Source organism: Oryx dammah, unplaced genomic scaffold (assembly GCF_014754425.2).
Source record: "Oryx dammah isolate SB20612 unplaced genomic scaffold, SCBI_Odam_1.1 HiC_scaffold_23, whole genome shotgun sequence".
NCBI lineage: Eukaryota > Metazoa > Chordata > Mammalia > Artiodactyla > Bovidae > Oryx > Oryx dammah.
This window is the reverse complement of record NW_024070207.1, coordinates 96,680,789-96,744,561: the sequence shown is the minus strand read 5'-3', so window position 1 is coordinate 96,744,561 and position 63,773 is coordinate 96,680,789. Positions and strand designations below refer to the sequence as shown.

The following is a 63,773-nucleotide window of genomic DNA, read 5'->3' as shown; positions in this document are numbered from 1 at the left end:
ATGGGAAGAGTTGACTCATTGGAAAAGACTCTGATGCTGGGAGGGATTGGGGGCAGGAGGAGAAGGGGACGACCGAGGATGAGATGGCTGGATGGCATCACTGACTTGATGGACGTGAGTCTGAGTGAACTCTGGGAGTTGGTGATGGACAGGGAGGCCTGGCGTGTTGCGGTTCATGGGGTCGCAAAGAGTTGGACACAACTGAGTGACTGAACTGACTGACTGACTGAACTGACTGACTGACTAGCATACTATGAATGTATAATAATTAAGACAGTGTGGCATATTATATAAAATAGGCTATATATTTTTCAAGTTTATATAGTCAAGTTAACGTAAGTGTATATAAATCATAAATATATATCAAGTTAATCTATATTCATGTAAACCAAATGTACTATTTCATTTAAGGGAAAGGTTGGTCTTTTCTATGAATGATGTTAAGTGAAGTGAAGCGAAATTGCTCAGTTGTGTCCAACTCTTTGCAACCCCACAGACTGTAGCCTACCAGGTTCCTCCATCCATGGGATTTTCCAGGCAAGAATACTGAAGTGGGTTGCCATTTCCTTCTCCAGGATAAATGATGCTAAAGCAATTACATATCCATATGAAAAAATATAAACCTTGACTTCTATCTTACCAGAAAATTAGAGATTAGTATAGACTTAAGTGACCTAAATGTAAAATGTTACTAACAAAACATGTAGAATAAAATGTAGATTATCTTTATGATATGGGGGTAGGCAAAGGTTTTATAAACAGAATATAATGAGCACTAACCATAAAAGAAAAAACTTAAAAATCAGACTTTATAAAATTAGGAAATTTTGTTCATCAAAAAATATTAAGAAAGTGAAAAGATAAGTCACAGATGGGGAGAAGATAATTGAAATACATATATCCATAAAGAACTCATGTTTCAAGTATATAAAGAACCTGTACAGATCTATAATAGAGACAAAAATATTCAAAATGGACAAAACACTTCACCAGTCACTTCTCCACAAAATATATCTACATAGCCAATAGCCATGAAAAATTCTAAACTTCATTAGTCATCAGAAGACGCAAATTAAGATCACAAGGCAATACTACCTCATATGGACCAATCCAGCTAAAATTTTGAACTTTCGATGTTAGTGGGGACGTGGGGCAATTAGGACTGTAAGACATTTTCATATTTTTAGGTACACTAAAATTAGCCTCCCATTACTCTTTTTTTGAGAAGTCACCTGAGGCTGTATTTTTTTGAAAAAATGAGGAAGTAATCTAAAACAAATGAGGAAATAGGATCTAGAAAGCAGTGGTTCTAACCCAAGAGAGCAGAGAAAGAATATCCCAGGATTATGACTGTGGAATATTTCGGGCTGAGCAGGTATTTTGATCGAAGCTACAGGAAATAAATGAATGGGATGGAATACAGAAAGTGAAGGGCATTTGACTTTCTTGAGCATCTGGGAAAAACATTTGATGGGAGCTTTGGGGAAAAAAGAATCACTTCAGACATCACTCTAGCAATATCTTCTTTTTAGTAGCATAGACATGACATTAGAGACATAGAGAAGGAAAAATATACTAGTACAACTCAGCTCAAAATTAATAATAATAAATAATGAACCTGGAATGTTAGGTCCATGATCAAGGCAAATTGGAAGTGGTCAAACAGGAGATGGCAAGAGTGAACATCGACATTTGGGAATCAGTGAACTAAAATGGACTGGAATGGGTGAATTTAACTCAGATGACCATTATATCTACTACTGTGGGCAAGAATCCCTTAGAAGAAATGGAGTAGCCATCATGGTCAACAAAAGAGTCCAAAAGCAGTACTTGGATGCAATCTCAAAAACAACAGAATGATCTCTGTTTGTTTCCAAGGCAAACCATTCAATATCACGGTAATCCAAGTCTATGCCGCGATCAGTAATGCTGAAGAAGCTGAAGTTGAACGGTTCTATGAAGACTTACAAGACCTTCTAAAACTAACACCCAAAAAAGACATCCTTTTCATTATAGGGGACTGGAATGCAAAAGTAGAAAGTCAAGAAATACCTGGAGTAACAGGCAAATTTGGCCTTGGAGTACAGACTGAAGCAGGGCAAAGGCTAATAGAGCTTTGTCAAGAGAATGCACTGGTCATAACAAACACCCTCTTCCAACAACACAAGAGAAGACTCTACACATGGACATCACCAGATGGTCAATACAAAAATTAGATTGATTATATTATTTGCAGCCAAAGATGGAAAGCTCGATACAGTCAGCAAAAACAAGACTGGGAGCTGACTGTGGCTCAGCTCATGAACTCCTTATTGCCAAATTGAGACTTAAATTGAAGAAAGTAGGGAAAACCACTAGACCATTCAGGTATGACCAAATTAAATTCCTTATGATTATACAATGAAGTGAAAAATAGATTCAAGGGATTAGATCTGATAGATAGAGTGCCTGAAGAACTATGGACGGAGGTTCGTGACATTGTACAGGAGACAGTGATCAAGACCATCCTTAAGAAAAAGAAATGCAAAAAGGCAAAATGGTTGTCTGAGGAGGCCTTACAAATAGCTGTGAAAAGAAGAGAAGCAAAAGGCAAAGGAGAAAATGAAAGATATACCCATTTGAATGCAGGGTTCCAAAGAATAGCAAGGAGAGATAAGAAAGCCTTCCTCAGTGATCAGTACAAAGAAATAGAGGAAAACAATAGAATGGGAAAGACTAGAGATCTCTTCAAGAAAATTAGAGATACCAAGGGAACATTTCATTCAAAGATGGGCACAATAAAAGACAGAAATGGTATGGGCCTAACAGAAGCAGAAGATATTAAGAAGAGGTGGCAAGAATACACAGAAGTACACAAAAAAGATCTTCATGACCTAGATAACCATGATGGTGTGATCACTCACCTAGAACCAGATGTCCTGGAATGCAAAGTCATCACTATGAACAAAGCTAGTGGAGGTGATGGAATTCCAGTTGAGCTATTTCAGATCCTAAAAGATGATGCTATAAAAGTGCTGCACTCAGTATGTCAGTAAATTTGGAAAACTCAGCAGTGGCCACAGGACTGGAAAAGCTCAGTTTTCATTCCAGTCCCAAAGAATGCTCAAATTGCACTCATCTCACACGCTAGCAAAGTAATGCTCAAAATTGTCCAAACCAGGCTTCAACAGTACGTGAACTGTGAATTTCCAGATATTCAAGCTGGATTTAGAAAAGGATGAGGAAACAGAGATCAAATTGCCAACATCCATTGGATCATCAATAAAGCAAGAGAGTTCCCGAAAAACATCTACTTCTGCTTTATTGACTACACCAAAGCCTTTGACTGTGTGGATCAAGACAAACTGTGGAAAATTCTGAAAGAGATGGGAACACCAGACCACCTGACCTGCCTTCTGAGAAATCTGTATGCAGATCAAGAAGCAACACTTAGAACTGGACATGGAACAGCAGAGTGGTTCCAAATTGGGAAAGGAGTACATCAAGGCTGTATATTGTCACCCTGCTTATTTAACTTATATGCAGAGTACATCATGAGAAACGCTGGCCTGGAAGAAGCACATGCTGGAATCAAGATTGCCGGGAAAAATATCAATAACCTCAGAGATGCAGATGACACCACACTTATGGCAGAAAGCAAAGAAGAACTAAAGAGCCTCTTGACAAAAGTGAAAGAGGAGAGTGAAAAAGTTGGCTTAAAACTCAACATTCAGCTAACTAAGATCATGGCATCTGGTCACATCACTTCATGGCAAATAGATGGGGAAACAATGGAAACAGTGAGAGAGTTTATTTTCTTGGGCTCCAAAATCACTGCAGATGGTGACTGCAGCCATGAAATTAAAAGACGCTTACTCCTTGGAAGAAAGGCTATGACCAACCTAGACAGCATATTAAAAAGCAGAGACATTACTTTGCCAACAAAGGTCCATCTGATCAAAGCTTTGGTTTTTCCAGTGGTCATGTATGGATGTGAGAGTAGGACTGTAAAGAAAGCTGTGTGCAGAACTTATGCTTTTGAACTGTGGTGTTGGAGGAGACTCTTGAGAGTCCCTTAGACTGCAAGGAGATCCAACCAGTCCATCCTAAAGGAAATTAATCCTGAATAATCATTGGAAGGACTGATGTTGAAGCTGAAACTCCAGTACTTTGGCCACCTGCTGTGAAGAACTGACTCATTTGAAAAGACCCTGATTCTGGGAAAGATTGAAGGCGGGAGGAGAAGGGGACAACAGAGGATAAGATGGTTGGATGGCATCACTGACTCAATGGACATTAGTTTGAGTAAGCTCTGGGAGTTGGTTATGGACAGGGAGGCCTGGCTTGCTGCAGTCCATGGGGTCACAAAGAGTCGGACAAGACTGAGTGAACTTAATTGAATGATCTATATTATCAAAATATAATAATGTCATAATAATATAAATGTTTATTGGTTTTCTGATTTCAGAATTATTACAAGCATACATAATTTTATTGCATTTTCTTTTAGTGTGCTTTGCAGATACTGTATTTTTTACATATTGAAGGTTTGTGGCAACCCTGTGTGAAGCAAGTCTATCGGCACCAGTTTTCCAACAGCATTATTTTTAATGAAGGTATGTATATTGTTTTCTCAGACATAATGCTATTTGCATGTGTATTAGACTATCATATAATGTAGAGAAAACTCCCATATGCTCTGGGAAACCCCAAAATGTGTGTGACTAGCTTTATTGAGATATTCACTTTATTGTGGTGGTCTGGAACTGAAAGATCCCTGAGGTATGCTTGTAGACAAATCACAAAAGAATTAGGCATGTATAAAAAGGTTTGAAAAGATGCACACCAAAATATTGATATGTTAATCTGAGGAAGTAACAGAGGCTTGGGGTTGGCAGAAGGCTGTTCTCACTTTTATTCCATGTTGTGTTATGCTGTGTTGTGTTATTTTTTGGATATTTTGATCAGATTTCACATGATCAGATTCATGCATAGATTTTGTTTATAAAACAGCCTATTCTAAGTTTTGGTGGGAAATGTAATTCTGGTCAGCCCATCTTACATCTTTCCTCTTTTGAAAACTTTTCAAGGCTTTAGAGCCCTGACTTTGTAACATGACTTAAAAGGGACTGTGGTTACTTCTTTGACTTCACTTCTTTACTTCTTGATTTTGTACCTAATAATATTGATATTATGAGGGCTTCCCTTGTGGCTCAGAAGGTAAAGAATCCACCTGCCAGTGCAGGAGACCCAGGTTTGATCCCTGGGTCAGGAAGATCCCCTGGAGAAGGGAATGGCAACCCACTCCAGTATTCTTACCTGGAGAATTCCATGGACAGAGGAACCTGGGGGGCTATAGTCCACAGGGTCGCAAAGAGCTGGACACCACTGAGTGACTAAACAAGACAACAAACAACAACATTATACCTAATATTGGGTGGGCTGGAAAGTGCCATCCCGCCATATGCCTACAAGTCATACTGGGTACTTGTGAAGAACACTACTATTTCATGGTCCTTTTTGTGTACAAAATATACTCAACCTTTGCCTAAGGCTGACAACCCCAGGGTTCTTCCTTCCTGTCACAGTATTAAGCTCAAAGTCCAAGTATGTTGGTTGACACCCAGGAGTTACTGTCATTTCTACCTGCAAGCCAGCCAATTCTCAGTTAACAGCCAGGAGCTCACTGCCAGCATTAAGTTTTCCAACTTTCCCTCCTAGACCTACAGGTTTAATAGATACAGGATTTTCTTCCCAAGGGACTACGAACAACATGTTAACACTTTGTCTGTTGCCTCACAGAAATCTTCACTTTTTTCAGCCTTCAGTATCTGCTGCTTTGCTACCCACCAACAGATCACTATGTCAAACTCATTTATTTTAGGTTTGCTTATGCTATGCCCTACTTTCTATCTCAATTTCTATGTCAGTAAGTTAGTATTAGACTCTGCTGCAGTAACAAACAACACCCATATCTGAACAGCTTAAAGCAATGAAAGTTTGCCTCTTGCTATGCTATACATGACCATTGCATGTTGGCTGGGGGTGGCAGGAGACTGTTCAACATCATCCTATATGGACCCAGGCTGGGCAGGCTCCATCTTCTTGCTTCTATGTGCTATGGGTGCTATATGCTTCATTTCATTGAATCCTCACAATTATTCCTGCTTTTCAGAGGAGGAAATTAAGACATAGAGATATAAAGCAATTTTCCTGGGATTAGGATTTGAAGGATCCTTTCCTTAGGATTTGAATCTGATTGGTTTGTCTCCCACCAAACTTAACTACTACCCTTCATGCTATTTCTTCATAGAATAGTGATGAAGGATCAAGGTCAATGGATGAAGATACTGAAGTTCACTGGGATGAAGGGGGGCAGTTAAGAGATGATCTTGGAAGAATTCTTTTTAAAATTTATTTATTTATATATTTTGGCTATGCTGGGTCTTCATTGCTACACACAGGCTTTCTCTAGTTGCAGCAAGCAGGAGCTACTCTTGGTTGCCATGTGCAGGCTTCTGTTGTTACGGAGCACACAAGCTTCAGGATTTGTGGCATGCAGGCTTAGTTGCTCTACAGCATCTAACTTATGTCTCTGCATTGGCTGGTGGGTTCTTAACCACTGGACCCTCAGCAAAGTCCTTGGAAGAGAATTCTGCTTTCAAACCCAGAAATTTAATTAGTGACAATATATAAGAGCAAAAGTGGGTTATGATGTTAAAACAATTAACAATTGAGTGAGAATAAAGTGCATCTATTTTAGTAATTTCATTTACTTTGACAAGATACTTAAGATATAATCCTAGAATACAGTTTGGTTTTGTACCAGATCTAGGGCCAGTGTGAGTCCTGGAGTACCTGTGATTATCTGGGGAGACTGGAAGTGACAGGTGAATGGCCGTGGAAAGGGTTGGTGTTGCTTGAAGCCCTAGGAGCTCTGTGGATGGTCGACCTAACTGAGGCAGCATTCTGGATGGAAAAGAGCCACCCTGAATGGAGAAATCTGTGTTCCTCATCCAGATTTGTGATGTGTTTGCTCGTCTCCCACTGTGGGATTGAGAATTCAGCTGTTTACTGTCTAGTAGAACTTATAGAAGTGGGAAACTGAGAACAGACATAGAGAACAGCCATGTATTGAGGCTGGATATGAAAATTGTCTCTGGACTTCTGTGGCAATCCAGCAGTTAAAACTCTGCACTTCCACTGCAGGGGCACGGGGTCAATCCCTCTTTGGGGAACTAAGATCCTACAAGCTATGTGGCATGAAGTGAAGTGAAAGTCACTCAGTTGTGTCCTACTCTTTGCTACCCCATGAAACATACATGAAATATACCCCATGAAATATACAGTCCATGGAATTCTCCAGGCCAGACTACTGGAGTGGGTAGCCTTTTTCTTCTCCAGGGGATCTTCCCAACCCAGAGATTGAACCCAGGTCTCCTGCATTGCAGGCAGATTCTTTACCAGCTGAGCCACAAGGGAAGCCCAAGAATACCGGAGTAGGAGCCTATCCCTTCCCCAGCGGATCTTCCCGATCCAGGAATCGAACCAGGGTCTCCTGCACTGCAGGCAGTTTCTTTACCAACTGAGCTATCAGGGAAGCCAACCCAAAAATTAAATAAATAAATTTTTTAAAAAAAAAAAAAGAAGGAAAATTGCCTCTAGCAGTCCACTGATATCAGTGACACTGTGAGGTAAGCAGTGACTGTCACCATAGCTGCAGCCAAAAGGGTTGCCATCCACCTCCTCAGGGCATGACTGAGTTGATCACAGCCTTCTCCTTGCGAAACTCTCCTCACTGGACTTTCCAGGACCCCACCCTCTTCTGAGTCTGCTGTCATTTTCTTCTGATTCTGCTGTCTGTCCCCCAAGCCTTCCGTCTCCAGTGAACAACGACTCCATTTGTTTACCCAGAACCCCTACTTACCCAGTCACCTGCCGCTGACTTTTCTCTCTCACACACAACAGGCAGCTCATTTTCAAGTCCTGTCCACCCTACCTTCAGAACGTATCCAGCATCTGACCTCCATGGCTGCTCATCACCTCTGCCTTGACTATCCTAGTCTGGGCTGCCATCATCTGTCACCTGCACTATCACAGTGGCCCTGCTGTCGGGGCTCTTGGCTTCTGTCCCCGCCCACCTACCATTCACTGTCAACACAGGAGCCACGGGGATCACTCCCTCCTCTGCTCAGAAACACCAGAGCAGCAGCATCTCATGCAGATATGGTCCCATATGACCAAGTCCCCTGGCACATATTTGGTTTTATTTCCCATTACCTCCTTCCTTTTCTCACTCAGCTCCAGCCACATTGGCCCTTTTCTTGTTTTAATATTTATTTATTTATTTATTTATTTGGCAAGCAGGATCTTTAGTTGTGGCATGTAGCATCTATTCCCTGGCCTGGGATCGAACCCAGGCTCCCTACATTGGGAGGGTGGAGTCTTAGCCACTGGACCTCCACGGAAGTCCCTCACACTGGCCACTTTGTCCCTCATACATACCAAGCCGGGTTTCATCTCAGGATCATCATGCTTATGATTCCTTCTGCCTGGAAGATACCTTCTGTCACAATTCTGCATGACTCCTCCCTCATCTCCTTCTGACCTCAGATGGAATGTCACCTTTAGGAGAGAGGTCTGCTCTGACTATTGTGTCTAAAACAGCAGCCTTGATACTGTCCCCTCCCTCCGTGAGCCACCCCCTCCCAGTGTTACTGCTTACTTCTTATGACTTCTCTACAGTACTTTCTACCCTCTGAACACACCTGCTTATTGTCTGCCTGTCCACTAGAATGTAAGCTCCACGAGGGGAGAGTTTTGTTCATTTCTCTCCCAAAAGCCCAGAACAGGGTGTCTGGCACATGAAGAAAACTTAAGAAACTGCTAACTGGATAAATTACTGAACTTACCCTGTTCTGTGTAGGGAAGAGACTAGAGAAGGAAAGTAGGTCTTGGGAGTTTGGCAAGAGGTGGGCTGGAAGGGCCACTGAGGAGTTCAAATGAGACCCAACTGAGAGGTAGTGAAAGAAGCAGATCAGTCACTGCCCTGTCTCTACTGCTATACTCAGAGGCCTGGGAAATGCGAATTCCAGTGTGTTAGGTTTAGGGGTTGACTTATTCTAACCATCTGAACAAATTATAAATGTTTGGGGAAAAGCTGGAAATTTCTGACTATCCATCTTGGATAAGTGATCAAAGGCAGCAGGGAGCCATGGTTTTTCAACTCAGGGAGAAGAGACTTTGGAGCTTAGACTTCAGGACACACTCAATGGCATCCTTCTGTCCCCTGGTGGCAGCACAGCTAAACTGCACAGGGAGACCAATGCCTTGAAGAAAAAGAAAAGGCAAAACAAAGATGTCAAGCAAAGGTTGCCGCTCTCAAAGCCTGTGCCCACCAGAAGTATGTGCACATGGGTGTGTTCCCCTGGGAGAAAGATCTCTAAGTGTTTTTCCTTTCTGAAATCTGATCATGCTTCCTTACTCAGGTGACTCCTGCATCCCAGGGGACCAGTTTTCACAAAATACATTACCTCAACAGCTAGGTTTGGATATAAAACACACTCCTTAATCCAGGCCCTGGACAACCTCCTCTCATAACCATCTGCCAAACGTGTTTGTAGAAAGGATTTCTCTTGTGGCTGGGAGGTTGACAAAGGCAACCTCAAAGTTCCCTCCAGCTCTAGGCTTCAATGACTTCACAGTGAGCCCTTGTAACTCCATTCCTTTGACTGGAATGGAATGGAGTCTGGCCAGCCCTAAGTTTCCTGCTTCAGATTCTCATTTGCTGGAGGCATCTCCACTCCCCTTGAAATCGTCGCTGCTTGCATCTTACTTCTGCCTAGCAACATGCTCCTTTTTACAATTTTTAAAATTTTTTGGCCACACCATGTGGCATTTGGGATCCTAGTTCCCCAACCAGGAATGGAACCTGCACCCCCTGCGGTGGAAGCAGAGTCTTAACCACTGGACTCTCAGGGAAGTCCCTAAGCAACACATTTCTTATTCTTGATTTTGTGTAACTAGAGATCGTATCTTTAAACTGTGTCGTAAATGTAGTGGACTCCCAAAGTTAGTGGTTCTCTCTAACATGCATATGGATCGCCAGAAGAGAATGTTAGAAATGGAGAATTTCAATTCTTCCCCATGTCACTCTCCACCTCTGATTCAGCACATCAAGCAGGGAGCCTGGGTGTTTTCCTTTTAGCTGTCACTTCCAGTCTTCCCACTGTAGGTGGTCTATGGACGACCTTTGGGAGATACTGGAAAAAATGGTAACAAGAGAACAGAGTTCTAAGGCCCCTCCTCTGACACTGCCCTGAACCATTAAAAGGAAAGTGTCAAGCAGTTTGTAAATATCATAGGTAGAATTGGATTTTCTCAGAAGATATGTCCTGTAGGCTGACGTGGAGAAGAATATGATCCAGTGTTGCCAAGGCTACTGGCCTCAGGCGGTGATCACTCTCCTGTCTTTCTGGCTTCTGGGTCATGGCCAGCTTTAAGCCAAACTTCTTGCTTGAACCTGCTCCCTTGCTTGGTGCCAGGCTTGGCTGGATTTTCTATTTATCCCATCTTAATTCTGTAAAGTCCTATAACATACTATGAAGGGAACAATTACCAGAGAAGCTTCTGGACAGATGCAAACAGTTGATTTAGCATCAAATATATATTAGATGAACAGACTGTTGCTTTGGATTTTTTATTCTGTGATACAAAGGCCCTAACCTTCCCTCTTCACTTTATAGATGAATAAAGTACTGTTTAGAAAGATGAAATGATTACTTCAAGATCATGTAGGCAACCGGAGGTAGAGCCAAAACTAAAATGGAGGCTTGTTATTCCCAGTCAAGTGCCATTGTTGACTCTAGAGAGGCAAGGCTACAGGCCTTAATGAAGCTGATCCCAGTGAGTGGTGCTCTGTGTGACTTTTTTTTCATGTTAATCGTAACTCATTTCATTTTATGTTTGGCTGTGCTCAGTCTTTGTGGCTGCAGTCTTTTTCCTAGTTGCAGCAAGCGGGGGCTCCTCCTCGCTGGGGCGCATGGGCTCTCACTGCAGTGGCTTCTCCTGTGAAGCGCAGTCTCTAGGCCATGCGGGCCTCAGTAGCTGCAGCTCACAGACTCCAGAGCACAGCCTCAGTAGTTACGGTGCATGGGCTTAGTTGCCCTGCAGCATCTGGGATCTTCCTGGATCAAGGATCAAACCCGTGTCCCTTGCCTTGGCAGGCAGATTCTTAAACCACTGAAATACCAGGGAAACCCACTCTATATGATTTTAGATACTTTAACAAACCTCTCAACCAGTGAGAAACCAAATCCCATGGCATCCTTAGATTTTCTTTCTTCTTGGCTCCCTAGACTTACCGGTCATGAGTTCCAGATAATTCAAGCTCTACTATATTTCTTACATTTACACATTTCCTTCCTACTTCCACAGAACTTGCTGTCTTGAACACTTGCTGTTCAGGACAGTCATCCAGAAGAAGACCTACTGCAAGTTCTCTGCAGCACACACGCACACACACATAAATACACATAATCATAAATAAAGAGCTGGGTAGGTGTGACACCCTGAGCATGACAAAAAGAGCAGGCCCAGTGTGTATGATTTTTGTGCTTTGTTGGGGGAGCTATACTGTGATTCACAATGAATTCCATTTTAGAATGGATCTTTTTAAGGGTTGGCACAGCATCTCTTTAGCTATATGTGTATATGTTGTATATTTATACATGGCAGAGGGAATTCTTTCCCATGTACAGATATATGTGCTTGCTGTTTTCCAGAGTCTTAACTCTGTTCTCTCTTCTGAAGACAAATGACAAAAAAAATAGAATCTATTAAGAATTAAAAGGTACTCATCTTATAACCCCAGAGAAGGCAATGGCACCCCACTCCAGTACTCTTGCCTGGAAAATCCATGGACGGAGGAGCCTAGTAGGTTGCAGTCCATGGGGTCGCAAAGAGTTGGACACGACTGAGTGACTTCACTTTCACTTTTCACTTTCATGCATTGGAGAAGGAAATGGCAACCCACTCCCGTGTTCTTGCCTGGAGAATCCCAGGGACGGGGGAGCCTGGTGGGCTGCCGTCTATGGGGTCGCACAGAGTCGGACACGACTGAAGCGACTTAGCAGCAGCAGCAGCATCTTATAACCCAATAATTCCACTTTTAAAGTGTTTGAGAAGCATTCACACATGGACACAAGGAGGTTTGAGCAAAGGTATTCATATCAGCATTGTCTGTAAGAGTGGAACACTGGAAACTACCTAAATGTCCACCAATAGGAAATGGAATAAACTATGGCCTGTCCATACTATATGATACAATATAGCAGCTAAACTCAACAAGGTGACTCTGTATATGTTGACATCAAGAAAAAAAAGAAATCCCAAAGGCATGCTGTTGCCTAAAAGGAGCAATCTGCAGAAGAATATGCATTATACACAATAATACATGCATATATGTATATAAATGTGAAAAGAAATAGAACCATATACATCAAAATAGCAATAATTATTAGTTCCTATTACCCTTGGGAGTGGATGGCAGGATAGGAGATCAAAAGAGGACAAGATGGAGAGCAAGGGGCTTTTAAGCTTTTGTTATGTGGAAAAGCTTGGTGTAAAACAGTGCATTCGTGTACTGTAAAATTTAAAATAAGTTTTTCAAAGTAATATATGATTGTTTCTAACCACATAATACATAAGGTGACATGTGATACTTCCCTTTTCTTCTTCACAAGTTCTCTCTTCCCCTATTGGTGGCCATTTCAGTTGTTCTCTTCTTCTTCTTTTAAAATTAGCTTTTACAAAGAGTATTTCAAGGAAAATTTTTGGTTTTGTCCATTTATGTTATTATTTCTGTGATATAGATCTTAAGAATTGTGATCAGTATTGCAAGGAAAATTTTTGTTTTTATCCATTTATATTATTATTTCTGTGATATAGATCTTAAGAATTGTGATCATGGAACATAACACTTAAAAAATTGATAGATGCTGCTGAAGTACCCTCCAAAAAGAGCATACCAATAATTCATAGAACAGTAGTTCTGTGGTAACTCTCTAGATCATATTATCATGATTGCAACAGTAATAGCTGCTTCCTGACATACTGCGTTGGCCTTAAGGCCAGACAATAGCTGACTTAATTTCCTTCCCCTTGCCTGTTGACTACTGGTGGAACAATCACAGAGCCCGCTGCATCAGCCTAATGGGGGAGAAGACTGGGATAGTGTGGGAGGGGAAGGTAGAGGCTGGTAGACCGTGAACCTGACACAAATTAATGACCCATGGGCCACATTAACCCACAGACGTGTTTTCTTTGGCCTGTACAATGTTAGGCTATACAGTGCTTAAAAATATATATATTTATATATATATCGAAATCAGTGCCAAGTGTTAAAGGAGCAGTGCTTAATCCCCACTCGTGTTCTCTTTCATATGGTTCTCCATGTGGAGAATCATTAATTTCCTTAACATTCCTGATCTTTCTTTACTCTCTCACTCATTCCTGACCTGGAAAGTAGAGTGCTTCTTCTTCCTGATTCATCAGACAGCGAGTGTTTATGCTTATGACTGGATGGTAACTCTAATTCTGGGGGTCAGTATACTTTATTTATTAATTTTTGCCTGTGCTGGGTCATCAGTGCTGCACACCAGCTTTTCTCTGGTTACAGTGAGCAAGGTCTACTCTTCACCGTGGTGCACAGGCTTCTCATTGCAGTGGCTCTCTTGTTGCAGAGCACAGGCTCTGGGCATGCAGGCTTCAGTAGTTGTGGCTCATGGTTCATTAGTTGTGGTTCCCAGGCTCCAGAGCACAGGCTCAAAAGTTGTGGTGCATGGGCTTAGTTGCTCTGCATCACGTGGGATCTTCCCAGACCAGAGATCGAACCTGAGTCCCCTGCAATGACCTGCAGATTCTTATCCACCATGCCACCAGGAAGCCCCTGGAAAGTGTGAAAGTGTTAATCACTCAATTGTGTCTGGCATTTTGCGATCCCAAGGACTCTAACCTTCCATGCTTCTCTGTTCATGGGATTCTCCAGGCAAGAATACTGGAGTCAGTAGCCATTCCCTTCTCCAGGGAATCTTTCCCACCCAGGGAAAGATTGAACCTGGGTCTCCTGGATTGCAGACATGGCTACCGTCTAAGCCACAGTGGAAGCCAAAATATTAAAATATTAATAAGACCAGTTCCCCTCAGTCCCGTTCTCCAACATAAAGGTCATTTTTAAAATTTTTATGATTTTTTTTAACAGAAGTATAGTTGTTTCACAATATTGTGTTAATTTCTGGTGTATTATACAACAAAGTGATTCAGTTATACAGATCCATGTATTATATATTATTCATATTCTTTTCCATTATGGTTTGTTACAAGACATTGAGTAGAGTCCCCTGTGCTATATAGTAGGACAAGTTGTTATCTATTTTATATATAGTAGTTTATATCTGCTAACCCCAAACTCCTAATTTATCCCTCCCTCACCCTCTTTCCCCTTTGGTAAACATAAGTTTGTTTTCTGTGTCTGTAAGTTTGTTTCTGTCTTGTAAACAAATTTATTTGTATATTTTAGATTCCACATGTAACTGATATCATATAATATTTGTATTTCTCAGAAAGGTGATACTTTGGTTTTAATGGTTTTAATTTTTCTCCCTGTCTCTTAATTTGTTCAGAACTCAGGAATGGAAGAGGTATACTAGTTATGAGACCCACCCCCAACCCCCACCACCACTAGGTCCAAATACCAATGTTGAAAAATACTGAGGCTTTGAAATTGAGAGACTTCACACGTATTTCTGAATTTCTTGCAAAGCTGGAAGATTAGGGAACCCCAAAACCTTGTTTCTAGATGTTAATAATGACTGGAGCTGAGGTGTAGCCTCCATCTGAAGGAGCATGTGCTGTCAAACACTTCACAATCTTTAATATTCCCTATTTCTTTTCTGATACTGAGTCATTTTCTGATATTTTTTAAATCACCGAGATGCAGCATCCTGTGATAATGGAGTTGTACTAAATAAAATGATGCCTAAAGGTATCCACTTATCAATCCTCAGAACATGTAAATATGTTACATGGCAAAAGGACTTTGCAGATGTGATTAAAGCTCTTGGGATGAGGAGGTTGTCCTGGGTGGACCCAGTGTAATCACAAGGGTCCTAATAAGGGAAATATAAGAGGCAGGCACCTCAGAGTCAAAGGAGGAGATGACAGAAGCAGAGATCAGAAAAGAGAAGAGATTTGAAATTGCTACACTTCCGGTTTTGAAGATGGAACCACTAACAAAGAAATGTACATAGCCTCTAGAAGCTAGACAAGGCCAAAAAAAAAAAAAAAAAAGGATGCTCACCTGCAGAAGGAATGCAGGCCTGTTTAAACTTTGACATTAACCCAGTAAGGGGCTTCCCTGGTGGCTCAGTGGTTAAAGCATCTGCCTGCAATGCAGCAGACGTGGGTTTGATCCTTGGGTCAGGAAGATCCTCTGGAGGAAGAAAGGTCAACCCACTCAATAGTCCTGCCAGGAAATCCCATGGACAGAGGAGACTGGTGGGCTATAATCCATGGGGTCACAAAGAGTCGGATACGACTGAGCGACTATGCATGCATGCACACAGCCCAGTAAGACCACTGTGGACTCCTGACCTCTAAAACTTACTGTAACAGAGTCAATTCAGGTTGTTTTCAGACCACCGAGTTTAAGCAGCAATAGAAAACTAATAGAAACATTAACAAGAAGTATTTCTTTGTTTAATTGAAGTGCAGTTGATTTACAATGTTGTGTTAATTTCTGGTGTACAGCAAAGTGACCCAGTTATGTATTTATATATATTCTTTTATATTCTTTTCCATTATGACTTATCACAGGATATTGAATATAGTTCCCTGTGCTGTACAGTAGGACCTTGTTGTTGATCCAGTGTACATATAATAGCTTGTATCCCCAAACTCCCAATCCAGCCCTCCCCCATCTCCTTTCCCCTTGGCAAACAGAAGTCTGTTCCCTACGTCTGTGAGCCTGTTTCTGTTTTGCAGACAAGTTCATTTATGTTGTATTTTAGATTCCACATGTGATAGTATATGGTATTTGTCTTTTTCTGACTTGAAAGTATTTCTTTTCACCCACTTTATTCAGATTTCCCCAATTTTACTCGTACTCATTTGTATTTAGTTCTACATAATTTTATAATGTGTACGTTTGTGTATCCACCACCACAGCCAAGATAGTGAACAGTCCCAATAGCACAAGAATTCCTCATGTTGGCCTTTTATAACACACCTACCTCCCTCCTGCACATTTCTTCTTCCTCCTCCACTATGTCTAACCTCTGCACCCACTAATCTGTATGACATTTTAATTTTTATTATTTTTAAAAATTTTGGCTACATTGGGTCTTCATTGTGGCACAGGCTTTTTGTAGTTGTGGAGAATGGGCTCTGGAGTGAGTGTAATCAGTAGTTGGGGTTCTTGGGCTTAGTTGCAACTAGGGATTGAACCCGAATCCCCTGCAATGGCGGGGCTTTCCTGGTGGCTCAGATGGTAAAGAATCTGCCTGCAATGCAGCAGACCAGGGTTTGATCCCTGGGTTAGGAAGATCCCCTGGAGAGAGGGCATGGTGACCTACTCCAGTATTCCTGCTTGGAGAATTCCATGGACGGGGAGCCTGGTGGGCTACAGTCCATGTGGTTGCAGAGTCAGACAGGACTGAAGCAACTAACACTTTCACTTTCACTTTCACTTTTAACCACTGCATTGGAGGGTGGGTTCTTAACCACTGGACCACCAGGGTAGTCACTGTTTGCCATTTTTTAAACTTTTGTTTCAAAATGTTATATAAATGGAATCATAACAGTACTCTTTTTGGATTGGCTTTTTCCCTCAGCATAGTTCTCAGGAGATTCATACAAGTTCTTCTGTGTGTTTTCTGAGTAACAGCCCATGTATGTACCAGTTTGTTAAACTATTCACTGGTTGACGGACAAAGTGGTTTCTAGGTTTTTGCTGTTACTGACAATGCTGCTATGAACATTTATGTACAGGTTTTGTTCTGTTTTTAATCTCCCTATGCTGGTGATTCTAAACTGACCACCAGACCATTGCCATCAACCTCTTCCCTGCCTATACATACACCACCCCCTCTGCCACATTTGCTGCTGACACCATTCTAAACACTGCTGCTGGTGTTGCTGGTATCTGAAGTGTGGTATGTCTTCCCTGGGTTGGAGGGTGGTAGAGAGGAGCGGGCAGCTGTGATATTTCTGCTAATAAGAAAACTTGGATGAGTCCTTGACAAGATTTCTGCTTTCCATCTTCCCTTTTTCTCCTGTTGAATAATACTCTCATTTTACAAACCAAAATTCAGAGAGAATTACTTAGCCTGACCAAATGTGTCCCAGCCACCTTATGGATTAAAAATAAATTTAGGGATAAACTATCATTGGGTCAGGTGCTCATGCCTCGTGTAACATGTAGCCATTCCTGGGTAAAGAACATCTACTTCCCCTAAATTTTTATGGGGTAGTCATTTTATCTTTGGCCTGTGCCATTTCGTGTTTGTGTGCGTGCGTGTGGTATGATTTCTAGCAGGAGGCACTGAATGAGTGACTACCACGTTCAGTGTGCATGGATGACTCTCTTGGTAGAGGAGATGTCCATCTTAGCTATTAAAAAAAAACCAAAAATCAGTAAATAAAACATTAACCTTTTTATAATATTCTTTCAAATAAGGTTGTAAAATGAACTCCAAGACAATATAAAATTACCTGTACACCGTAAAAAGTGACGTGATATACATCAAAAAATGAATACTTTGGAACTTCCCTGGCAGTCCAAAGATTAAGACTCTGCCCTTCCAATGCAGGGGCCATGGGTTTGATCCCTGGTTGGGGAACTAAGATCCCACATGTTAGAAAAAAAATGAATACTTCAGTTTTGGAAAAGTTGACTTCATTCTTTTAATAAGCAGAGTACAGGTTTGGTTTATTGGTAAGGTCTCTGAGTCCAAGATAATAAAAACATAATATATGAAAGTACCCTGTATACCATTGTTTATAACTGAGAACAATAAAAAGAAAAAAGTCCTCAAATTAAGGTATAATTTTTAAAGTGGCTAGGAAACACCTCTTACTCTAAACAGGGGTTGGTAAACTCTGGCCAGCCTGTCCACCTATTTTTGTAAATAAAGTTCTATTGGAACATGGTCATGCGCATTCATTTACATACTATCTTGGGCTGTTTCACACTACAATAGCATACTTGAATAGCTGCAAAGGCCTATAAAGTCTCAGATATTTATTACTTGGCCCTTTAAGAATGAGTTCGCTTTAATTATTAAGAGACCACAACTGTAGTCCTGACCATTTTGAGTGGTACTCTCCATGAGCATTATCTGTAGAAGCCTATGTTAGCATGTGCAGCTTACTCTAAATTCCTAGCATACAAAATTAAAAATTAAGGAAAAGCTAGTACATGATATAATATTAATTTTCATGGAGATTTTCTCTATAAGGTATTATAGGGATTGAAAACAACAGAACTGTCATTAAGTAATAATGCTGCCTCATGTAAAATTCTGAGCTGAGAAGCTTGAATGGAGATATCTCAAGTTAGAAGCTGGCATACAGAAAAACATCTAAAAAGACAAAGCATTCAATAAAATAAAAAAGCTTTATTTTGGCATGAAGCAAGTTGAATACACATTATTGGCTAAGCCCAGGCATCAAATTCCCTGACTTGGTTAGGCAGAACTGCAAAGACACTTCCCCATACAGTCTTCACCTTTAAAGCATATCCCAGAGGGAGGTAACTGCCCACAGTTTATGTCCTCTAGGGAAGATCCCAGTGGTGCCTATGAATGTCTATACAAAGTTCCAGCTTCATCTCCGAGATCCTTAAAAACCATTTTGGGAAGAGACGCTCTTCATGAAGTAATTAGGGGCCATTTCTAATTAGGCCTGGATTGTCAGTATTTCCTACATATTCAAGGATGACATGGAGTGACACTGAGTGGGACCACAGTGAGAAATACGGGATTTGCAATTAGACAAAGTAGACTAGAAACTCCTGGACAGTGAGAAATACGGGATTTGCAATTAGACAAAGTAGACTAGAAACTCCTGGACCCCTGTATGTTGATGGTGGCTATCTAAATCTTGGAAAGGCTGAATGCTTAAGATGCTTTTATAGGGAGTTTAGTAAATATTCAAAGGTCAATTTCATTGAATTATTAGACACTGAAACTATAAGCCTCTTTAGCCACAAATATAACTCTACCTCTGAATATAAAACAAGTCCCCCTTGGGTAGATTCTAGTACATGGGGTGAAATTTTCAATTCATCTCTCAAACTTTTCTTTGGTGTCTGTTATTAAAAAAAGACCTAATTCCTTTAACACACACACACACACACACACAAATCACAGATTTTTATCCCACTTTTAAAAACCTGTTATCAAGGATATAGTTTTTTACTCAAACTTTAAAAATACAATCTGCAGCATCGTAAGAGTACCTTAAAAATATGATGACAACTGTAGGTGATGAAAATGCTTTCGGTGACTCATAATTAGATAACACCCAACTTGGAAAGAAGAGCAAAAAAGTACTTCTTATCAGAGAAAACGTAATGAGATGTTGCCATCATTTAGGGCTGTATACTGGTACTTTACAAACATAAAATTATAGCTTTACCAAAATCCAAGTTAGTACTTACAGCTGAATACCCTAATTTTACATACTTTTAAGTCCTTAATTAAAAAAACACAAAACAGCAACAACTCAATTGCAAGCTGACAAATAGGACAAAATTCCTTGCCACAAATAGTTATTAAAAGCTAATAAATAGTTACAGAATATATTTTATACTGCTTTTTAAAATAATTTTTTGTTAAAAAATAATAGAAGGCGTAAAATAGGAGCTGTTATTTATGTTAACATCGGTGTTCACCCAGTGAACACCAGTGTTTGGGTTGCTATTTTAATGGCATTTATTCTGTACAACGTATCTCTGTGGTCCAACATTCATTTCATGTCCCCATTCTTATTATTTAGAATTTCTTAAAGACGATGTCATTTCTTATTCAATGATCATCCAGAAGCAAACGTACAGTGCAGGAAGATAATCTTTATTACATTTTAACTAGAAACAGAGCAGATAGCAAGTTCACGAGGTATTTTTGATTATTATTCTTTTAAAATCAGGCTTCAATAACAATAGTCAAAAGCGAGCCTTAACTGCACAGATATATTTTGGTCACTATTATAATCTTCAAGGGCACCAAAGCCAGCAGCATAAACTAACATAAAGGTAATCACTGAAAAATTTAATGTGCCAAACTGTATATCACTGCATTAAACTCTATCCTTGTATTTTCTTAATCATCTTCTTCAACATTGAACAATTACTGTTACTCGGCAAAATATCAAACATGCACACAGCATGCCTACAAGAATACTCTCTTAACACTGTCAACACTAAGCCTTCCTTTCCCCCTGGAATTCAATGACTCATGGTTCCACTCCCTACACGTATTAGTGGTAATATGCAAAATTGATTTTGTTTTCAAGGTTAAATAACAGACTGACTTTGCATTTGGTGGCCAGCTGTGTACCCTAATTTTTTATCAGTTATTTCTTTCACAAATTTAACTACATTTCATAAGCCCTGAGATATTCAATAACCTGCTAATGATTGTATACTTTTAATCTATACTTTACTCAATTTGAACCCCTCATGTAGTTAAAATTATTTACAGATGATTGTAACTAAAGCAATGATGGAATTTACTACTTGTGTATTAACTGATAATAAGGCCTTTAACTAAGAGTTGCATATTTTATGCAGTTTTTTGCTTGCTAGGAGCCATTCTTAAAATTACATCAATAATTCTCTGTCAGTAATAATTGCTTTTCATTTGCTTATTCCTACTTGGATAACCAGATTCACTTTTTTCCTCTCTTGTAAAACAACATTTTTTTCTCTTTCCCAGACATAAATGTTGTCCAACTGACTAGGTACCGAAAGAAAGTTTGAACAGCATATTGATAACTATGATTAGCAGAAAAATAGCTCATAATAGACATTCAATAAGTGCTTCTTCTATCTGGAATGAATGAATTGTAAGGCAGCTGTTGGAGTCTTATACTTTTGTCATATGCTGTAACTAATTTTGTTTACCTAGGGAATTCAGGTTACCCAATTCAATTCACTCTCAGATGTAAATCTAAGAATTTTAAAATTTAAAAAGTGATTTAGCTATTCTCAGAAAAGGTAAACAAGTTAATAATAACAGTTGCTACTAGTTGATGGGAAAAAAAAAAGGATGGGATTACTTTCCACTAAATCATACATACAACTGAGGAGAAATAAAAAACTAAGCATTAACTGATTTTTATCATTTTCTCCACAGTTATCCTTGCAGCATTTTTGTTCATATATTTATCCCTGTTAACTTTTCTAGCTGAAAGAAAATTTAATTATCTGCATGGATTTCCCCATCTCCTTACGTACACATTGTTAGTGAAAAGCTGGTGTAAATTTAAGAGTGTATTTTCATGTCATGCCATATTTCTATATTTGTTTTTTGCTAACATTAAGTTTTCCCTGTTTAAATGATTCTGTATGGAAGATGAGAAAATCTGCCAACTTCCTATGAGACTGCTTGCTTGCACTATTCTGTTTTTGTTGATAAATTTGAAGCATATTGCACACTGGTCATCTAGCATATGAATAAGTAACTGTTACTCTTTTTAGAAAGGATACACTGACAAATTCTTAGGTTAATGGCTTTGGCCAAGTATTTTTAGCCAGCTACAGGACAATAGCAATGGCAAAAACGTTGACAATACAGTTCATGGTTCGGTTCTCCCATCTTACAGTGCAGGTTCCTGAAAACACACAATGAAAGCACTCAGAAACATCAAAACATCAAAATTACCAGGAATATATATACATTTTTCATAGGTTTTAATATCATGTTTCCTACAACCCATTAACTCTTCCCATTTCCTATTTGTCTGATAGCAGACTTGCCACTAGGTATAACGCAATTCTGTTGATCAAGTCTTGTGGGAATTTAAGTAGAGATAAATAAAGATTTCATAACAAGGACCACTATTTAACTTTGCTAGAAGTTGTATTTTGTTTGAGTCAGCTTAAAGTCTCTTTAGGGCTTCCCTGGTGGTTCAGAGGTTAAAGCGTCTGCTTGCAATGCGGAAGATCTAGGTTCGATCCCTGGGTCGGGAAGATCCCCTGGAGAAGGAAATGGTGGGTTCCCAGGTGGCACTAGTGGTAAAGAACCTGCCTGCCAGTGCAGGAGACATAAGAGATGCGGGTTCGATCCCTGGGGCAGGAAGAGCCCCTAGAGAAGGAAATGGCAACCCACTCCAATATTCCTGCCTGGGAAATCCTGTAGACAAAGGAACCTGGTGGGCTACAGTCCATGGGGTCACAAACAGTCGGACAGGACTGAAGTGACTTAGCATGCACATACAAAGCCTCTTACCATCAGATGTGGTGTCCCAAAAACATGAGCTGGCTGTGTGAAAGCCATATGGACTCCTCTGGACCACTGCACAGGTCACTAAAAATAAAGATGCAGAGTGAGAACACTTAAAAGGAAAAGTAAGTGAGTTCAGAGCAGTAAATGCTATATAAATAAATAAATAACATAAAACAAAGCATTCAGTGAATCAACTGAAAAACATGTCTCTCATTTTGATGATTTATTACCACAGTTGTGAACTCACTGGATCCAGTCTGTTTGTTGCCCAGTGCCATAACCAATGGTAATCGTACTGTAGGAAAAAAGTGGGCCAAATCATGTGCCATGTCCCATAGGCAAAATTCAGACACAAAGAAAATCCATATTATGTGTCACCTCACAATCCTACTGAAAAGACAGTAGGGCTGAGGCGGTTTCAGTGAAAATAACCAGTGCAAACGTAAAAGGTGATGCTACCAAGACAAGCAGATGGTTGGCAGGAGCAAAACTGCTTTTGAGTAGCAAGAGATCTCCATCTTTCAGGTATTATCACAGATTATTTGGGGATGAATAAGTGAAAAGTCCTTCACACCCTATTAGTATTCAACTTGAGGGTCTATCATTCATTTACATTCTTTAAATTCAGAGAAAACCACAGAGACTAAAGTGATTAAACTAATGAGGAAGGACACAAATACTTACCAATATACTTATAAGCTTTTCCCAGCTTAACCAGATGTGCTAGGGATTGTTCCACTATGCTTGCAGTCCACTGGTTGATATTGTTCTGATTATAATCTTCACCTCCCAAGACCCCATCTATACACTAAAAGGGCAGAGGACAATTATACACATATTGCAGGAAAAGATTTATTCAAAATATAAAATATACTTATAACCCAATAAAACATTTTAGAAAATATGCATCTGGTAAATATTTATTATGCATTTTCTCTAACTGTTGGAGAATTTTCAAAGCATTTCTGCATGCATTATCTCACTCTGAGATATTACGGGCCACATAAAGATAAATGTGACATGGCCTCTATTGTAAAGAACTCAACAGCCTAGCAGAGAAGCTAATAAAAGAACTCTATCACACAAGGAAGACCAATGCAGGGTGATAAGTTATGTTGTAAAATGATTATGGGGGGGGTGATTTTAAAAGGGTGATATCAACTGGTTAAAGAATGGCTTTGCAACAGCTGAGACTTGACCTAGGTTTCAGATGCTAGAAACAAAGGAGGCCAATGAAGAAATATATTTCTCATGTACAATAATTATATTTTCATCCATATAACTGCTTAGCTATCAAAGAGCAAGCACACCTACCACTAAAAGTGAATCATCAACACACACTACTTTTCAGGCACTCTAGAAATAGACAGTTAAATATTTTTCCAGTGTTTACTAGCATCCACTTCTGATACTTGATGAAGAGCACTGGTGTACCACCACAGTCTTAGGTTTTAAGACTCTACGACTCAGCTTTAAGACTCACTTTAAGACTCACCACTCCCACCCTTGTGTGACCTTTTTGCAAGTGACTTCATCTCTTGAAACCCCTATTTTCCCAACCACTGGACCACCAGGGAAGTCCCTTATTTATCTTATAACTAGAAGTTCGTACCCTCTGACTGACATTTTCCCCACCCCATGACAATTATCATTCTACTGCTTCTATGAGTTTGGGGATTTTTAGATTCCACATATAAGTGAGATCATATAGTATTTGTCTTTCTCTTGACTTATCTGGCTGCTACTATTTTTAATTCAAGTGATAGAGCCAGGAGAGTTCATTCACAGAATCCAGCTTAATAAGACAGACATACACACAGGTGCACAGCTTTCATTTACTACAATTGGACTATAGTAGAGGCAGAGCCGGACACGACTGAAGCAATGCAGCAGCAGCAGCAGCAGCAGAGGCATTAATGGCTTCCCTGGTGGCTCAGTGTAAAGAATCCACCTGCCAATGCAGGAGATGCGGGTTCAATCCTTGGGTCAGGAAGATCCCCTGGAGGAGGAAATGGCAACCCACTCCAGTACCCTTGCCTGGAGAATCCCAAGGACAGAAGAGCCTGGTGGGCTATGGTCCATGGGGCTGCAGAGTCAGACACGACTGAGCACGCATGCAGAGGCATTAATGGGCTTCCCTGGTGGCTCAGACAGAAAAGAGTCTGCCTGTAAGAGGCATTAATTAATATGGAATCCTAAACTGGATGGTATAATATCTTCACTAATCATAAAATGTAAAAAGAGAAATGAAATTTAGAGGGACTGAAGAAAGTAACGTGGCTCAAATTATTCTCCCAGGATGTTCAATAACATGAAGAGTTAGGAGAGTTAGTGGCCCAAGGGCCAGTGGGGCAGCAATTTCATTCTGGCTTTACCATTCCCAAGCTGGCAGTCTTTGGGAAACCTCTGCCTCTCCCTAGACTGCCATACCTTAATGAGAAACAAGAGCCCTTGTTCCCTTTCACATTATCTAATAGGACCACTTCAGGTTCTGTTTGAGACAACAGAAACATCCGGGGCCTGTGGATGCCATTGTAAATAACCCTGCTAATTACTATTAATTAACATTTAGCCTCTTCATTACTATTAACCAGGAGATCTACTAGATAATGAGGTCCTTAACCTGCTCTGTATCCACAGGGCCAAACTCAGAAGTCAGGCACGTAGCAGGCACTCCATACATGTTTGCTGTTGAAGTAATATTGGCTTTGATATACTCTCTGGACATCCTGAATCAAATGTACTTCAGATTAAGCTCTAAGTTAATTCCATTTGTAACCCACTTTTTCTACCAAAATGTGTTTGTGGCAAATTCTATTACTGACAATGAATAAAATATATGTGTATCACTGATGAGTGACTGGCTCTAAGACTTCAGTAGGAAAAATATATTAGCAGAGGAGCTCAGAGCAAGGACTCTAACAAAATAAGGAGATTGGCAAAAGATAAGAAAAACAAAAATGCCTCCTGAAATTATACAGTCATCTGGGAAGTGCTGAAATGTTTTCTGTAGCGCTCTCTCTCCCCACCCCTCTCTGTCCACCTTCCCTCCCTCCCCCACCTCTCTCCCTCAACTTTTTAATGTCTCAATAGCAAACAGAGTTAGCTCAGGGAGAGGAAAAAGAATAGACTAGTAGTGAAATGCCACCTGTGGGAAACCTGAGATGTCTTTCAAGTCTCATATTTCATATGAAAGTTTCAAATGAAGCTTGCTTTTGACTCCATAGTGTATCCATTTGTATCCGTTTGTTATCTGTGTTTAAAAATGGTTATTTATATTACTTAACTCCTTCTTGCAAGTATGGAAGTAAAACTAATGCCCTAAAACACACTCAGTGGCTTCTAGGACCAGCTAACCACCACTAAGTATGTGTATCACATTTTAAGAAGCATGGTTCTTTTACCTGAATAAGCTATTTAAGTACAGTGAATATATAGTGAATTCACTATTTTTGTTTTTCTTATCTTTTGCCAATCTCCATAGTTTCTTAGAGTCCTTGCTCTGAGCTCCTCTGCATGTGGGTTGAAAAATCCAACAGAAGAGTTTACAATGAAAAGCAAAAATCCTCTCCTCCCTACTTTTTTCCCCCCTATGCTTAGCCCCCTTCTGCAGAGCAAACACTTTTAGGGTACAACTGGTTTTTTAAATCTCTTAAGGGTCCCTTACATATCTCCAGATAATGTTTTTATTGCTATGACATGAAAATTTAGTTCCCTGTGACCACCTGCCACCTCCTGTCCCCCAACCGTGTCCCCACAATATAGTGAATTCACTATTTTTACTTCAGTATATTTACACCATTAGGAGCATATTTCTTTTCTACTCTGGATGTTTCCTTCCACACAGAGGATTTTTCCTGATCATCCCTGGCCTCTTGCCCCACCTGTTATCATTCCTCCCCATGGAGGGGGAGCAAGTTACCTGCTGGTGCTCCACCCTTCTCATCTGGGAGAGCCAGTCTCCAAATGCCTTGGACTTGAGTATTGACTTTCTCCTTCCCTCTTCACCCAAACCAACAAAAGGCACCAGCCTGGTTAAGTGTTGCTCTCTGCTGACTCTAACTTTTCCCTGGATGCCTCTGAACTGAACCGGTACGCAGTTTGAAAAACAAGCTCCCATCTCTAATCTTCCTGTTGCTGTTCAGTCCCTCAGTCATGCCTCTTTTGCAACCCCATGGACTGTAGCCCACCAGGCTCTTCTGTCCATGGGATTTCCCAGGCAAGAACACTGGAGTGGGTTGCCATTTCCTCTTCCAGGGGATGTTCCCAACCCAGGGATCACACCCACATCTCCTGAATTGGCAGGTGGATTCTTGACCACAGAGCCACCAGGGAAGCCCCAATCTTTAATCTAGTTTTTAACCAATAACAAAGGTGATATTTGATTCTCCTTCTACTCACTCTTTAGTCTTTTCATGTGGTTCATAATGTGTGTAAAGAAGCAGGTACCATTGAAAAGACTCCTCCAATACCTCAGCATCCTTTGCTTCATGTTCCATCCAGCAAGGACAGTCTTTCTTGACTCTCCACTTTGAAAAAGGAGGCTGCTATCACTCCTGCCCTCCCATGACCAATGCTATCTTCTGCCTCCCCAGTGCCCTCATTTGTGCTTCTGCATTGTCAAAGTATGGAAAACTTTGCATTTTAAAAATCATGATTTCATTTAAAAAAATTAATTTAAAGGTGGTTTAGTATTTTTAACTCTATATTGTATTTGTTACAATATTGCTTCTATTTGGGGCAGGGAGGGTGATCAAACCAATGCCCCCTGCACTGGAAGGCAAAATCTTGACCACTGGACTGCTAAGCAAGACCCTGCATTTTGTTTTAATAATGAAATATTCCTGGCTATAAAGTTCTAATACATGATTCTGAACTATTAAACATTTAAAATAATATTTGGCCCCATTGGAATAAAAGTTATTTTATTCAAAAGACAGAAAATCAGCTTTAGAAAACAGCAAGCCAATATTCTAGATCAACACTTAAATATCCGTTTCAGGCCCCAAGATGCCTGAGAGCATACAATATGACTGACAGCATGCAATATAACAAACACAGAAGCAGCCCTATAAAGAATTAGTGAATGAATATTAAAAATCTTGTTTTAATACTCAGGCTTTTAACTTTGTACTGAAAGTAAAAACAGAGTTTTAAAAAATTTCACCAATGCATCAATCTTCAAGATAAACAAGATATATAACTCACCTCTTTAACAATATTGTGGGCTTCATCAGCATTGAAACCAACCTGAAGATGGAAAACAAAAGATATAGTGGCTTTCAACACAGACTTCCTTCTCCTGGGAGCTATGATGCTACACAGAATACCCTAGGCTGGCCTAGACAGGTATTAGTGATGGGACCACAGTGAAAAGGGGCATTAAGATTACTGAGGCTACTAATCCCACCTTGATCTTTAAAATCGCAAAATGCCATGCCACCTACCTCCCTGGAGATTTCACTTATTAGATCTCTGGCAGAGCCTGCTGCTGCTGCTATTAAGTCGCTTCAGTCATGTCCAACTCTGTGCGACCCCATAGACGGCAGCCCACCAGGCTCCCCTGTCTCTGGGATTCTCCAGGCAAGAACACTGGAGTGGGTTGCCATTTCCTTCTCCAATGCAGGAAAGTGAAAAGTGAAAGTGAAGTCACTCAGTCATGTCTGACTCTTTGCGACCCCATGGACTGTAGCCCACCAGGCTCCTCCATCCATGGGATTTTCCAGGCAAGAGTGCTGGAATGGGATGCCATTGCCTTTTCCACGGGCGGAGCCTAGGCAACATTTTTCTTAAAGTGCTTTACTCATGGGGCTTCCCAGGTGGTGCTAGTGGTAAAGAATCCACCTGCCAACACAGGAGATGCAAGAGATCAGGGTTCCATCCCTGGATTGGGAAGATCCCCTGGCGGAGGAAATGGCACCCCACTCCAGTATTCTTGCCTGGAAAATTCCATGGGCAGAGGAGTCTGGTGAGCTACAGCCCATAGGGTCGCAAAAGAGTCAGACATGACTGAGCGCGTGAGCACTCATATACACACTACTATATATAAAATAGATAATCAACAAGGACCTATTTATATAGCACAGGGAACTCAACTTAATATTCTATAATAACCTACATGGGATAAGAGTCTGAAAAAGAATACATATATGTATAACTAAATCATTTTGTTGTACACCTGAAGCTAACACAACACTGTAAATCAACTATACTCCAACATAAAATAAAATTTTTTTACAAAGATATGGGCAGCACAAGGAAAAAAAAAGTGCTTTCCTGGTGATTCTGGTGAACACCCAGACTGCAGATTATTGTGTTGTAAAGCTCAGGAAACAGGAGATAGACATATGATATGTTATCAGAACACAGGAAATAGTTGTGACTAAATAATGAGGGAGGCCATGAAAAAAGAATGCTGATAAGTTTGAATTTTGTTCTTAACTTATGCTTGGCAATTTATGTGGCTTTCCTGAGTTAAAGTTTATGAAAATACTTGATCATTCCAAATTACTGTCACTTTATAACATATAAATAATATTTAGACCTTTAATCTATGCCCATAATACAACAGGTCTGGCAACTTTGTCTTTCTTGGGGAGTGGCCTGATACAATCTTGAGTTAAAAACAACTATTAATGACTAAGAAATGTCTTAGAGTCCAGAAATAGGTTATGTGATAAGATCGCAGTCTAAACCAAAACATTTCAGGTAGTACATGACTTGTTTCCATGGAGATATTTTTTAGGTGCTTTATGACATCAGCATGTTTGTAAATCCCACTATACAACAAAATAGTTAAAAAACCAAGTAAATTCTGAAAATAAGTACCTTGTTGAGTACAGATTTAAAGTATTTTCACCTTATTTAATTATACCAGATAATTCCCCAACACCCTAAATCATCAGAATAATCATGAAAACAGGTGTCACAACTGCCCCTATTAAAATAATTTTACCTTCAAATAAGGTCCTTATCTATTTTCAAAAGTGGTCTACAAACTAAATAATGTCCATTTCCGTTCAATTTGGAAGGTCACCAGGGAATCAGGTTGTACTGGATGGCCATGGTAACACATGTAATTTTCTTTCTTTTATAATACAGGCATTTAGGGGGTACCGCCTTAGCAGCAGCAGCAGTACAGAACCCTCTCAGGAGTCAGGAGACTGGTACTTTTGGGGGATATGCCTTGAGGATGAAATTGCTTATGCTTCAATTTCTAAAATAAGAAAACCACTAACCTTGAAGCATGTATGCCACCTGCATCATAGAAGCCTGAGTTTAAACGTGATCTTAGCTTCTGCAAAAGCCCACATCTTAAAGATGAATGGTCCAGAACGCCCTTCGAGGGCCCTAATAATACACTATTTTATGCTGCCCCTCCACCATGTGCCTGCCTAGTTTTATTTCAGGGCACCATTCACCTGTGGCTACCACTGGACAGAAAATGTCTTGGTCTGTTCTGCCCTGTCACAGGTTATGCTGGGATCCAACAGGCCTCATCCTCCTCCTGGTTAGAGAGAAGCCAGAGTTGGAGCTGTGTAGTCTGAGGTCTGAGTTCAAATGGAGCGGCTGTCATTTCTGGCAGTTCTAACTTTGACTTAGCCGCCATGAAAGTCACAGTCCCCCGTGGGTAACAGGAAGATGACAATTGACATCACAGGCTTCTGGTGAGGTTTTGGGAAGCCTGAATCAATAAGCAAGGGCTCCTAATCCATAAAGTACCTCCTTCCAAACCACCCCAGCGAGAGTGCCCGGGAGGGGGATTGGCTCTGCCACCAGGGCCTCGCTTGGCAGGGATGTGGCACCTGCTTTGGGGACACCAAGGGGCAGAGGAAGCAGCCAGGAAGACCGGTTCCCAAGGCCCGCCCTGTAGACGGGCGGCTCCCGCCACCACACGCACCCCAAGTCAAGGCTTCTAACCTTCGGCCCCGACCCCACTGCCAGCCCCCAGCGCTCCCAGTCGCCACTGCCATCCCGACTCTCACCCCACCCTCAAGGCCTCGGGTCGGGGGCCGGAGAAGGGAGGGGCGGATCCCAGGCCCTGTGGAGAGGACCTGGGCACGGGGGACGCTGCACCCCAACTCTCCTGGCTGCTGGGGCCAGGAGACCACCCTGCCGAGACAAAGCGCCGAAACGAGCGGAGGCGGGGGTCGCTCGGGCGCGGCGGAGGGGCGGTACCTCGTCGCAGGGGCGATGGTACTCCTCCATGGTGGCGCCGAGTCTCCTGTGGGGCGGAGCTATGGGCGGGTCAAGCTCCGCGGCCGCGCACTGGCCTCGGGGAAGGCCCAGCCCCCGTTTCTGGCCCGGGGCGTTCCCCACGCAGGCCCCGCCTTTACGTCCTCGCAGTGACTCCACCTTCCTTTTCCCTCATCCCAGCCCTGCCATCACCACTCTCCCGCAGGGCTCCTGCGACTGGGTGTCTCTTTCCGTTGCCTCCAGCCGTTTGCTGTTAAAGAGCTAGGATTTGTGCCAGTGAGGGTCAAGATAGGGTGACCTAGTGTCAGTCTGTCTAGAGTCCTCATTATTTAGGAGTGCCCACTGCAGTGGTTATTTGCACATATTGATGCATCATCCCAGCAAATAAGTGTAGTGAATGCAATGGCGAATAAGTTGCTTTGATTTGTCTTCTTAATAGCTATGTCACTTGGAAAAATTAACCTCCCACAGCCTCAGTTTTCGCATATGAAAACAAAATTATACTTATTTTATGACTGGTTGTGGCATCAAATAAGATGCTGTAGGTAGAGGCTCTCACACCCTTCCTCTTCCATGACTATGTAAAAAAAAAAAAACTTTGATTTATAGGAGAGAAGTTACAAATATACTAAATTATAAATATTAGCAGAACAATGGTTACATTTATTTTTAAATTATGAAGCTTCAGATACTCCTAAGTAGTTTCTCATTTAAACCCATGACAACCCAGCAGGTTTGGTTCTGTTACCATCATCCCATTTTTTGAGATGAAACTGCAGAGTAGAGAGTTTAATTTACCCAAGGTCTCATATTCAGTAAGTAGTAGAAGGATTTAAACTTAGGAGGCTGATAAGGAGCGCCCAAGTTCGTAATCACTGTATTAGTTTCCTCTTGTTGCTGTAACAAATTATCATAAATTTTGTGGCTTAAGGCAGCACAAAGGTCAGAAATCTAAAATGAGCCTGTAGAACTACATTCCCTTTGGAGGCTCAAGGGGAGAATCCATTTCCTTGCCTTTCCAGCTTCTAGAAGCTGCCTACCTTTCTATAGTATTTGACATTCAATAAATGTCAAATACTTTGGGGACCATGCTTTAAAACCACTATAATAGCTCTATTAGCATCCAGGTTGCAAGAAAGAGAAGATTCAAATAGGATGAGCTGAAATACTAAAGACCTTCGTTTTCTGGTATAGTCAGAAATACAACAGTAGATATGTTCTGGGTTGGTTCAATAGCTCAGCAAGTTTTTGGAGCCTTTGTGCTTTCCAGCTTTCCATTCTACTATCCTCAGCATATCAGCCATATTTGGTCATGGTCATACATAGCTGCAGCAGTTCTTGTATTACAAGGAATGAAGTTATCACATCCAATGAAAAAAGTGGACATTGACTTGGGTTTATTGATTTTTCTCAGGAAGGCAAATCTTTCCTTCAAGTTCCTGGGAGTCTTGTCTTCAGTTCCCTCCCAATCACCATTTAGTCATGTAGATTTATCCCTTGACAAAACCTATGTGAAAAAAAGTCTTGTATTTTCATCTTCTATGATGAAAATTGAGAGTTATTAGAAGGAAAAAGGGGATGTGAAATAAGTTGATAGGAAAGTCCTTATCAACTATTTTTATGCAGTGGTCCATATATAATAGTAATATTTGCATGGTGAAGTGAAAGTGTTAGTTGCTCAGTCATGTGAAACTCCTTGAGACCCCCATAGACTGTAGCATGCCAGGCTCCTCTATCCATGGGATTATCCAGGCAAGAATACTGGAGGGAGTAGCCAATCCCTTCTCCCAGGGATCTTCCTGACCCAGGGATCAAACCTGTGTCTCCTGTATTGCAGGCAGATTCTTTACTGTCTGAGCCACCAGGGAAGCCCCAAAAAGATTTCTATGCCTCCCCATTGGGGAATCAAACTCTGGTCTCCTTCATGACAAATGTGGGTACTCACCACTATGGGGTAAACTACAGAGGCTTTGGGGGCATTTTTATGGTCTTTGGTTAAAAAGTAGATATTTTCTTTAAGTTATATAATTGTAAGGAAAAAATAAAATACAAAGGTTGTTAAACATTGAATTTGTAAAAACTTGCAAGTGAAATCATTCAAATGTTTTAATGAGACCCTCATTTTGCTTTCATGGATAATATTTTATATCTGGATTTATGTTTAAGATAGCTATATGCAATTTCTGTTTGAGAGATTTTAATAATTATTTATCCTCCAAATCTAAATAGATTCTGTTGTTGAGAAGTGTTCTTCATAGAAGTGACTGATAAAACATTTAGACCCATTTTATAAACCATTCAATTTATATTTAAAAGCTTCTGCAATAGTAGTCTAAGTAATTAGGACTAACCCTTTCACTGACAATTAGGAAGGCTGTGCAAAAACATAATCATTTGCTCAAAGGAATTGGAGCTTCAACAACATGAGGAAGAATCATGGATCTAAGACCTGGAGAAGAATGAAACTTTGAAGCATGAGCAGGGCATTTGGGACAAATTTTCCCCCTGAGGGGAGAGAAGATACAAAGCTTTTTGCTCGCAAGCCAGGAGGTAAAATCAGATTTGTGCCCTGCCAAGGAGGAGATCTCTGATAACAATCATATTTTGGGTTGAGAATACAAGGATTACACCCTAGAAAAATAGTGTAAAACAATAAAACTTGATCTTGCAGGCATTGAAGCTCAGTTTTTGCCGGCACTGTCTCTTTTGTGACCCCAAGGACTGAAGCCCGCCAGGCTCCTCTGTCTAGGGGATTTCCCAGGCAAGAATGCTGGAGTGGATTGCCATTTCCTTCTCTACGGGATCTGCCCAAGCCAGAGACTGAACCCGCTTCTCCTGCATTGGAAGGCAGATTCTTTACCAGTGAGCCACCTGGGAAGCCCAAAGCTCAGTTTTAAATCACTCCAAGTCTTGAAATCAAATTAACATGACCTGGCATTGCTAATGCCTCTAGCCAACTTCTAGAAGCAAATGTAAATTCTTTCTGGAGGAAGAAAACATCATCCTAGATCTCAAGTTAGATCCTTAATTGTTCACATATATCATCGGATGCAGAATAAAATATAACTAGGCACAAGAACAGACAAAACATTATCATAAATCAACAGACAATGGGAACAACTCAACCAGGGATCTAGATGGTGGAATTATCAGAATACAGTAGATTTTAAAATAACTATTCTTCAGGACCTCCCTTGTGGTCCAGTGGTTAGGACTGTGCACTTCCAATGTGGGGGACCTGGGTTCAATCCTTGGTAGGGGAACTAGAGCCCACATCCTGCAACTAAGACCTGGTACAACAAATAAATAAAAATCTATTTTAAAAAACTATGCTTAATGTATTTGAGATAATATTGAGAATTTTCTCAAAGAACTGGAAACTAAGACTTCCCTGGTGATCTAGTGGTTGGGAATCTGCCTGCCAAAACAGGGAACATGGGTTTGATCCCTGGTCTGGGAAGATTTCACATGTCACAGGGCAACTAAGCCCGCTTACTGAAACTATTGAAGCCTGCTCTCATGGAACCCATGCTCTGCACAGAACCCATGCTCCACAACAAGAGAAATCATTGCAATGAGAAGCCAAAAGACCATAACTAGAAAGTATCCCCTGATGGCTGTAACTAGAGAAAGCCCTGGTACAACAACAAAGACCCAGAGCAGCCATAAATAAATAATTAAAAAAAAAACAAACTAGAAACTGTGAAGAATATCCAAATGGAATTTCCAGAAGTGGGAAACACAATAACCAAGATTAAAAATTTAAAGGAGTGGTTCTATAGTAGTTTAGACAAAGCTGAAGATTTAATTAGTGAAATTTTAAAAATAGGTTGTAAGAAAATATTCAGAATGGGAAATAAATGAATGTAAAATATGCAAGAAATCATAGAGGTAAAAGGAACACGATGAGAATGTTCAACACACATAATTGTAGTTCCAAAAGGAGATGAGAGGGAATGGACAGAAGCAATATCTGATGAAATAATAGCTGACTATCTTCCAAAAATGATTGAAGGACCATATTAATCAGGTCTTCTACAGGAAGCACATGAACACTCGAAGTATAATAATAAGGATTTATTTACAATGATGTGTGTTCCAGACGTAGGTATGGGCAATCCATAATGAATAGTTCAGGAACCTGATACAGTCTACAACTTTTGCCCTCAACATTCAGCCTCTTGACCAGCTACAGAGGCAGAGACTTTCACTACTATTTCATGTTACTTGAGCCTCTCCCCTTTGTAACTCCACCATTTCATATAGGACACAAATTATAGCTAACTTTTTTTGGTTTCAGGTGGTTGCATGATCAACTTGTTTTCACATTAGAATGATACTGTAGTTGATGGGTCACCTCTGTGTATCAAGCAGCATATCTTAAGCTGCACATTTGCTACATTTATATGGAGCCTGTGATTAGCATTTTAAAGTCATCTATGTGATGGATCAGTGTGATGTTGTACTATTATGGGAAATGACGGACTCCTTCAAACTTACCCTGGAGGCCTTCTAATGTTTTAGTGCGGGTTTTAAGTTTTGTGTTCATAACTATCAACTTTTATCTGTGTTTTCCCAAGTTACAGTAAGATTCCAGGTGACTCTACAGTCTTTTTTAGTGCTCTTGTTACCATTGAGACTAACCTATAGCTTCTTGACCCCCCAGTACCTTGCCCTCCATGTGCGTTTCACCCTCTGCTGATAATGTGAGTAATTATGATGTCACCTCATGCTATGAATTAATTACTCATGCTCATGATTCTCAGTAGGAAGATCATCCATGAGCTCCCTTAGAATATGAACACTTAAGGATTTATTGGAGAAGACTCTTGAGAGTCCCTTGGACTGCAAGGAGATCTAACCAGTCCAATCTGAAGGAGACCAGCCCTGGGATTTCTTTGGAGGGAATGATGCTAAAGCTGAAACTCCAGTACTTTGGCCACCTTATGCGAAGAGTTGACTCATTGAAAAGACTCTGATGCTGGGAGGGATTGAGGGCAGGAGGAGAAGGGGACGACAGGATGAGATGGCTGGATGGCATCACCGATTCAATGGACATGGGTTTGGGTGGACTCCAGGAGTTAGTGATGGACAGGGAGGCCTGGCATGCTGTGATTCATGGGGTCGCAAAGAGTCAGACATGACTGAGTGACTGAACTGAACTGAACTGGATTTATTTCATGAGGATCTAATTCCTAATACCTTGTGTTAGTCAGAGTTCTCCTGAGAAACAGAATCAACAGGATGTATGTATATAGAGAAGGAATTTATCTTAAGGAATTGGCTCACACAACTAGGTAGGCTTGGTGAGCCCAGAATCTGATGGCGAAGCCACCCACCTGAAGATTCAGGAAAGAAATTCATTTCAAGTCCAAAGGCAGCCTTCTGTAGAACCAGGAGAGCCTGTGTTGCAGATGAAGTCAGAAGGCAGTCTGCTAGAGAATTCCCTTTTACTTAAGGGAGGTCAGCCTTTTGTTTTAGTCAGTCCTTCAACCGATTAGATGAGACCCACCCACATTATAGATGGCAATCTGCTTTACTCAAAGTCCACTGAATTAAATGTATATCTCATTCAAAAACACCTCCACTGAAATATTCAAAATAATGTTTGACTAAATATCTGGAAACTGTGGCTTAGAAAATTTGATATATAAAATTAACCATCAAAATAAGAATACAGTTAAAATAACCATCAGAGACTACTTCTCATATTAGTTACTGTATAGTCAGGTTGCCAAGATAAAGGTGGCACACTCAAATTAGCATAAATTGGGGGAGGCTTATTTACAAAGGGACTAATTACACGGGTGTGGGCAGGTGAATGACAAGTGAGATTGCAATAACCTGGGCTGAGAAACTGTGGAACTGTCAGTCTTTTCCCCATAAGTTTAAGGGGAAAGAGAGGCTTAAACAATTATGTAGAGAAAGCCACTTTGAGAGGAACAGTAGTACCCTTTTGTCAAAGGATACAGCAAACCCAGGTTACCTCCGAAAAAGGGAGCCAGAGGAATCATTATCCTAATCTCTTCATCCTCCTTCTGACCTCCTACTAATGCTCCTCATTGGCTGCAATCAACTGGAAATCAGAAGGCATGGGGGCTATTGTATTAGTAAGCAATATATGTCAGCTTCCCGAGGCAGAGGAGCGTGGAGAATGGATATAGAGAGGCAAACAGGATATGTAGCAGAGACTGAAGGCCACAGATCCAAGAATCCCTAAGATTTCCCATGCAGAGTGAATAAAATAAAACTCGCATTTTGGCGTATTGCACTAAAATGATTGAAAACCAAAGGGAACGAAGTAGCATCCCCTTCAAACACAGAAGACAAGTTACCTACAAAAGTCAAACAAGAAGACTGACAATCTAACTGCTCACAGAAACAATAGAAAACCAAAGACAGACAATACATTTGCCTTCAATGACAATGTATTTTGACACCTTCAATGACAATGTATTTTGACACCTTCAGAATACTGAAGAAAAGTTCCATGAACTTAGAATGTGTCCCTAGCAAAATAACCTCCAAAAATAAAGATGAAGTAATAAAAAAATTTAAGCAAATAACTGAGAAAATTAGTCAGCAGCAGGTGTCAAGGAATTCAAAATTCCAAGTCAAGGAATACAAAAATCTATTATTTTGGCAAAAGTAAATAATCGTGGGAAGAAATTAGGGCAAATTAGGAAGAAATGAGTAAAGAAAGAGTAATTAAAGAAGTAAATTTTTGATAATTTAATGACTATCAACTCTATAAAACAATAATTTGTCTCATGGAGTTGAACTGTTGCCTTTCGGTTGCTTAGTCGTGTCCGACTCTTTGCAACCCCATGGACTGCAGCACGCCAAGCTTCCCTGTCCTTCACCAATTCCCGGAACATGCTCAAACTCATGTCCGTAGAGTCAGTGATGCCAGCAAACCATCTCATCCTCTGTCGTCCCCTTATCCTCCCACCTTCCTTCAGTCTTTCCCAGCATCAGGGTCTTTTCTAACGAGTCGGCTTTTCGCATTAGGTGGCCAAAGTATTGGAATTTCAGCTTCAGCATCAGTCCTTCAGTGGATATTCAGGACTGATTTCCTTTAGAATTGACTGATTCAATCTCCTTGCAGTCCAAGGGACTTTCAAGAATCTTCGCCCCCACCACAGTTCAAAAGCATCAATTCTTCGGCATTCAGCCTTCTTTATGGTCCATCTTTCACATCCTTACGTGACTACTGGAAAAACCATAGCTTTGACTAGACGGACCTCTGCTGGCAAAGTCATGTCTCTGCTTTTTAATACGTTGTCTAGGTTTGCCATAGCTTTTCTTCCAAGGAGTAAGTGTCTTTTAATTTCATGGCTTCAGTCACCATCTGCACTGATTTTGGAAGCCAAGAAAATTAAGTCTGTCATTGATTCCATTGTTTCCCCATCTAGTCGCCATGAAGTGATGGGACTGGGTGTCATGATTTTAGTTTTATGAATGTTGAGTTTTAAGCCAGCTTTTTCAGTCTCTTTCATCTTCATCAAGAGCCTCTTTAGTTCGTTTTTACTTTCTGTCATTAGGGTGATGTCATCTGCATATCTGAGGTTATAGAGTTGAATAGATAACGTCAAATTAAAATACAAGATAAGAATATAAATTGAGAGGAAGATAGAATTAAAGTGTTCAAAGGCCCTTAAATTGTCAATGACATGGGTGAAAATATCAAGTTGTATTTCGACAAGTCAAAGATACATTTTATATATGGTAGGCAATAAAGGAAAAGTTTAAAAAAAGTATAACTACCAAGCCAATAGAATGAAGAAATGTAATAATAAAAATACTCAAAAGAAGGCATAAAGGGAGAGGAAAAATATAGCATAATGCAGGTGGGGCAAATATGTATCAAGGAATAAGATAATACAGGTGTCCCCAACCTCTGAGATCTAATGCCTGATGATCTGAGGTGGAGCTGATGTAATAATGATAGAAATAAAATGCACAGTAAATGTTGTGTGTTTGAATCATCCCAAAACCATGCCCTAACCCCAGATCCATGGAAAAATTGTCTTCCATGAAACTGATCCCTGGTGCTGAAAAGGTTGGGGACCACTAAGATAATATATTTAAACCTCAATGTATCATAATTTTGATAAATATAACTAGATCATATGTTTCACTTAAAAGACCAAAGGCAAAACAAAACTTAACCCACCTATATGCTGTTTACAAGAGACACATAAAAAATATTAGGGAAGCGTAAAAAGTTGAAAGCAAAATGATAGGAAGGAAATGCCATGCAACATGATCATATATATATTATTTATTAGAAATACATATATATGCACATATACATATATGTTAATATCAGATATATAGCATACATACATTAACATCAGATCAAGTAGGCTCTCAGGCACAAAGCATTACTTGAGGAGAAGACAGACATTTCACAATGATAAAGGAGTCAATTCACTAGGTAGACATAACTGTCCTACATTTGTATGCACTTAATAGCCTCCAAACATAAGAAATAAAAATGAATAGAATAAAAAGATGAAATAGATAAATTCATAATCATATGGGAGATTTTAATACCACTCCCTCAATAGGTAACACAACAAGTTGGCAAAAACATACATCAGAAAGAATATGGGAGACTTAAACAAGATGAACACTTGTTTTTCCAATTGACCATGTGTAGAAAACAATGCAGCAACCACAAAATACTTATTCTTTTGAAATACAAACAGAACTTTATATGAACTAGATTATATTGTATGGGGAATTTAATCAGCATCATTTTTATGAACAATGATTGCAATATGATGATAGATATTATGCCTATTAGTTTTGTAGCTGACAGTCCTTCAGTTTCAAATGGGAGAAACACATACTCCCTTAAGAAATCTTTTTTAGAATTAGAAAATAATAATTTTACTTCAGAATTATTCATCTTTGACACCAAAGTTCATTTTTCAAGATACACGTTACCACTTTGGGAATGAAAAACTCTGTCTACTTAATAAGACACAAAGTCATAGTTATCAATGTTCTCACTAGCAGGGCATCATATGTAACTTAACTCTGCAATTTGTAATGCTAACCCTGCTTCCCTATAGGTTCTGTTTTAGGTATCTGCTTCTACAATCCTTTTGTTTCCAGCAGGTAAGCCACTATAAAACTTTCACATCGTACTATTTTAAAGCTTTTGTGACATCTGGTCCCAATATTACAGAATACATTTTCTTCCATAGCATAAGTCATTATCAAAAAAGAAAATTACAAGGTAATATATTTTTTCTCATTACTAGTGTGTATTGTGTGTTACTTGCTCAGTTGTGTCTGACTCTTTGTGACCCCATGGGCTGTAGCCCACCAGGCTCCTCTGTCCATGGGATTCTCCAGGCAAGAATACTGGAGTGGGTTGCCATTTCCTCCTCCAGGGGATCTTCCTAACCCAGGGATTGAACCCAGGTCTCATGCATTGCAAGCAGATTCCTTACCATCTGAGCCACCAAATAGAACACTAATTTTAAATTGCCTCACTTAGGAGGAACATGGATCAACAATGGGGTAGGGTCCAGACTTCCTGGTGGTTAAGGCTCCGCACTTCCAAGGCAGGGGGCCCAGGTTTGTTCCCTGGTCAGAGACCTAAGATCCCACATGGGGTGTGGCCAAAAAAAAATGAGACAGCGAATAGAAGCTACAAATGCAGTTACTATGCTGACATACACTTTCTCCCCTTCCAAAAACACTGATCAGTAATGCAGATGTGTGAGGAAAAATGTCCTATTTACGAGGATTGCAATGCTGTGAAATTAGTCTTTGGAGGACTGAAAAGAACAGGATTTGAACCCAGGCTACAAATCAGAATCATGGGAGGAGCTTTGTAAAACTCTCTATCCTAGACCCCCGGGCTTTCCTAGTGGCTCAGCGGTAAAGAATCAGCCTGTTAATGCAGGAGAAGCAGGTTCCATCTCTGGGTCAGGAAGATCCACTGGAGAAGGAAATGGCAACCCACTCCAGTATTCTTACCTGGGAAATCCCCTGGACAGAGGAGCCTGGTGGGCTACAGTCCATGGGGTCGCAAAAAGTTGGATACAACTGAGGGACTAAACAACAACAACATCCTAGACTGCCCCCCACCCCGCCCCGCCCAACAGCAACCCGAGATTCTTATTTAACTGTTCTGGCATCAGTAGTTTTTCCAAAGCTTTACCTAGGTGATTATAACACAATGTCCCAGATGAGAACCCTTGGTACAAAATCCATTTTACCTGTCTCTGAATGTCAGTAAAACAAGGTCAATTCACTTTTGCTGGTAAGGCTTAAATAGAGTTCTGCTGGAAGTTAGGACAATAAATTATATTCTTGGGTTTTTTTGGTGATCCATGGTGTGGTGATTCATTCATTCATAAAATGCTTGCTTAGCACCCACTATGTGCCAGGCATCATGTTAAAGCGGTAATTCTCAGTCGGGTGATTTTTGCCCCCCTTTGGACCTGAGGGATACTTGAAAACATCTGAAGATATTTTTGATTGTTATGACTAGGTTGGATGGTACTGCACGTAATTAGTAGTGGTCACTGATGCTGCTAAACATTCCACAATGCACAGAACAGTTCCCCACCAAAAAAAAAAATTATTTTGCACAAAATACCAATAGTGCTCAAGTTGAGAAATCCTGTATTGGATGTGGGTAAACTGGAGGAAGTCCCTGTCTCTCTGGAGAGTATGGTCTAGTGGAAGAAGCCAGCCAATAAGCAAATAGTATATATATTTGTGTATTTATGTGTATGACAGCAGGTAGTTTGTTTTAACTGTTACAGAGGTGAATTAAGCAAAGTAAGGGACTAAAGTGTGATTGGAGAGAGGCTCTTTTACATGAGGTGATGAAGGAAGGTTCCTCTGAGAAAAAGAAGTTTAAGCCATCACTGGAATATCAAGAAGCTAGATGAGAACTTGGGAGTTAGGCTGGGGGTTAGGCTAGAATTTAGACTAGAAATCGGCAGTTAGTGAGAGAGGACAATGTGTTTTCTCAGAGAGCAAGGGAAAGAACTAATTAGGAAAATATGATAAGACTTAAGGCCGCTCGGTTGGGCTTTTTGATCCTTATTTCAAAGTAAAAACAATTATTCAAATCACAAGGTCTGGCCACATTCAGCTCTTGGAAGCACTTGCAGAAGAATAGGGTGAACCAGAGGTAGGCTTTTTCCAGGTGATTCTAATAGAGGAAGAGCAGTGCTTGGGACTTAAAGGAATTTGCAGGGGAAAGAATGTGGGGATAGGTCATGGATTTTAAGCTGGGTGAGTAATGGTGGACAGTAAAAAAGTAATAGAGTTTTTGCTTTAAATCAGATTAGAGAATTACTGTGGTGAGGGTTTTAGAAGAAGTGAGATGGGAAGAAAGAGAGTAAGGGTCAGAAAGTCAGATGATTGAAAATAAAAGTTTTTGAAGCCAACATCTACAGAGCAAGGAGGAGCCTTTCCTACTTGGTACCCACTTTGTAGCCCACTGTGGGTAGTGAAGCCAGGGGACAGGGGACTTCTAGGAGTACAGGAACTTTGTATTAGGGTCACACCTGAGGGCCAGTGCTTGTATCAGATTCTATGATTTGGACTTGATGTCTTCCCCTGGCTTGTTGGTATATGGGGTGTTCTGGGGTATAAGTGAAGAGAAGTACCTGAGGGACTTCACTGACGGTCCAGTGGTGAAGAATCCACCTTTCAGTGCAGCGGATGAGGGCTCGATCCATGGTGGGGGAACTAAGATTCCAGCTGCTGAAGGGGCAGCTAGGTCCACATGCCACAAGTAAGACCTGACACAGTCAAAAATAAATAAATGAATAAAATATATATACATATACATATATATATTTAAAAAGAAAGAGGTCACTGAGAACAAAGCCCAGTGTCGTGCACCATGATGAGCACTGACTCAGGCTGGAGTAAGTAGGCACGAGGGAAAAAAAGAACTTTTCCATGTAGGCTGATCCTTCCTCCCAAACACGTAAATTCTATATGAGACATCTATGTCTTTTTTTCTGTCCTTTTCGCTGAATGAATTTTTAGTATGATTTAGTATTTGTTCATGCAGTGAAGGTGAAATTACATTTCTGACTCTGATATGCTCTGCTTGTCCACACAGTTGCATAACAACAATAAGAGTGTTTCGGGCTAAGGTTTGGAGGATTCATTTATTTGTGCATTTTTGATCCCTCCTACTCCTGCTATTTCTAGCAAAGGCAGTAATTTTTGAACCATATGGTTTTAAAAATTCTATGCATGTTTTGGGTGATCCATTCCCTATCTCATCCACAAATTGCGAACCTGAAATGACTCAGAATATTTTCTTCCATCACAGAGGAAAAAAATATATTTCTTATTTATTGTCTATCTTATGATGGAAAGAAATGCCGACCTTTTGATTCAAGGTATATAATCTGACCCTGTTGTCTATTATAGTGCCTTATTGTACTGATGGGAACTATAATCTGGTTAAAAAATAAATGTACTTCATGAATCTGCTCTATACTTACTTAGGGAAAATACAGGTGCAAAGAGACCAATTAAGTCTCACCAAGCTCTTCATTTTTGTGATTCTTCTAAACCATGCCTCACGAAGGATATTTCTTGATGATTTTGAAGGCCTGGAGTAAGGTATTTACAAGCATAAAATGCCTTGATTAAGTTTAGTCATTTTGCTCATCAAAAATCTTCAGGAAATCATTCATTGTCAAAGCTTGCATGCTAATAACCCTCTTCATAGGCAAAGCACATTATAAATATTTATTCACAGGCCAGATGAGAACCTTTAAAGTGGTTAATTTTAAAACAACTTTTGTACAGGGTAAAAATAACACTGAATATGAACAAGATGAGCATTTGTGTCATGGTTTCCATATAATAAAGCATTTGCTAAGCACAAGTACTAATCACACATGTTTATTCAACAAGTCATATAGCTCTGGTTTTCAAAGGCAAAATCAAAGAGAAACTTATATAGTTTGATCTTAGTCAACATTAAGGGATTATGGATAGATTTAAAATTTTATTTTATTGAAGTATAGCAGATTTACAATGTTGTGTTAATTTCTGCTGCACAGCAAACTAATTCAGCTATACATATGTATATATATTCTTTTTCATTATGGTTTATCACAAGATATTGACTCTAGTTCCGAGTGCTATGCAGTTGGACCTTGTTGTTTATCCATTCTGTATATAATAGTTTGTATCTGCTAAACCTAAACTCCCAATCCTCTCTCCCTCTTGGCAACCACAATTCTGTTCTCTGTGTCTGTGAGTCTGTTTCATAGATAAGTTTGTGTTGCATTTTAGATTCCACATATAAAGATATCATATGGTATTTGTCCTTCTCTTCCTGACTTCACTTAGTATGATAATTCCTCAGTCCATCCATGTTGCTGTGGATAGATTTCTCATAACAATCACCAATATATTCCACTCTCCTTAGGTAAAGACATGGATGACAGAGATATTGAACAGTGCTTTGAAGCAATATGATTAAACACATTTCTTGTTCCTTTATTCCCAGGTATACAAATTTAGGAATCAGTACCAATTGAAATGTTCAAATTTCAACTGTCTCCTTCCAGACACAGACAAGTGCATAGAGAACAATGAAAGTTGTTTATAAAGGGTATTCTGCCCACCCTGGTCAGTGATAAAAATCTGCTTGCCAATGCAGGAGACACAGAAGAGTTGGGTTTGATTCTTGGGTTGGGAAGATCCCCTGGAGGAGGGCCTGGCAGCCCACTCCGGTATTCTTGTCTGGAAAAATCCCATGGACAGAGGAGCCTGGTGAGATACAGTCCATGGGGTTGCAAAAGAGTCAGACATGGCTGAGCCACTAAGCAAATAGGCATGCACACATGCTCGCATGCAATCTTAACTCTCCCCTGTTTAATGTTTGAGAGAACGTGAGATTCAGGGCCTGGAGATAGACAGCCATGATGGTAAGGACGTCAGGCCAGTGTGACAGGAACTTGTTCAGTGAGGCCCTCACTAGGGGATTTTTACCAGAGGTGTCTTTCTGAAGTCATCTTGAAATTTAGCTTTTGGCTACTTCTTTTAGAAATCATTACAAAGTGAAGAAAACTATGGTTTTCTTTGACTCTTTGTTGACTAACAGCTTAACACAGCTGAACACTTCAGTTGATCCAACTCATCTGCCTTTTCTCTACCTAAGCCAGGCTGGTGAGTAAGTCCTTCAGGGAACAGAGTGGGGCCTCTAATTCTGGGGTCTCCATCTACAGTGGGGTTTTCAGAACAGTGGGGTAAACCTCTGGATTATTCTTTGGTCTCCACAGTCCATGGAATTCTCCAGGCCAGAATACTGGAGTGGGTCAGTTCAGTCGCTCAATCATGCCCAACTCTGTAACCCCATGGACTGCAGCACACCTGGCTTCCCTGGCCATCACCAACTCCTGGAGCTTGCTCAGACTCATGTCCATCGAGTCGGTGATGCCATCCAACCATCTTATCCTCTGTCGTCCCCTTCTCCCACCTTCAATTTTTCCCAACATCAGGGTCTTTTCAAATGAGTCTGTTCTTTGCATCAGGTGGCCAAAGTATTGGAGTTTTGGCTTCAGCATCAGTCCTTCCAATGAATATTCAGGACTAATTTCCTTTAGGATGGACTGGTTGGATCTCCTTGCAGTCCAAGGGACTCTCAAGAGTCTTCCCCAACACCTTTCAAAAGCATCAATTCTTTGGCATTCAGCTTTCTTTATAGCCCAACTCTCACATCCATACATGACCACTGGAAAAACCATAGCTTTGACTAGATGGACCTTTGCTGGCAAAATAATGTCTCTGCTTTTTAATATGCTGTCTAGGTTGGTCATAGCTTTTCTTTCAAGGAGCAAGCATCTTTTAATTTCATGGCTGCAGTCACCATCTGCAGTGATTTTGGAGTCCCCAAAAAATAAAGTCTGTCACTGTTTCCCCATCTATTTGCCATGAAGTGATGGGACCACGTGCCATGATCTTAGTTTTCTGAATGTTGAGTTTTAAGCCAAGTTTTTCACTCTCTTCTTTCACCTTCATCAAGAGGCTCTTTAGTTCTTCTTTGCCTTCTGCCATAAGGGTGGTGTCATCTGCATCTCTGAGGTTATTGATATTTCTCCTGGCAATCTTGATTCCAGCTTGTGCTTCATCCAGCCTGGCAGTTTGCATGATGTACTCTGCATATAAGTTAAATAAGCAGGGTGACAATATACGGCCTTGACCGTATTCTTACTCCTTTCCCTATTTGGAAGCAGTCTGTTGTTCCATGTCCAGTTCTAACTGTTGCTTCCTGACCTGTATATAGGTTTCTCAAGAGGCAGGTCAGGTGGTCTGGTATTCCCATCTCTTTCAGAATTTTCCACAGTTTATTGTGATCCACACAGTCAAAGGCTTTGGCATAGTCAATAAAGCAGAAGTAGATGTTTTTCAGGAACTCTTGCTTTTTTGATGATCCAGCGGATGTTGGCAATTTGATCACTGGTTTCTCTGCCTTTTCTAAATCCAGCTTGAACATCTGGAAGTTCATGGTTCACATACTTTTGAAGTCTGGCTTGCAGAATTTTGAACATTTCTTTGCTAGCATGTTCTCCAGGGGATCTTCCCAACCCAGGGATCAAACCCAAGTCTCCCGCATTGCAGGCAAATTCTTTACCAGCTGAGCCACAAGGGAAGCCCAATAATGCTGGAGTGGGTAGCCTTTCCCTCTCCAGGGGATCTTCCCAACCCAGGAATCGAACCAGAGTCTCCTGCATTTCAGGCAGATTATTTACCAACTGAGCTATGAACGACTTTCACTTTCACTTTCTGCTCAGCTCTTGTTCTCCACCATGGCCATTATAAACATTCTCCCCACTCTCTGACCCTCTGACTCCAGAACATTCTTGTCAGAATTGTCAGAATATTGCTTCCCACTTCACCAAGAAATGATATCCATCGTGTGAGGCTTCTTTTAACCTCTTGCCACCTAATGTAAGAACACACTTGCAAGCCTAGCTACTCTTTGCTTCTCTTATAACAGAAGTAGTAATCTCTCCATCAGTTCTTTAATGTTTCTTTCTTTCTTTCTTGGGGCTTCCCTGATAGCTCAGTTGGTAAAGAATCCGCCTGCAATGCAGGAGACTCCAGTTCGATTCCTGGGTTGGGAAGATCCCCTGGAGGCGGGAAAAGCTACCCACTCTAGTATTCTGGCCTGGAAAATTCCAGGGACTGCACAGTCCATGGGGTCTCAAAGAGTCTGACACTGACTGAACGACTTTCACTTTCTTCCTCACTCATAGACTATGAGAAGACACTGTTTTTAATTCCCCCTTTGTTTTTAATCCCCCTCCATTTAGGGTTTATTGTAACTGCAAAACTGCACGCATCTTTCATGTAAGTGTAAACCCTATGAGGGTATGTGTTGAGGCAGTCCAAGCGTGGGTTGGAAAAAGATTTCCAGACACAGAGTATTTCAGAAGGAAGTGAGTTTATTAAGAACAAAGAGCAGAGATAAAGTGAGCACCTGGGGAGCAGCAGGCCAACAATTCCTGACAGGCCAGGGAGAGTGGACAGTTTCTGTAGGATAATAGCTGGTTTTTATAGCCTCAAGACAAAGAAAATTCCTGCTGCATAGTTTGCGTTAGTTGATTGTTTGGGTGCTATAGGAGTGGGCATCTGCTTAATTGGGAGACAGGAAGCTTGTTAGTGATGATCAAGAGGCTTTTGGCCCGGTTACAGAGGGATTCAGTCAGCTTTGCAGGCGTTCTTGGTTCTGGGCTCCTCTTCTGTGGCCTTGTGCAAAGTTTCACACCTGTGGCCTTGGGGGCAGGACACGGACAGTATGGACAAAGAAGGTTGCCTGCCATATAAGTAAACAAAGGATGTTGCGGCCACCAGTACAACAGTCATTGCAGCCACACCCGACTGTGCACCCTGAGGGGTTTTAGAATAGAGAAAAAGAGGATATTGGCCCTGGAGAGTTAAGGTGCATAGCAAAGGAGTAATTTCATTAAGACGCAGACTCTTGGATCTTCCCATACATCGAAAAGCAGTAAATTCATTAACTTGAGACATACGATTTTTCTTTAATTAGCAGTCATCATTTGATGTTCAAATACCTGGTTTGGTTTTGTTTTCCAAAAACTCCTGTATATCCTGGTGTCTCTCTTATCTCTTTGGAATATCACTCAGTAATCTGAGAGATTGTATCCCAGGCTTCAGTTCTCCACATGCTGCTGGCCAAAATCTTGGCCTTCTCTACCCACCGAAGCTGAATTAAAAAAAAAAAATAGAGTTTGGAGGAAATAGAAAGATGGCTTTAATTCTCAGCGGCAGAGAGGGGAACACAGTAGGCTCCTGTCTCAAGAATTGTACCCTACCCCAACCCTCCATGAGGAGTCTAGGAGCTTATATAAGATGAGGGCTTGCAGTCAGGAGTCAGTGATAAGGAATAAAGGTGATAGTATCTTGATTTTTTCCTCTTGCATTTGTTCAAAGACAGTCATAGACTGGTGTCAGTAACCCAGTAATCGAGTCTGGCAGTTCAGTGACCCTTCAGCCTTCTTTCTGATAAGTAACTACAAGGGGAAGGGTGATGTAAGGGTAAACATGAGATACAGGATGTATTTAAGCATAGAGTCAAAGGAAAGAATGTGAATTTTAGCTCCTGCAGAGTTAGGGGGTAGAAAAGCAAACAGTCATGGACATGCAGAGTCGGGAGCAGTTAAACTAAAAAAAAATTGGAATGTTGAGGCCTGCTTACTGTTCTCTTTATCTTCTTTGTTCTCAGGAAAGGGAAAGAGAAAAACTCATTCCTTTTTGATTTTCTTTTCACTGCATCAAGAATGCTCCAAATAAAATACAATCCATAACTTTTAGGTTGTGTTCCCCCCAAGTCGTCAGCAGTTTTGACGGACAACAAAGGAAGCCAGAGCAGATTTCTTGCCTTCCCCTGAACGCTATGAGAACCTGAGCCTTGGACCAGCAGAGACCTCTTGTGCCTGTCCACCTCCTCAGAAAGTTCTGGTGAATTTGGGTGAGCCTTTCCTGGTTTTTGAACCTTCTGACTATTGATTGGTTGATGATCCTGAGTTGTATTTGGTGATGTCTAACTGGTGCGCACCCCACCACAACATCCCCCAGGTGAAAAAATACTGGAAGAGCCCAGTTAAAGACATTGGGAGTTGCTCAGTTGAGAAACACCCAACTGTCTGGACTAGCTGATTAGGTAGGTAAGAGGCTGGTCTAACACCTTTCCTAAACAAGGCACATCAGAAGGTCAGCTTGGCTTATGTACTTACCAAATCTTATACTTACACCCCAGCCAGGTTTATGTACTTAAAAAACATATAAGTACTTAATTGGGAATTAAAGGAAATCTTGCCTTGAAAATGGCTAAAATGGGGCTCATTTATTGTGTATGTAGTTAAGTTAGAGATAGTAGGCTTGATTAAACATCACTTTAGAATTCTGACCTTAAAGAAACAGAAGTCCTTCTGGGGGGAATTTGCATTTCTCTCCCTGTGTCTTTGGACTTCCCTGGTAGCTCAGAGGTTAAAGCGTCTGCCTGCAATGCGGGAGACCAGGGTTCGATCCCTGGATTGGAAAGATCCCCTGGAGAAGGAAATGGCAACCCACTCCAGTATTCTTGCCTAGGGAGTCCCATGGACAGAGGAGCCTGGTGGGCTACAGTCCACGGTGTTACAGAGAGTCGGACATGACTGAGCGACTTCACTTTCCCTTTCCCTGTGTCTTTGAGGTGTAAATTGCCGGGGTCCAGCCCCAGTGGATCCAGGGAATTTGAAGCTGGGACAGCGTGGGCGAGGAAAAACTTATTTATTTATTAATATAAGATCAGCTTAGGAAGAAATAGTGTAGTAGGAAAATTAAGTGGAGAAAAGATGCTGAATAACTTGGTTTACGTGGAAAGACAATAAAACTTCGAGACAAGAAGTTTGCACCATCTACGTTAGGCCACCGGCGTCTGTTTGAATATCGGAGGGTGCCCCGCCTTGGGCTCCCTCTCTTACGGATCTTAGAAGTCAGGGCAAGTAAGCAGACATGGCAAGCCTCCACGCCCCAGATGGGAATTCAGCCAGAAATTAGAGTAAAGAGAAGACATGGGGGAAATCAGTCCAGCGACTGGCCCATCCTCTGTTGTTGTAAAGGTCTACGTGGTCTTCTTAGGCAGTTTTCTGGTGTGTGTATGTATGTGTATGTGTTTTGAGAGCTTGGTCACTGCCATCTGGAAGGTACACATATGGTGTACAGTTGGTAGCCAACCAAATAGACTGGGATTCCGAGCAGACCTGTCTGACTGTGCCAACTCTCAGGGATTTTTGCCATCTTAGCTTTCATTGTGTCAGTCTTTTTTTAGACTATTTTCAGGAGAAAATTTTCTAAATGTAAAGATGGCATTCTTCACACTTTTGCAGGGACACCTCTTATATCTTAGGACATTCCTGGTGGCTCAGTGGTAAAGAATCTGCCTGCCAATGCAGGAGACACGGATTCGATCCCTGGGTTGAGAAAATCCCCTGGAGGAGGAAGTGACCACCCACTCCAGTATTCTTGCCTGGAGAATTCCATGGACAGAGGAGCCTGGTGGGCTACAGTTCATAGGGTTACAAAAGAGTCAGACATAACTGAGTGACTACAACAACTGTTACATCTTACTGCTTTTGTTGCAGGAAGAGGGACCCCTTCCAGGGCCCGAAACTGGGCTCTTGTCTAACACTCAGAAATGATTTGTCTGAGGAGACACATGTGCTGACAAAGCAAAAGATTTTATTCAGAAAGAGTGCCCAGGTGGAGAGCAATAGGGTAAGGGAACCCAGGAGAACTGCTCTGCCACATGGTCTCAGGTTTTATGGTGATGGGATTAGTTTCTGGGTTGTCTTTAGCCAATCATATTGACTCAGAGTCCTTCCTGGTGGTTCAGCCCAGATGGATGCCAGCGAGAAGGATTCTGGGAGGTGGTCGGACATGTGGTGTCTTCTTTCAACCTTTCCTGAACTCTTCTGGTTGGTGGTGGCTTATTAGTTCTGTGCTCCTTACCAGGACCTCCTGTTGTAAAACAACTCATGTAAATAGTTGGTATGGTGCCTGGCCAGGGTGGGTAGTTTCAGTCAGTGTGCTTCCCCTGACACTTTGAGTCACTGTTAACAAATATATCATTAATGGCAAGATGATGAATCCTTTAAACTGGAGAAACTTGTTATAAACAGCTGTTTTATTGGCACCAGTGAAAAACAAATTAGAAGGTCGAAAGAAATATACACAATGGTAGCCTAAGAGCTTGGAGAAGGCGATGGCACCCCACTCCAGTACTCTTGCCTGGAAGATCCCATGGACGGAGGAGCCTGGTAGGCTGCAGTCCATGGGGTCGTGAAGAGTTGGACACGACTGAGAGACTTCACTTTCCCTTTTCACTTTCTTGCATTGGAGAAGGAAATGGCAACCCACTCCAGTGTTCTTGCCTGGAGAATCCCAGGGACAGGGGAGCCTGGTGAGCTGCAGTCTCTGGGGTCGCACAGAGTCAGACACGATTGAAGTGACTTAGCAGCAGCAGCAGCAGCCTAAGAGCTCCCTTAGTTTTAAACAACCAAAACAAAACAACTGGTTTAAGAAGCTTTATTTGAGGTCTATGCTTTCCCTCAATGAGTCTAGAGATACTAATAAAAACATTAGGATAATTAATGTTAATTAGGTTGATTAACAGGGAAATAAGAAAAAAAAAAACCTAAAGGAAAGTTTAGAGACTTCTTCCCAACAAGGTAGAAATTTTAAAGGGAGTCACATCAAGAGAATAAAGAAATCTTTATATGCTTATTTATAAGAGAATAAGTAAAACAGACATTAATGAGATAAAAACAAAAAATTTTGATACAACATTGCCTGAGTTTAGATTTCCCAAAAGGACCCCTTATTCATTCTCAACATTAAAGGGCTCCAAGCAAGTCTGATCTATTTATACCCCAGTTTTCAAAAAAAATTGTATATATATATATATGCTACTGCTAAGTCGCTTCAGTCGTGCCTGACTCTGTGCAACCCCATAGACAGCAGCCCACCAGGCTCCCCCGTCCCTGGGATTCTCCAGGCAAGAGAACTGGAGTGGATTGCCATTGCCTTCGATACCTGACCAGCAACTGCTTGGGCCAACAGGCCAATTAAGTTTTTTTAAAAAAATTAACAAAAGGCCTATGTCCCTTGGCTCAATTCTCACTGGGGATCCCAAGGTCTTTTGCATAAAAATAGATTCAGTGGTCAGGATAACAAGAAGGATTTGTAGATTCCTTGTAAGAACAAGGGCTGTTGATGGGATTCTAATAGAAACAAAACTTAAAATGTATGAAAGTTGATAGAATTGAGATGAAAGCTAATATAAATTGCTATATTTAAATGAGATTTATATAAGATGGTTACATCTCTTTTGCCTAATTATATTATGGGGTAAGCATGTTTCACTGGGGAATGCTTCCCCTGCTTGAAATCATAAATCTGCCCATCAGGAAATATTAATTAAACATACTAAAAGTAATCAGCAGGGTTACCTGAGCCCACATGATATAAAATAAAAACTGGGAGTTAATATTCAGGGGCTAATATATATATTTTTTTGCTTCAGATTTAACCTGTGCACTAACAGGGCCTCTGTTGAATGCCTTATACAAACTTTTGAAGACATGATATATTGAATCTTAGATGATATATGATATATACATGATATATTGAATCTAGAACATAGAACTCTTGACTTGCAGTTTAATTGGAAATCTTCTTGCTGATATGAAAGCAAATTAGAGAAAATATAGTTGGGCCAATCAATCTTTTGATATTATTTAGGCAGCAGACTAGATCTTTGGGGGAATTAAAAGCAACTGTCTTTGTCTTGCAGATCCCTACAAATCAGAAATATACCCATTCCCTTCTCCAGGGGAGCTTCCAAACCTAGGGATCGAACCCAGGTTTCCTGCATTGCAGGTGGATTCTTTACCATCTGAACTACCAGGGAAGCCCAATATAAACACAGCCCACCCACATGTAAAATGTAAATACAGACCTGAGCCTGAGTCTAATTAGATTAGTAGAACCTGAAACCAAAGAGAAAAAGAGACTTTTAAAACTCAAACCACCGGAAAGGCTCCCTCCCCTAAAATGTAATCCACAACTTCTTAAATATTTATTAAGGACAAATATGAATCTTAAAAGTCCTTTCCACAAATAGTAAAGATTTAGTAATCTGAGAAAACAAATGTAACTTATTCCAATTGTTATTTATAAACTAGTAAGCTGGGCGGCTCAGTGGTTAAGAATCCACCTGCAATGTTTGATCCCTGAGTTGGGAAGATTCCCTGAAGGAGGGCATGGCAACCCACTCCAGTACTCTTGCCTGGAGAATCCCAAGGACAGGGGAGCCTTGTGGGCTATACTGCCCATAGGTTCACAAAGAGTCAGACAGGAACGAAGCGACTGAACATGCACGCAAGTTTCTATTGTAGTACCTGATTCATAACTAAGCCATAAAGTGAAGCTTTGAGATCTCTAGATTTGTCTACATATGTCTGTGTGTATGTTATATATGTGAGATTTCTCTGCCTCCAGAAAATATTATCAAAATGCTCTGTTTGACTGACTTAAAAGCAAACACTTACAAATTAAATATTTCTAGGTATAAAAGAAACTGACCAAGATGAGTTTCAAGTTCATGTGATCTAGGAAATATTCAGTATTAGCTAATATCAGGTATTAAAGTAACTTAAGCTTGTTGGGTTGACCAGTACAGATATGTCTTGTTCTTATTGTACCTAGGTTTACTTAGGAGAAGGCAATGGCACCCCACTCCAGTACTCTTGCCTGGAAAATCCCATGGATGGAGGAGCCTGGCGGGCTGCAGTCCATGGGGTCACTAAGAGTCCGACACGACTGAGCAACTTCCCTTTCACTTTTCACTTTCATGCATTGGAGAAGGAAATGGCAACCCACTCCAGTGTTCTTGCCTGGAGAATCCCAGGGACGGGGGAGCCTGGTGGGCTACTGTCTATGGGGTCACACAGAGTCGGACATGACTGAAGCGACTTAGCAGCAGCAGCAGCAGCAGGTTTACTTAAGGTCAGTAAGTTCATGTTATTTCTGTTGCAGAGTGTCAGCAAGCAAAATTAACTTGGTATGATGATATTTTCATAAGTTATAAAATAAAGGTAAATGATATGAGTTTTCAGGAAGAAGTATGTTTAATTTCTCTAGATTTTTGGTAGCCTGCAGTTTTATTTTTTATTAAGTTAAATAATGGGAGTTTATTGAATATCTAGGTCATTTCAAACAATATAAAATATTAGAACATTAATTGCTAAACATGTCTAAAATAAATTACTTTTGTCTCCTTATGAGAAGGAAGCTAATGTTTGGGTTTGTTAGACATATGTCTTAAACCATGTTGAGGAAAGAAATTATGCTATGAGAAGAAGTTATAGGATAGGTTATAGGTTATAGGTTCTAAAGGTTATAGGATAATCCAATCAGGAAACAAGTATAGTATGATAAATAAGCTAGTATTACAAACAGTTTACAACTACTTGCTGCTTTTGGTTTTTACTAGAGATTAAGATTTTTAAGGATTAAAATTACAATATATAATTAAATCTACTAAATATAATAAGGGAAACATTTCAGTATGCATGGAAAATAGAACATGTGTTTTCAGCAAAAGAAGGTATGAGGAATTAAAATATATTTTGTTAAGGGGAAAGAGTGATTTTGCTCTAGAGCTTGCTGTTTCTGGATGGAAGAATAAGGGACAAATAGGAATATAGAAGGCTGTGGAAAGTATTTAGAAAGGCAGCTCTGGAAAAGGAGTTTCGTGAATGGTTGGGCTGAGATTGGATTAAATTTAAATAGTTAAATGGATTTTGTTGTTAAGAGTAGGCTGATGCAGGACTGAATTTGGTTCCTCTCTCAAAATAACAGAATTTTCTTGGAATACTGCTTTTGATAACAGGTTTGTGACTTTCTTTGCCTTTAAGTGATTTGTATTTGCTTTTGAAATCTTTTGTCACTTTAGTTAAGTGAATGAGTACTGTTTCACAATAGAATCTATGGTCCTATTTGACCAAGTACTTTGAATCTTTTTGATATTTTTTAAAATAAATTTATTTATTTGGCTGCATCTAGTCTTTAGTTAGGAGAAGGCAATGGCACCCCACTCCAGTACTCTTGCCTGGAAAATCCCATGGACGGGGGAGCCTGGTGGGCTGCAATCCATGGGATTGCTGAGAGTTGGACACGACTGAGCGACTTCACTTTCACTTTTCACTTTCTTGCATTGGAGAAGGAAATGGCAACCCACTCCAGTGTTCTTGCCTGGAGAATCCCAGGGACGGGGGAGCCTGGTGGGCTGCCGTCTATGGGGTCGCACAGAGTCGGACACGACTGAAGCGACTTACCAGCAGCAGTCTTTAGTTGCCACATGTGGGATCTAGTTCCCCAATCAGGGATTGAACCCCAGCCCACTGCACTGGGAGCACAGAGTTTTAGCCACTGGATCACTGGGGAAGTCCCTTCTTTTTGATATTTTTGACAAACTTCCCAAATATCAAATTTTAACTGAAATTCTTTTGACACCTCAAAGAAACCTTGAGGCATCTCCGAGAGGAATGTTAAACTAATTAAGCTTATTTGGTATGTTAATACTGGAGAAGCATTGTCAGGTAATTGGAGATAAACCTTCTTAGGTTATATTTTGTATGGGAAAATAATATAGATATTCAAAAATTTATATGGAATTCCTGGGAATCTAATATGATATTTATAACTTTATGACTTTTTTCTGAAATATACTGACTTTTAATCTTTACAGAAAGCCTATTCTCTTATGCTAACTATGACCTTTTGACCTTTTGTGCTTTATAAGTTGATAAAGCACACCTTTTGTAAACAAAGACAAAACATTATTTTTTTTCTGTCTCCCTGATCCCTCCAGAATTTGGCTTCTCCAACTGGCTCCCCTATGGACTTGATGGCTTATTGTAACTAGACTACTGCTAGTTGTACTAATCTTAGTTCTAATTTGTTCTCTCCTGTTATTTTCAAATCATTTATGTCTGATGCCTCTCTCTACTATGATTTTATTAACATTGCTAGATGTATTCCTTGTACATATAGTACTTGCACATCTTGGCTGTTTTATAAGATGGTTGTCTCTTTTTTTTTAACCAAATGTGTAACCAGGGTCTCCAACAAAATTAATGATGGTTAAACATCTTGAGGCAATCAATTATATATATGTGTGTGTGTGTGTTTGTGTGTATGTGTGTGTATCCATTCCCCTGGAGGAGGAAATGGCAACCCACTCCAGTATTCTTGCCTGAAAAATCCCATGAACAGAGGAGCCTGGTAGGCTACATTCGAAAGGGTTGCAAAAAGTTGGACACAACTGAGCAACTAAGCATGCAGAGTATGCATATATATACTCAACATAGAATATTGTAATAATGCAACTCTTTATGTGAGAAGAAGCAACAAGGGAAGACATTTCCTTGATGATAACAGACCAGTCTGAGAGGCAATGCAGATGATTTTAGATTATCAATAGGACCTGATCCAAAAATTAGCACATTGAGTGGCCTATCAACAAAATCTTTGCATGATCTAGGAAGGATACTTACTAGTGCCATGGGATAAAGTTGGTCATGAAATGCCTCCCATATGTTGGTTAAATTTACGAGCAAGAGGAAGCACTGTGGACAAACAGTGTTGCCTGTCATATCAGTAAACAAAGAATGCTGAAGCTTTGAAGCCTTCAAGCCTTTAGTCACTGCAACCAACCCCCAATGGTGTACTCTGAGGGGATTCAGGATGAAGAAAAAGAGGGTACTAGGATAGCTAAGATAAATATCAAAGGAATCATTTCATTAAGCCCAAACTCTTGCATCTTCCCATACATAGAAAAGCACCAAATTCATCAGCTTGACATGTCTGGTTTTTAATTAGCAGTAATTTTTTGGTGTTTGATTTTTGGCTTTTGTTTCTTTTCAAAAACTCATATATATCCTGGCTCCTCCCTTATCTCTTAAGAGAAGTCCCTCAGAGCTACCTGAGAGGCTGTATCCCAAGCTGAAGTTCTCAGTACAGTAAGTCCCCTACATCCAAATGAGTTTGTTCCAAGAGCATGTTCGTAAGTCCCACTTGTTCATAAATCCGACAAAGTTAGCCTAAGTCTCAGTTGTTGTTTGTGTGAGAATTTTATAATACTTCTCACACAACATATCAAAAACAAACAGAAAAAGAAGACATTTTCAAGACAATACCTTGAAAAGTACAGTAGTAGAGTACAACAGCTGGCATATAGGGGCTGGCATTCAGTGAACAGGTGAGACCAGTTACTGACTGGAGGAAGGAGAGGGGGTGGGAGATGGTAGAGCTGAAGGATCATCAATAGGAGATGGAGTGAAAGTGAAAGTTGCTCAGTCATGTCTGTCTTTGCAATCCTATGGACTGTAGTCCATGGAATTCTCCAGGCCAGAATACTGGAGTGGGTACCCTTTCCCTTCTGCAGGGGATCTTTCCAACCCAGGCATCGAACTCAGGTCTCCCATATTGCAGGAAGATTCTTTACCAGCTGAGCCACAAGGGAAGCCCAGAAGATGGAGGGCAAACTGCACTTTCATTCATGCCTGACATTGATGGCGCAGGTTCTGGTTTCTTGCTGCATGCAATTCTACCTACCCTCTAAAAAAAATGATGCATGTGACAATGTATGCCAGACAGGTGAACTATTACAACTTATGTGATTGGACTTGCAAACACACATTTATATCTTTGAAAGTTTCCAACTTGAAAGTTCATATGTAGGGAATTTATTGTAATGCCCCAAATAAAACATAATTCTCAACTTTATGTTGTATATATATATTTTTTCAGTTGACAAGGGCAAGGAACCATTTGCCACTGTATTTCTAGAGCCAAGATCAATGGCTGATTCAAGAAATGGTTTTGTTTTTCAGTTAATGTATGAGGGCTAAGAGGGGTGTGTGGGGGGAGGGGCACAGAGTAGTGTTATGGAACCCAGAGTGTTTTATCATTCAATTTCAATAATTCTGTTCCTTATGAAATCTCCTACTGATAGGTAGTCTTCCATCAACAAAGCAGTGGTGCTATCAAAATACTTATCTATAGTTGATTGTTTACTTTTACGTCAACACAGTCTCTGACTCTAACTAGTTGTCAAGTTTATGACATTTATACTGTACTATGCTACCAATGTGTGAATTTCCCAGTGAGTTATTTATTAGGAAGTTAAGTAGTAAAACTCAATGTGAAATGAGGGAGCTGCATAAGAAACTGTTTTGATAAAATTATACTTATTCAATTTATTGGAGCATTGCATAATATCTTAGATATCAGTGACATGGTTGAACAAAGTATGCTTTCCTCAAAAGAAAAGCATTCAGCCATTTACATAGAAAATGAAGATACAAAAGGTCAACTTCAAAACAGAGAATGTCATCTCTTTTTAAAAAAATGCAATTTGAGGCCTATCCTTTAAAGGTTATGTGTGAGGTCCAAATAAAATGAATTGTTCACTCCTAGCTATCACATATTACACTGTGAATCTCTCTTGAACAGTAAAAGGAAAAAGCAGTATAAAATCTGTCTCTTTGTCACCTTTTATCTAAGTAGCCTAAAACAAATTTTGGTCTTATGTCTTTCCCCAGTAGACTGATCTTTTAAAAATCTTTGGAATAAAATTAAATACAGATTTTTATTTTAAACAATATTTCACCAAGTGTTTGTTGATGGCCTGTTCTAGTCTAACAGTAGTCTGGACTTCTGAGGGTCATGGGAGGAAGGGAATGTGACACATTAGCTGAGCTCAGTCTTAGAAGAAAGGCAGATATTAACTAGGTTAAGGAAGATAAAAATGCCAGGAAGAAGAAACACAATGTTCAAAAGCATGGAAGTGTGAAAGATTACAATGCATGTGGGAAAGTATAAATGTTTCCATTTGAATAGAGACAGGATACATGTTGAGGTATAAAAATCAAAGTCCTTAATATATAAAGAGTGGTTAGACTACCCAGGGGGAATATGCAGAGTGAGGAGATAAAAAAGGAGCACAGAGGTTGAAATATTAGAAAACACTGCCATCCAAGAGATGGCAGCAGAAGAGTGCCCCCAGAAGACAGAATAATTATGAAAGAAGTGAAATCACACACACACACACACACACACAAATCCAAAGTCAAAGAATAAATAAATTGCATTAATGACTAATTTTTTTTACCCCTCCTGGTATCTACTCCTGTTATTATGTACATTTTCAGTGTTTTCCTTCTCTGACTCTAAGCTTGGTCACATAACATGTTTTAGCCAGTGGAATGTTAACAGATGTGACACAGAGATTGGAAATGAAGCTTATACAAATTGGCCTGTACTCTTGTACCTCTGCCATGAGAAGGACTAGTCTGTCTTAGCTCACTGGTCATAGCAGAAGGATAGACCAGCTTAGATCAAACAGCCCCCAACTGATTCACAGACTTGTGTTAAAATAACCAATGATTATTTCATATTTATTTGACTGTGCCAGGTCTTAGTTGTGGCACACAGGATCTTCGATCTGCATCACAGCATGCAGGATCTTTAGTTGTCTTTAGCTATGGCATGTGGGATCTAGTTTCCCGAACAGGAACTGAGTCCAGGCCCCCTGCATGGGAAGGTCAGGGTCTTAACCCCTGGACCACCATGGAAGTTCCACCAATGGTCGTTAAGTCACTGAGTTTTGGGGTAGAGTGCTATGCAGCAATAGCTGACTAATGCATAAAGTTTCAAAGAAAGAGTGAGTATTGGCATGGAATATCAGAGAAAGAAAATAAGGATTGAACATAGTACACTGAATTATGCAATTGGGAGAATTCTGTTTACCTTAATTAGAGCAGCTTCAATGAAGTGATGGGTTCAGACTCACAACTGCAGAGGATCTGAAGAGTGTAAGGATATATTCAGCTTACCATGTAATGGAAACAGACTGGGAATGTAGTGTGGGGAGATAGACAGCAATAGCTAGCTGATATAGGTGAAGGGAAAGGTGCTGTGTAAAATTGTAGAGATCTTTTCTATGCTTAGGAGACAGAACCAGCCAAGAGGGAGGAGTTGAAAATACAGAAGAAAGGAGAATGACTTATGCACAGTGATCCCTGAGCAAGTGGAAGGAGATGCCCCCCTAGAGCAAAGGAAGAGAAAATCACATTAGTTAGAAGAAGGGTTACTTCTCCACTGAGCTAGAAAGACAGAAATTAGCACTGAGGGACTTCCCTCGTGATCCAGTGGTTAAGACTCTATACTCCCAATGCAGGAAGCCCAGGTTAGGTCCCTGGTTGGAGAACTAGATCCCACATGCTGCAACTAAGACCCTACATAGGCAGAAAAAAAAATTTTTTTAAGAAGTAGGATGGAATAAAGATACATTTCCAGAAAAGAAGTGAGAGGAGAAAGAAAAGTGAAACAGGGAGTCCCAATATTATGGCCTCTATATAAAGTGCAAAAGGATATTGGTCAGGAAACATCACAAAGTCACATAGGAAAGAGCAATAAGGTGATAAACATTAATTATGGCTAGTACATGAAGAGAGGGGAGACTTACTCCAGTATTGAGTAAAGCTCAGGATGCTTTACCAACTAACACTGCAGTGGTATGACTTGTATGATTTTTCTAGATAGGCTTTGTAATTCAGGTCTAGGAGTAGTTGGAGGGATTCTTGCATGAAATGTTGCAGGGGAGTGTGATAGAAGAGAAGATGTATTAAATACATTAGGACCAAATAGGGAAGTGAGTTGTAACAGTCCAACTGTACTATACAGCCATGAGCTACAGAAAACCTTACTGTATGGAATAGCTTAAATAAGTAATAAATTACTTTTCTTATACAATGAGAATCCTGAAGAAGGGACTTGGTCTATGTTGTAATTCTGTAGTATCATCATTGTAACATCAGTGTATCATCTTCTTCATCCTTGTCGTATAGCTTTGATCTTTGTGGCTGCCATATGGCTGCCAAACAAGCACATCACCACATCTGAGTTCCAGGCAAGAAAGCAGAAGATGTAGTTAGGGGCTTTCTCTTAATGAGACTCTCTCTGAGAAGGAAATCCTTCCATTGGGACGTCCCCTAACCTCTTTGGAGAGAATTGTGTCGCACTACACCCCTTATTGCAAAGGAGACCAAAATTTCAAGGTTTTCATATTCCAGCCTCTATTTACACAGGTGGTTTCAGGAAGAGAGGTCTGATATTGGGGTTAAATGAGCCAATGTGTAGTGTCTGCAATAGTAGTGAGATCAAGAGAGCTGGCATACTGCAAGCAAACAGCGGAAACAGAGATAGAAACTTCCAATAAATCAGATGTGGTGAGAAATGGGAGGAAGCTAAAGGATATTGGAGGTTAAAAATTCTGGGGTGAAGCAGTTCAGATAGTGAGAGATGGTTGTTGAAGAGCCACGAGGGTAAAGGTTCTTGGACTTGAGAAGGTAAAACAAAACAAAACATCAGGCTACAGAGACCCTTCCACATGGATATTGACATTTCTCAGAATGATGGAGGGGTTTGGGATTTGAGCAAAGTAAAAAGTTAGTGTTGCTAATAAAATAGCATCCTTTTCTGTGTATTAAATCAGTAATGAAGACAAGTCCTGTTGCCCATGTTTGAAACCTGAAAGAAGAAATGACTGGGTTGGCCAAAAAGTTGCTTTGAGTTTTTCTGTAAAATGTTACAGAAAAACCTGAATGATCTTTCTGGCCAACCCAATAGGATAACTCCAAAGAAAATCAGACAGCAGAGCCGAAAGAAACTTAATATTCATTGACTGTTCAATTAGCTGTTGCTAAAAGTAGTACCTTAAAACAACAACTATCTATAATTTTTCAGAAGTCTATTGATTGGCTAGGTGCTCTGGGTTTTGTTGATTTGAGCTGGGCTCAGCTAATTTCTGGCAGAGAAGGCAATGGCACCCCACTCCAGTACTCTTGCCTGGAAAATCCCATGGACAGAGGAGCCTGGTGGGCTGCAATCCACGGGGTCACTAGGAGTCAGACACGACTGAGTCAGACATGACTGAGTCAGACATGACTGAGCGACTTCACTTTCACTTTTCACTTTCATGCATTGGAGAAGGAAATGGCAACCCACTCCAGTGTTCTTGCCTGGAGAATCCCAGGGACAGGGGAGCCTGGTGGGTTGCTATCTATGGGGTCGCACAGAGTCAGACACGACTGAAGTGACTTAGCAGCAGCAGCAGCTAATTTCAGAGCTCAACTTATTTCAGGCTTCCCAGGTGGTACAGTGGTAAAGAATCCACCTGTTAATGCAGGAGATACAGGAGGTACAGGTTCAATCCCTGGGTTGAAAAGATCTACTGGAGTAGGAAGTGGCAACCCACTCTAGTATGCTTGACTGGAAAATTCCATGGACAGAAGAGGCTGGTGGACTACAGTCCTTGGGGTCGCAAAGAGTCAGACATGTCTGAGCGATTGACTATGCACACTCACAGCTTTTTTTCAACCTCTCTCATTCATATATTTCTGTTTGGATGGCAAGTCAGTTGGTGGCTGACTGGTCTAGGATGGTCTCAGCTGGAATGACTAGGCTCTGTTCATCATGGTCTCTCATCTTCTATCAGTCTAGCCTGGACTTATTTTCATACAAAGGAAAAAGTTCAAGAGAAAAAGCATAAGACTGCAAGGTTTCTTGCCACCCAGGCTCAGAACTGGAACATCATTATTTCTTCTGGACTGTGTTGGCCAAAGTAAGGCACAGGTTGTACTGTGTTGTGCTTAGTTGCTCAGTCATGTCCGACTCTTTGTGACCCCATGGACTATACAGTCCATGGAATTCTTTAGGCCAGAATACTGGAGTGGGTAGCCTTTCCCTTCTCCAGGGGATCTTCCCAACTCAGGGATCGAACCTAGGTCTCCTGCATTGCAGGCAGATTCTTTACTGAGTAAGCCACCAGGGAAGCCCAAGGCACAGGTTGACCCACATTCAAAAGGTGGGAGAAAGGACTCCACCTCTCGGTGGGAGGAGCTGAAATTTCGTAGTGTAAGGGGTATAGATATTGGAAGGGAAGTATTGGAGCCATTTCTGTTATCAACTGACCACATTGTTCATTTTTTTGAGTCACTTATTGAAATTTAAGACCATGGTATGGTAAGTCTGATTGCATCTACTTCATAAAAATAAGCAAGCATAAATGCTTACAGCTTGACTAAGTGGTTTCTCTTAGATTACTTAGATGAGATGATTTGAAGTGTCAGTAGTTGGTAGTCATTAATATGAATGGATATAGCCACTTAGAAGTTTGAGTGATTCTTTTTATTTCAGGTTGAATCGATAAACCTAGTAGCTACAGTGCATGGTGAGGACTTTTGACCCTTTAATTATGACTTTACCCTCTTCTTGCCAGCCATGTAGAAACATATGGACTCATCACTGAATTGCTTGGCTATCACATGCCTGCTTTTTAATTTTTTTTTTTTTTTGGCTGCGTCATAAGGCATGTGGAATCTTAGTTTCCCAACCAGGGATCAAACCCATGTCCTCTGGACTGGAAGTATGGAGTCTTAACCACTAGACTGCCAGGGAAGTCCCCCATATGCCTGATTTATTAAGTAACTTTTTATACGGGTGAAACTGAGGCAGACACTTTCTAGTAGTCTACTTTCAGTAGATCTTTCTACTCTTTTCATAACCCCTGGGAGTGGAAATGACCACCCACTCCAGTATCCTTGCATGGGAAATTCCATGGACAGAGGAGCCTGGTGGGCTACAGTCTGTGCTGTCGCAGAGTCAGACACTACTGAGCATGTATGCATGCATTTTCACGAGAGAAGGAAGAGAACTTTTTGTAAATCCAGTGATCCTTGACACATCCAAAACAAACAAGCCCAAGCCTGGTGTGCTGAAAGCTGTGACCACAAATGGTCCCCCAACTGCTCTGCCTCATCCAGAGCACACACAGATCCATCTGCGCCAACACGGGTCCTTTCTCCTTCCCCCTCTCCAAGGTTGCTCTACATGAATACAGGTTTGTGTGCATGCATGCGTGCTCAGTCATGTCCACCTCTTTGC

General features: G+C 40.6%; 1 protein-coding gene across 1 annotated transcript; it reads right to left on the bottom strand.

The window, feature by feature from the left end:
* Positions 1-20,087: 20,087 nt before the first annotated feature.
* On the bottom strand, positions 20,088-30,841 carry DYNLT3 (dynein light chain Tctex-type 3). The gene is made up of 5 exons (XM_040266319.1): positions 30,663-30,841; positions 27,693-27,734; positions 23,169-23,292; positions 22,488-22,565; positions 20,088-21,870 (listed from the first exon to the last, which is right to left on the bottom strand). Exons 1-5 carry the CDS (start codon positions 30,690-30,692, stop codon positions 21,794-21,796), a joined length of 351 nt encoding a protein of 116 aa, XP_040122253.1. The 5' UTR covers positions 30,693-30,841; the 3' UTR covers positions 20,088-21,793.
* Between the last annotated feature and the right edge of the window lie 32,932 nt (positions 30,842-63,773).

Excerpts from the sequence above, each read along its gene's own strand:
- DYNLT3 (XM_040266319.1), bottom strand. The coding sequence starts at position 30,692 with ATGGAGGAGTACCATCGCCCCTGCGACGAG. Across the intron at positions 27,735-30,662 it reads ACCATCGCCCCTGCGACGAG|GTTGGTTTCAATGCTGATGA; the intron begins GTACCGCCCCTC and ends TTCCATCTTCAG. Across the intron at positions 21,871-22,487 it reads TTGGGACACCACATCTGATG|GAACCTGCACTGTAAGATGG; the intron begins GTAAGAGGCTTT and ends GTGTGTTTTCAG.